Source organism: Anser brachyrhynchus (assembly GCF_964034855.1).
Source record: "Anser brachyrhynchus genome assembly, chromosome: 37".
Classification (NCBI taxonomy): Eukaryota; Metazoa; Chordata; class Aves; order Anseriformes; family Anatidae; genus Anser; species Anser brachyrhynchus.
In genome coordinates this window covers 1-65,077 of record NC_137730.1, presented here as the reverse complement: position 1 = coordinate 65,077, position 65,077 = coordinate 1, and the positions used below count along the sequence as shown (strand labels likewise).

The following is a 65,077-nucleotide window of genomic DNA, read 5'->3' as shown; positions in this document are numbered from 1 at the left end:
GTTGTGGTGCTCGGGCTCGAGGCTGTGGTGGTGGTCGGGCTCGAGGTGGTGGTGGTGGTCGGGCTTGTGGTGGTGGTGGTGGTTGGGCTCATCGTGGTGGTGGTGGTCAGGCTCGTGGTGGTGGTGGTGGTGGAGCTCATGGTGGTGGTGGTGGTTGGGGTCGTGGTTGTGGTGGTTGGGGTCGTGGTTGTGGTGGTTGGGCTCGAGGTGGTGGTGGTGGTGGTTGTGGTGGTTGGGGTCGTGGTGGTGGTGGTCGTGCTCGAGGTGGTGGTGGTGGTGGTTGTGGTGGTTGGGGTCGTGGTTGTGGTAGTCAGGCTTGAGGTGGTGGTGGTGGTCAGGCTCGTGGTGGTAGTGGTGGTCGGGCTCAAGGTGGCGGTGGTGGTGGTTGTGGTGGTTGGGGTCGTGGTTGTGGTTGTCGGGCTTGAGCTGGTGGTGGTGGTCGGGCTCGTGGTTGTGGTGGTGGTCGGGCTCGAGGTGGTGGTGGTGGTTGGGGTCGTGGTTGTGGTGGTCGGGCTCAAGGTGGTGGTGGTGGTGGTTGTGGTCGTGGTTGTGGTGGTCGGGCTCACGGTGGTGGTAGTTGGGCTCAAGGTGGTGGTGGTGGTGGACGGGCTCGAGGTGGTGGTGGTGGTGGTTGTGGTGGTTGGGGTCGATGTTGTGGTGGTCGCGCTCGAGGTGGCGGTGGTGGTGGTGGTGGTGGTTGGGGTCGATGTTGTGGTGGTCGCGCTCGAGGTGGCGGTGGTGGTGGTGGTTGGGGTCGTGGTTGTGGTGGTCGGGCTCGAGGTGGTGGTGGTGGTTGTGGTGGTTGGGGTCATGGTTGTGGTAGTCAGGCTTGAGGTGGTGGTGGTGGTCGGGCTCGTGGTGGTGGTGGTGGTCGGGCTCGAGGTCGTGGTGGTGGTTGGGGTCGTAGTTGTGGTGGTCGGGCTCAAGGTGGTGGTGGTGGTTGGGGTTGTGGTGGTGGTGGTCGGGCTCGAGGTGGTGGTGGTGGTGGTCGGGCTTGTGGTAGTTGTGGTCGGGCTCAAGGTGGTGGTGGTGGTCGGGCTCATGGTGGTGGTGGTTGGGCTTGTGGTGGTGGTGGTGGTGGTTGTGGTGGTTGGGGTCGTGGTTGTGGTGGTCGGGCTCGAGGTGGTGGTGGTGGTGGATGGGCTCATGGTGGTGGTGGTTGTGGTCGGGCTCAAGGTGGTGGTCGTGGTGGTCGGGCTTGAGGTGGTGGTGGTTGTGGTCAGGCTCATCGTGGTGGTGGTGGTCGGGCTCGAGGTGGTGGTGGTGGTGCTCGGGCTCGAGGCTGTGGTGGTGGTCGGGCTCGAGGTGGTGGTGGTGGTTGGGCTCGAGGTGGTGGTGGTGGTCAGGCTCGTGGTGGTGGTTGTGGTCGGGCTCGTGGTGGTGGTGGTGGTTGGGCTCATGGTGGTGGTGGTGGTCAGGCTCGTGGTGGTGGTGGTGGTGGTGGTGGGGCTCGTGGTGGTGGTGGTGGTTGGGGTCGTGGTTGTGGTGGTTGGGCTCGAGGTGGTGGTGGTGGTGGTTGTGGTGTTTGGGGTCATGGTGGTGGTGGTCGTGCTCGAGGTGGTGGTGGTGTTGGTTGTGGTGGTTGGGGTCATGGTTGTGGTAGTCAGGCTTGAGGTGGTTGTGGTGGTCGGGCTCGAGGTGGTGGTGGTGGTCTGGCTCAAGGTGGTGGTGGTGGTGGTTGGGGTCGTGGTTGTGGTGGTTGGGCTCGAGGCTGTGGTGGTGGTCGTGCTCGAGGTGGTGGTGGTGGTCGTGCTCGAGGTGGTGGTCGTGGTGGTCGGGCTTGAGGTGGTGGTGGTTGTGGTCAGGCTCATCGTGGTGGTGGTGGTTGGGCTCGAGGAGGTGGTGGTGGTCGTTTTGGTCGTGGTTGTGGTGCTCGGGCTCGAGGCTGTGGTGGTGGTCATGCTCGAGGTGGTGGTGGTGGTCGGGCTCGAGGTGGTGGTGGTGGTGGTTGTGCTCGAGGTGGTGGTGGTGGCGGTCGGGCTCGTGGTGGTGTTGGTGGTCGAGCTCGAGGTGGTGGTGCCTGCATACAAGATGAGTGCAGCTCAGCCAAATCCCCCCTGGCGTTATCACCTCTCAGATGTGGGCGAGGACTTCCCTGTTCCCTTCCCTTCCTTGCAGTCCAGTTTCTCGCCTCTCCTGCGGGTCACCCTCCCACGTGAGCTGCCTGCACTTTGCCCCCTGCAGCAGCCCCACCTTGCCCTCCAACTTTCCCTTTTCCCCGTCCTTCCTCCCCTGTGTCCTCACCCCTCCACCTTCTGCCTCCCTTTCACTTTCTCCCCACGCCCTCCCCGTGCCCATTCACACACCCGTGGGGTGTGCAAGGCGCGGTGGGGTGAGGACGCACGCGGGCACCTCGGGAGCTTCACGTGAGGACAGACAGCCGGGAGGACAAATTCTTGGCCTCCACTCCCCCTTGTCACTGCCAGCACCCCAGGGAAGGGAGTTGTGTGGTGTCCCCCTCCCCTTCCCCAATGTCCTTCTCCCCATCCTTTTCTCCATCCCTGTCCCCAGTGTCCCTGTCCCCAGTGTCCCTGTCCCCATCCCTGCCAGTATGGTGTCACCTCGGGCTGTGGAGGCTGATTTCCCCCGAGCGTCCCCAACACACCCCAAGAGAATGCCTCAGGGGAGGCTGCCCCCTTCCCACCCCCCACGACTGCGTTTCGGTGCCCCCTGCCTGGGCTGCACTCACCCGCTGCCATCCCGCGGAGGAGGAGGAGGAAGAGGAGGAGGAAGGCCCAGGTGCAAGACCCCATCTTGGCAACCCCCAGCCCTGCGGCGCTGCCAGCAGCATCCCGGTGTGGAGCCATGCCCGAGGCAGGAGTGGCAGTGGGAAACTTTGCCCCTCTGCAGGGAGGAGCCACGCATCCTCACCTCGGGCTGCCCCAGGGCAAGGAATTAACAGCCCCAGGCATGCTGCAGCCATCCCAGTACAAACCAGTGCCATCAGCAACTGGGTAGTTATTTCTGGGGAATTGGAGCAGGTCCGGCCATCCCCAGACAAACCAGTGACACCAGTGACTTGATAGTTATTTATTTGAATTGGAAGGGGTCCAGAACTATGCAGGAGGAACGGGGGATCCTGACCCTTAAAGGGACCTGTGGGGGGGAACACCCTGGAAATGACATCATGGCCCCCCAAAGTGATGTCATCACCAGGAGAGCAGGGCCAGGACCAGTATGTGCAAGCAGAGGTGGGGGCCAAATGAAATGCTACTGGAAGGGTGGGGGTCATGACCCTAAAAGGCAGGGTCACGACCCCCAACTTGAGGTCATGACTCCCCCAGAAGCAGGGGGGGTATCCCAAAGTGCTGTGTGGGTCCCTTGGCGGGGGGGTAGCATCCTGGTGTTCCCCGCTCCCTGCTCAGAGCTGAGTGGTGATCCTCTCTGGCCTCTGGATCTGGACCTGGGGGGGATTTTTTGAGGGGGGGAGTCACATGGTGAGACCATGAGAGGGGTGATGGTGCCCCCCCATATGTTCCCCCCTCCTCGGGTGGGTGGGTGGACCTACCTGTGCTGAGGTGTCCACGGACTGCAGGTCAACCCGCATGGTGTCCTCACGGGCACCTGTGGAGTGAAAGGAGCTCAACGGGGGTGCCCCGGCTGGGGGTCCCACCAACCCCCCATCCCATCATCCCATAATGGGAGTCAGTAGGTTCCCCCCCCTAACCCCATACCTTCATTCTGAATGGTGAAGCCCCCAGGGAGGCTCCAGTTTTCATCCTCTTCCTCGTACCAGCGCTGCTTGGTCTCTGTCAGGTCTCTGGACCTTGGGGGCATAGAGGCTGTGACATCAGGAGTGGGCCTGTAAGCAACTGGGGGGTCTTAGAGGCACCGGGGGGGGCAAGCCCCACTCCATCAGGACCACCAGATGTGGGGCCAAGCACCACGGATGGGTGCAATTGAGGACTTCCACGAATGGAGACGCTACAACTGGAGACTCCATGGAGGACCTCCACGGACCGAGGAGGACCTCTACTTGTGGAGGTCCTCCCATGCCCACTGCCTCCCCCTCCCCACCCCCGGGTGTTTCCCCACCTGTCCGACAACTTCTTCCTCTTGGCCCTGAAGAAGAAGGCAGCGAGGACGAAGAGGACCAAGCACAAGGCCGCCACGGCCAGGCCCATGCCCACGGCCATCTTGCTGACCCGGCTCTTGCACCGATTGCCCTGGTACCAGTAGAGGTTGGTCTCACGGCAGCTGTGGGGAGGAGATGTGGGGCTGAGCGCGGTGCCGAGACCCCCGGCCCGGCCCCTGGTCCTTTGGTGGGGACAAGAGCACCCGTCAGGGCCCTGGAGGTGTCCCTGGGGGTGTCCCCATGGTCCTTACAAGCACTGGGGGCCGCTCAGGGTGAGCTGGCACTGCCCCTCATTGCAGTCGATGGTGCCGGCAGTGTTGGCCGAGCAGTTGGACACGCAGCTTAGGCCGCTTTTGGTGGTGTTGGGGTAGTAGAAGTCCTCGAAGCCCTTGGGTGCAACCTGGCGGCAAAACGCTGTGGAGGGGATAGGGGTTGGCCAGGGGGATATGACCCTGGACCCCCACCCATGGTTTACTGCAAAGAACCCACCCTGCGGGCTCACCCGTTGCATTGAACTCAAATGAGGTTTGGGTGATCGTCACTTCGGAGGCGTTGAAGCAGAAGCTGCCTGGGAAGGAGAGGGAGAGGCTGTGTGGAAGAGCCCCCAGGCCTCAGGGGTCCCCAGGGCCCCGGTCCTGTCCCTGGAGGCCCCAACTCTGCCCCAGGCCTAGTCCCAAATATGTCCCCATGTTTCCAGCATCCAACCATGCCCCGAAGGCCTAGGCCCAAAAGGGTCCCCAGGGCTCCAGCCACATACAGGAAGCCCCAACCCCATCCCCAAGGCCCCAACCCTCTCCCCACGGCCCCAATCCCATCATGGAGGACCCAAACCCAGGAGGCCACAACATTGTCTCCAGAGGCCACAGTCTTGTTCCCAGAGGCATGAACAGTTCCCCAGGGGCCCAACCCTATCCCCGGAAGACTCCAACCATGCCCCCAAGGCCTAGGCCCAAAAGGATCCCCGGGGCTCCAGCCACATCCAGGAAGCCCCAACCCCATCCCCAAGGCCCCAACTCTTTCCCCAAGGCCCCAACCCTGTCCCCACGGCCTCAACCCTGGCATGGAGGGCCCCAACCCCATCCCTGGGGACCCCAACCCTGTCCCTGGGGGGCAGAGGCTCACTGTTGTCAGTGCAGTTTTCCTGATGGGCCGCTGCTTGGACAATCTCCTCCTTCACATTCTTGGTGATGTTATTGATCTTCTCCGTGGTATCAGCGGTTACCAGCAGAGCGACGATGACAGTGTGATCCACCACGATGCTGCCTGGCCTGAGGGGACACCCCAATGGCCGTTGGTGCACCCCCAATGCCAGTTGGAGCATCCCAATGTCTCCTCATCATTGACCAGCATGAGGCCAGATGGAGCACCCCAATGCCCACTGGAGCACCCCAATGGCAGTCTGAGCACCCCAAAACCCTCTCCCAGAGGCCAGCACCCCAACACTCACGACAGACTTAGGATCTCGATGCCCTGGTAGCCTTCAATGTTGCGGTAGAAGACGTCCATCTGGAAGAGAAGGAGGCTGCAGACTGGGTATCAGGGCCCCGCTCCCTTCCCTCTCACGTTCCTTCCCCACCTCGGGGATCCCACAAACAAGCACACCCCTAACGAGGACGTAGAAGACCCCATGGGGCAATGAGCAGTGTCACACCTGCTGGGTGAAGCTGCGGACGAAGTTCTGGTAGGTGTTGGAGCTTTTGTTTCGGAGGTCCTCGGAGAACTCCTGGTTGGTGACCCGCAGCTCCACGCTCACGGACACGTTGGTCTCTTTGGGGGAAGGCAGGAGATGAGACTCAGGAGCAGAAGACAACCCCAGCATGACCATAGGCATTGTTCCCAAGCCCCACAGGGCACTAACAAGCCTTAGCGGCCCCAACTGGGCTCACCTGGGCCCTCCAGCCTCTGCTTATTGCTGCAGAGGGAGCATTTAAGGGCAGGCCCCCAGGCCTCTGGAGCTGTGCTAAGGGGGGGGGCCTGCTCCTGATCTGCTTCTGGCTGCTGCTTGGACCTCAGCTGTAGTTCCCTGCCCTATGCTTCTGCCTGCACCTTTGAGTGCTGTGGGAGTGGTTGTGATATTTGGAGAGCTCCTTACTCACATCTTTTGGTGCCCGAGGACAAGACAGTGGTTGGAGAACTCCTTACCCACACCTGTGGGTGCTGTAGGACCTTGTGCTGGTTGGGAATCCCCTTGCCCACAATGTTGGGTTCCTCAGGATAACACTCAGGTTGGCGAACTCACTGCCAACACCTTTGGGTGCTGTGGACCCATGCCCTGGTTGAGGTCCATGCCTGTGGCCATGGTCACTCCTGACTTGCCCTCCCTGTAAGGAAGCCCCCCTCCTGATTCTCCCAAGAAGATCTGCCCCCCCGTGGGCTGGAGGTGGGCGCAGACGGCTCCCTACCAGCTTTGGTCTCGATGCTGCTCTCGCCGTAACTGCAGGTGTTGCCCGTATATCCCGGGGGGCACACGCATTGGCCATTGACCCAAGTGCCTCCATTTTCACAGACCCCTGGAAAAGACCGTGTGAGGTGGGGCTGGGAGGTGCAGGGTGAGAAACCTGCCCTGGGGGCAGCTAAGAGTGGGAGGGACAGTACCTGGGGTAGTGGTGGTTGGGCTCGTGGTTGTGGTCGTGGTGGTGGTGGTCATGGTCGTGGTGGTGGTAGTGGTCGGGTTCGTAGTGGTGGTGGTCGGGTTCGTAGTGGTGGTGGTCGGGTTCGTAGTGGTGGTGGTGGTCAGAAGCGTGGTGGTGGTGGAGAGTGTGGTTGCGGTGGTGGTGCCAGTGGTGTTCATGGTTGTGTTGGTGGCACCAGTGGTCATCATAGTGGTAGCTGTGGGACTGGTGGTAGTGCTGGTGCCAGGGGTGGTCATTGTGATGGCTGTGGTGGCAGTTGTTGGGACGGTGGTGGTACCAGGAAAGGTTATGGGGCTGGTGGTGGCACTGGTGGTGGTTGTGGAGTTGTTGGTGGCTCCAGAAGCGGTTGTGGGGCTGTTGATGGTCATGGTGACAACTGTGGGGCTGGTGGTGGTGCTGGGAGTGGTTGTGGCATTGGCCGTGGCGCTGGTGGTCGTTGTGGCACCTGTGGTGGTTGCAGTGCTCCCAGGGCTGGTGGTGGTAGCAGGGAAGGTCGTGGATAGGGTGGTGGTGCTGGTGGTGGTCGTGGGGACGGTGGTCATTCTGGTGGTGGTTGTGGGGCTGTCGGTGGTGCTGAAGGTGGTCGTGGCATTGGTTGAGGCACTGATGGTGGTCGTGGCATTGGTTGTGGTGGTGGTTGTGGGGACACCTGTGATGGTCGTCATGGGGCTGACAGTGGTGCTGGGGGTAGTCGTGGCATTGGTTGAGACGCTGGTGGAGGTCGTGGCGCTGGTGGTGGTCGTGGGGACACCTGTGATGGTGGTCGTGGGGCTGGCAGTGGTGCTGTACGTGGTCGTGGCATTGGTTGAGGCACTGGTGGTGGTCGAGGTGCTGATGGTGGTTGTGGGGCGGGCAGTGGTAGGGGTGGTACCCGGGGTGGTCAAGGGATGGGTGGTGATGAGGGTGGTAGTGTAAGGGAGAATTGTGGTGGTGGTCGGGATTGGGTTGGTCGTGGCTGGGTGGCTAGGGCTGATGGAGGTGGTCGCTGTGGTGTAAAATGCACAAGTGGTGGTGCTGGTCGCGGTGGTGGTTGTGGTGGGGGCCATGGTTGTGGGCACTGAACTCGTGGTTGCTGTGCTAGGAGAAGTGGTGGGTGTGGAAGAAATGTCTGGAGAAGTGCTGGTGGCGGTTGTGAGGGCACTGGAGCCAGTGCTTGTAGGGATGCTGGTGGCAGTGCTCGTGGGGCTGCTGGTGGGGGTGGCAGAGGAGTCAAGGGGTGAGGGGGTGACAGAGGAGGTCAGGGTTGAGGTGGAGACAGAGGAGCCAGGAGTTAAGGTGGAGACAGAGGCGGTTGGGGTAAGGGCAGAGGTGGAGGAGTCAGGGATCGAGGCGGGGGAGGAGGAGGTCGGAGTTGCTGTCAAAGTGGTGGGGTCCGGGGTCACAGTGGAGGTAGTGGGGTCTGGGGTAACAGTGGAGGGGTCCAGGGTCATCAAGGTGGAGGAGTCTGGACTTGTTGGGGTGGAAGGGTCTGGGGTCTTAGAGGTGAAAGGGTCTGGGGTCGTCGAGGTGGAAGGGTCTGGGGTTGTCGAGGTGGAAGGGTCTGGGGTTGTCGAGGTGGAGGGGTCTGGGGTCGAGGTGGAGGGGTCCGGGGTCATAGAGGTGGAGGGGTCCGGGCTCGAGGTGGAGGGGTCCGGGGTCAAGGTAGAGGGGTCCGGGGTCATAGAGGTGGAGGGGTCCGGGGTCGAGGTAGAGGGGTCCAGGATTGAGGTGGAGGGGTCTGGGGTCATAGAGGTGGAGGGGTCTGGGGTCATCGAGGTGGAGGGGTCTGGGGTCATAGAGGTGGAGGGGTCCGGGGTCATAGAGGTGGAGGGGTCTGGGGTCATCGAGGTGGAGGGGTCTGGGGTCATCGAGGTGGAGGGGTCTGGGGTCATCGAGGTGGAGGGGTCCGGGGTCATCGAGGTGGAGGGGTCCGGGGTCATAGAGGTGGAGGGGTCCGGGGTCATAGAGGTGGAGGGGTCCAGGGTCGAGGTAGAGGGGTCCAGGGTCGAGGTGGAGGAGTCCGGGGTCATAGAGGTGGAGGGGTCCGGGGTCATAGAGGTGGAGGGGTCTGGGGTCATCGAGGTGGAGGGGTCTGGGGTTGAGGTGGAGGGGTCCGGGGTCGTCGAGGTGGAGGGGTCCGGGGTCGTCGAGTTGGAGGGGTCCGGGGTCGTCGAGGTGGAGGGGTCCGGGGTCGTCGAGGTGGAGGGGTCCGGGGTCATAGAGGTGGAGGGCTCCGGGGTAGAGGTGGAGGGGTCCGGGGTCGAGGTGGAGGGGTCTGGGGTCGAGGTGGAGGGGTCCGGGGTTGAGGTGGAGGGGTCTGGGGTCATCGAGGTGGAGGGGTCTGGGGTCATAGATGTGGAGGGGTCTGGGGTCGAGGTGGAGTGGTCCGGGATTGAGGTAGAGGGATCCGGGGTCATAGAGGTGGAGGGGTCCGGGGTCATCGAGGTGGAGGGGTCTGGGGTCATCGAGGTGGAGGGGTCCGGGGTCATCGAGGTGGAGGGGTCCGGGGTCGTCGAGGTGGAGGGGTCCGGGGTCATAGAGGTGGAGGAGTCCGGGGTCATAGAGGTGGAGGAGTCTGGGGTCATAGAGGTGGAGGGGTCTGGGGTCATAGAGGTGGAGGGGTCTGGGGTCATAGAGGTGGAGGGGTCTGGGGTCATAGAGGTGGAGGGGTTCGGGGTCATAGAGGTGGAGGGGTCCGGGGTCATAGAGGTGGAGGGGTCCGGGCTTGAGGTGGATGGATCTGGGGTCATAGAGGTGGAGGGGTCTGGGGTCATCGAGGTGGAGGGGTCTGGGGTCATAGAGGTGGAGGGGTCTGGGGTCATAGAGGTGGAGGAGTCCGGTGTCATAGAGGTGGAGGAGTCCGGGGTCATAGCGGTGGAGAGGTCTAGGGTCGAGGTGGAGGAGTCTAGGATCGAGGTGGAGGGGTCCGGGGTCATAGATGTGGAGGGGTCCGGGATTGAGGTGGAGGGCTCTGGGGTTGAGGTGGAGGGATCCGGGGTCGAGGTGGAGGAATCAAGGATCGAGGTGGAGAGGTCCGGGCATGAGGTGGAGGAATCCGGGGTCGAGGTGGAGGGGTCTGGGGTCATAGAGGTGGAGGGGTCTGGGGTCATAGAGGTGGAGGGGTCCAGGGTCATAGAGGTGGAGGGGTCCGGGGTCATAGAGGTGGAGGGGTCCGGGGTCATAAAGGTGGAGGAGTCCAGGGTCATAGAGGTGGAGGAGTCCAGGGTCATAGAGGTGGAGGGGTCCGGGGTCGAAGTGGAGGGGTCCGGGCTTGAGGTGGAGGAATCCAGGGTCGAGGTGGAGGAATCTGGGGTCATAGAGGTGGAGGGGTCTGGGGTCGAGGTGGAGGGTTCCGGGATTGAGGTAGAGGGATCCGGGGTCATAGAGGTGGAGGGGTCCGGGCTCGAGGTGGAGGGGTCCGGGGTCATCGAGGTGGAGGGGTCCGGGGTCATAGAGGTGGAGGGGTCCGGGGTCGAGGTGGAGGGGTCCGGGGTCATCGAGGTGGAGGGGTCTGGGGTCATCGAGGTGGAGGGGTCTGGGGTTGAGGAGGAGGGGTCTAGGGTCATAGAGGTGGAGTGGTCCGGGATTGAGGTAGAGGGGTCCGGGGTCGAGGTCGAGGGGTCTGGGGTTGAGGTGGAGGGGTCCGGAATGGAGGTAGAGGGGTCCGGGATCGAGGTGGAGGGGTCCGGGGTCATAGAGGTGGAGGGGTCCGGGGACATAGAGGTGGAGGGGTCCGGGGTCGAGGTGGAGGAGTCTGGGGTTGAGGTTGAGGGGTCCGGGATGGAGGTAGAGGGGTCCGGGATCGAGGTGGAGGGGTCCGGGGTCATAGAGCTGGAGGGGTCTGGGGTCGAGGTAGAGGGTTCCGGGGTTGAGGTGGAGGGATCCGGGGTCATAGAGGTGGAGGGATCCGGGGCCATAGAGGTGGAGGGGTCCGGGCTCGAGGTGGAGGGGTCCGGGGTCGTCGAGGTGGAGGGGTCCGGGGTCGTCGAGGTGGAGGAGTCCGGGGTCATAGAGGTGGAGGAGTCCAGGGTCATCAAGGTGGAGGGGTCCGGGGTCATCGAGGTGGAGGAGTCCGGGGTCATCGAGGTGGAGGGGTCTAGGGTTGAGGTGGACGCGTCCAGGGTCATAGAGGTGGAGGGCTCTGGGGTCGAGGTGGAGGGCTCTGGGGTCGAGGTGGAGTGGTCCGGGATCGAGGTGGAGGGGTCCGGGCTTGAGGTGGAGGAATCCGGGGTCGAGGTGGAGGGGTCTGGGGTCATCGAGGTGGAGGGGTCTGGGGTCATCGAGGTGGAGGGGTCTGGGGTTGAGGTGGAGGGGTCCAGGGTCATAGAGGTGGAGGGGTCCAGGGTCATCGAGGTGGAGGAGTCCAGGGTCATAGAGGTGGAGGGGTCCGGGCTCGAGGTGGATGGGTCCAGGGTCGAGGTGGAGGGGTCCAGGGTCATAGAGGTGGAGGGGTCCAGGGTCATCGAGGTGGAGGGGTCCAGGGTCATAGAGGTGGAGGGGTCCGGGGTCATAGAGGTGGAGGGGTCCAGGGTCGAGGTGGAGGGGTCCGGGGTCAAGGTGGAGGGGTCCGGGGTCGAGGTGGAGGAATCCGGGGTCGAGGTGGAGGGGTCTATGGTCATAGAGGTGGAGGGGTCCGGGGTCATAGAGGTGGAGGGGTCTGGGGTCGAGGTGGAGGGGTCTGGGGTCATCGAGGTGGAGGGTTCTGGGGTCATCGAGGTGGAGGGTTCTGGGGTCATCGAGGTGGAGGAGTCCGGGGTCATCGAGGTGGAGGAGTCCGGAGTCATCGAAGTGGAGGAGGCTGGGTTCGAGGTGGAGGGGTCCGGGATTGAGGTGGGGGGCTCTGGGGTTGAGGTGGAGGGGTCTGGGGTCATAGAGGTGGAGGGGTCTGGGGTCATTGAGGTGGAGGGGTCCGGGCTCGAGGTGGAGGGGTCTGGGATTGAGGTGGAGGGGTCTGGGGTCATAGAGGTGGAGGGTTCTGGGGTCATCGCGGTGGAGGGGTCCGGGGTCATCGAGGTGGACGGGTCCGGGGTCATCGAGGTGGAGGAGTCCGGGGTCATCGAGGTGGAGGAGTCCGGGGTTGAGGTGGAGGAGGCTGGATTCGCGGTGGCTGGGTCCAGGATTGAGGTCGAGGGCTCTGGGGTTGAGGTGGAGGGGTCTGGGGTCATTGAGGTGGAGGGGTCTGGGGTCGAGGTGGAGGGGTCTGGGGTCGTTAAGGTGGAGTGGCTCGGGGTCGAGGTGGAGGGGTCTGGGGTCATCATGGTGGAAGGGTCCGGGGTCATCAAGGTGGAGGAGCTCGGAGTTGAAGCAGAGGTGTCCGGGGTCATTGTGGTGGAGGGGTCTGGAGTTGTTGAGGCGGAGGGGCCCGTGGTTGTTGCAGCAGAGGGGTCCAGGGTCACAGTGGAGGGATCCAGGGTTGTTGCGGTGGAGGTGTCTGTGGTTGTCAAGGTGGAGGGATCCCGGGTTGCGGTGGAGGGATCTGGGGTCGTGGTGGAGGGGTCCAGTGTCATCGCGGTGGAGGGGTCCGGTGTCGTGGCAGAGGTGGTGGTGGGGGAGTTGGAGTGGGAGGAGAAGCAGTCAAAGGTCAAGGTTGTGCACGTTGTGCTGCAGCCTGCGGGCACAGCGCGTGTGGCTCAGCTGTGCAGCCTCCCTTCCTCTCACCCTTGGTCAGAGCTGGGTGAGACCTCCCCTCGTCTTCCCCCTTCTCTGCAACCCTCGGTCTTGCAGCTTCGACCTCCAGCTCGCAGCCCTGTGATCCACCCCAGCCCGTCCTGAGCCTGCCTTCTACACTTGCCCCCTCCGGCCTCGCCTGCAGCCTCGCGGCCTCCACCCTCGACTTCACACTTTCAGTTTCTCCTCCCCTTTCACTTTCTTCCCACGCCCTTTCTGTGCCTGTTTGCACACCCGTGGGGTGTGCAAGGAGCAGTGGGGTGAGGACACGTGTGTGTGTACCTCCAGGGCTTCACATAGGGACAGGGACAGCCAGGAGGACAAATTCTTGGCCTCCACTCCCCCTTGTCACTGCCATGGCCCTGGGGCAGGGATCTGTGGGGTGTCCCCCTCCCCATCCCCAATGTCTTTGTCCCCATCCTTGTCCCCGTCCCCCTCCCCAATGTCCCTGTCCCTGTCCCCACCAGGACGGTGCCACCTCAGGCCGTGGAGGCCGATTCCCCCCTGAGCCTCCCCAACACACCCCGAGGAGATGCTCCAGGGGAGGCTGCCCCCTCCTGCCCCCCAGATCTGTGTTTCAGTGCCCCCTGCCCAGGCTGCACTCACCCACTGCAACCCCGTAGAGGAGGAGGAGGAAGAGGAGGAGGAAGGCCCGGGTGCAAGACCCCATCTTGGCAACCCCCAGCCCCGTGGCGCTGCCAGCAGCATCCCGGTGCGGAGGCATACCTGAGGCAGGAGTGGCAGTGGGGAACTTTGCCCCCCTGCAGGGAGGAGCCGCTCATCCCTGACTGGGGTTGCCCCAGGGCAAGGAATTAACAGCCCCAGGCATGCTGCAGCCATCCCAGTACAAACCAGTGCCACTGGTGACTGGGTAGTTGTTTATAGGGAATTGGAGCAGGTCCGGCCATCCCCGTACAAACCAGTGACACCAGTGACTTGACAGTTATTTATTTGAATTGGAAAGGGTCCAGCCCTATGCAGGGGGAAGGGGGGGGTCCTGACCCTTAAAGGGACCTGTGGGGGGAAGGGGGAACACCCTGGAAATGACGTCATGGCCCCCCAAAGTGAGGTCATCACCAGGAGAGCAGGGCCAGGACCTGTATGTGCAAGCAGAGGTGGGGGCCAAATGAAGTGCAACAGGAAGGGTGGGGGTCGTGACCCTAAAAGGGAGGGCCACGATCCCCAACTTGAGGTCATGACCCCCCCCCAAAAGCAGGGGGGGTATCCCAAAGTGCTGTGTGGGTCCTGGGGAGGGGGGGGGGGCAGCCGACTGGTGTCCCCCGCTCCCTGCTCAGAGCTGCGTGGCGATCCTCTCCGGCCTCTGGATCTGGACCTGGGGGGGTGAGGTCGAGGTTAAGGAGGGGGGGAGTCACATGGTGAGGTCATGAGAGGGGTGGGGGTGCTACCCTATGTGTCCCCCCACCCATGTACCCCCGCTCAGGTGGGTGGGGTGACCTACCTGTGCTGAGGTGTCCACAGACTGCAGGTCAACCCGCATGGTGTCCTCATGGGCACCTGTGGGGTGAAGGAGCTCAACGGGGGTGCCCCGGCTGGGGGTCCCACCAACCCCCCATCCCATAAGTGTGTTACCTTCCCCCCCAACCCCATACCTTCATTCTGGATGGTGAAGCCCCCAGGGAGGCTCCAGTTTTCATCCTCTTCCTCGTACCAGTGCTGCTTGGTCTCTGTCAGGTCCCTGGACCTGGGGGGCATAGAGGCTGTGTCATAGGAAGTGGGCCTGGAGGCAACTGGGGAGGTCTTGGAGGCACCAGGGGTGCAAAGCCCTGCTCCATCAGGACCACCAGAGGTGGGGGCCAAGCACCACGGATGGGTGCACTTGAGGACTTCCACAGATGGAGACTCTACAACTGGAGACTACATGGAGGACCTCCATGGGCTGAGGAGGACCTCTACTTGTGGAGGTCCTCCCGTGCCCACCGCCTCCCCCTCCCATCCCACGGAGTTTCCCCACCTGTCCGACAACTTCTGCCTCTTGGCCCTGAAGAGGAAGGCGGCGAGGATGAAGATGACCAAGCACAAGGCTGCCACGGCCAGGCCCATGCCCACGGCCATCTTGCTGACCCGGCTCTTGCACCGATTGCCCTGGTACCAGTAGAGGTTGGTCTCACGGCAGCTGTGGGGAGGAGATGTGGGGCTGAGCGCGGTGCCGAGAACCCCAGCCCGGCCCCTAGTCCTTTGGTAGGGCCAAGAGCCCCCGTCAGGGCACTGGAGGTGTCCCTGGGGGTGTCGCCATGGTCCTTACAAGCACTGGGGGCCGCTCAGGGTGAGCTGGCACTGCCCCTCGTTGCAGTCGATGGCGCTGGCGGTATTGGCTGAGCAGTTGGACACGCAGCTGAGGCCGCTTTTGGTGGTGTTGGGGTAGTAGAAGTCCTCGAAGCCCTTGGGTGCGACCTGGCGGCAATACGCTGCGAAGGGAACAAGGGTTGGCCAGGGGGAGATGCCCCTGGACCCCAACCCTTGGTTTACCACAAAGAACCCACCCCACGGGCTTACCTGTTGCGTTGAACTCAAATGAGGGTTGGGTGATCGTCACTTCGGAGGCATTGAAGCAGAAGCTGCCTGGGAAGGAGAGGGAGAGGCTGCTTGGAAGAGCCCCTGGGCCTCAGGGGTCCTCAGGGCCCCAACCCTGTCCCCGGAGGCCCCAACCCTGTCCCCGGAGGCCCCAACTCTGCCCCAGGCCTAGGCCTGAATGGATCCCCAGGGCCTCAACCATGTCCAGGAGTCCTCAACCCTGTCCAAAGGGCCCCAAGCTTGTCCCCAGAGGCCACAACCTTGTCCCCAAGGCCTAGGCCCAAATGGTTCCCCAGGGCCCCAACCCTATCCTCGGAACACTTCAACCATGCCCCCAAGGCCTAGGCCCAAAGGGGTCCCAAGGGCTCCAACCCTGTCATGGAGGACACAACCCCGTTATGGATGGCCCCAATCCCTTCATGGAGGGCCCCAACCCTGTCCCTGGGGGTCCCAACCCCAACATGAAGGACCCAACCCCATCCCTGGGGACCCCAACCCTGTCCCTGGGGGACAGAGGCTCACTGTTGTCAGTGCAGTTTTCCTGATGGGCCGCTGCTTGGACAATCTCCTCCTTCACATTCTTGGTGACATTATTGATCTTCTCTGTGGTATCAGCGGTCACCAGCAGAGCGACGATGACAGCGTGATCCACCACGATGCTGCCCGGCCTGAGGGGACACCCCAATGGCCGTTGGTGTAGCCTCAATGCCAGTTGGAGCACCCCAATACCAGCTGGAACACCCCAATGCCCACTGGAGCACCTCAATGGCAATCAGAGGACCCCAATGCCCACTGGAGCACCCCAATAGCAGTTAGAGCACCCCAAAACCCTCTCCCAGGGGCCAGCAGCCCAACACTCACGACAGACTCAGGATCTCGATGCCCTGGTAGCCTTCAATGTTGCGGTAGAAGACGTCCATCTGGAAGAGAAGGAGGCTGCAGGCTGGGTATCAGGGCCCCGCTCCCTTCCCTCTCATGTTCCTTCCCCACCTCGGGGATCCCACAAACAAGCACACCCCTAACAAGGACGGAGAAGACCCCATGGGGGAACGAGCATTGTCTCACCTGCTGGGTGAAGCTGCGGACGAAGTTCTGGTAGGTGTTGGAGCTTTTGTTTCGGAGGTCCTCAGAGAACTCCTGGTTGGTGACCCGCAGCTCCACGCTCACAGACACGTTGGTCTCTTTGGGGGAAGGCAGGAGATGAGACTCAGGATCAGGAGATGACAACCCCAGCACCCTGGGCATTGCTGCTGAGCCCTGCAGGGCACTAACAAGCCTTAGCGGCCCCAACCGGCCTCACCTGGGCCCTCCATCCTCTGCTTATTGCTGCAGAGGGAGCATTTAAGGGCAGGCCCCCAGGCCTCTGGAGCTGTGCTAAGGGGGGGCCTGCTCCTGATCTGCTTCTGGCTGCTGCTTGGACCTCAGCTTTAGTTCCCTGCCCTATGCTTCTGCCTGCACCTTTGAGTGCTGTGGGAGTGGTTGTGATGGTTGAAGAACTCCTTACCCACATCTTTGGGTGCTCCAGGACAAGGCACTGGTTGGAGCACTCCTTACCCACACCTTTGAGTGCTGTAGGACCTTGTGCTGGTTGGGAAACACCTTGCCCACAACGCTGGGTGCCCCAGGATAACACCATTGTTGGAGAACTGAATGAACCTTTGGGTGCTGTGGACCCATGCCCTGCTTGAAATCCATGCCCATAGTCACTCCTGACTCCCCCTCCCCGTGAGGAAGCCCCCCTCCTGGTTCTCCCCAGAAGATTTCACCCCCCGCCCCCACCATGGGCTGGAGGTGGGTGCAGACGGCTCCCTACCAGCTTTGGTCTCGATGCTGTTCTCGCCGTAACTGCAGGTGCTGCCCGTGTATCCCGGGGGGCACACGCAGTGGCCGTTGAACCAAGTGCCTCCGTTTTCGCAGATCCCTGGAAAAGACCAGGTGAGGTGGGGTTGGGAGTTGTGGGGTGAGGAACCTGCCCTGGGGGCAGCCAAAGGTGGGAGGGGTGGTACCTGGGGCGGTCGTGGTGGTCGTGGTGGTGGTCGTGGTGGTGGTCGGATGCGTAGTGGTGGTGGTAGTGGTCACGGCGGCGGTCGGGTGCGTGGTGATTGTTGTTGGGTGCGTGGTGGTTCTGGGGAGTGTGGTGGTGGTCAGCTGGTTGTTGGTGGTGGGGAGCATGGTGGTGGTGGGGAGTGTGGTGGTGCTGGTTGGCTGGGTGTTGGTGGTGTTGGCTGGGTGCGTGGAGGTGGGGAGTGTGGTGGTGGAGGTGGGGAGTGTGGAGGTGGGGAGTGTGGTGGTGGTGGTTGGGAGTGTGGTGGTGAGGAGTGTGGTGGTTGTGGGGGAGAGTGTGGTGGTGGTGGGGAGCGTGGTGGTGGTGCTGGTTGGCTGGGTGTTGGTGTTGGCTGGGTGCGTGGTGGTGGTGGTCAGTGTGGTGGTGGGGAGAGTGCTGGTGGTGGTGGTGGTGGTGGGGAGAGTGCTGGGGGCAGTGGGAAGAGTGGTGGAGGTCGGATGCGTGATGGTGCTGGGGAGCGTGGTGGTGGTTGTTAGGTGTGTGGTGGTCAGGGCTGAAGGTGAGGCGAAGGAGTCAGAAGTTGGGGCACTAATGGAGGAGGTCAGGACTGAAGCGGTTACCAAGGAGGTAGGGCTTGAGGTGGTGACAGAGGGTGCTGGAGTAGAGGCGGTTGTGGAGGAAGTTGGGCTCGAGGCAGTGAAGGAAGACATTGGGCTTGAGGCCATGACGGTGGAGATAGCCCTTGAGGTGGATGCCCAGGAAGTTGGGATCAAAGCAGTTGTAGAAGAGGTCGTGTTGAAAAAAACAACGGAGGAGGGCGGGCTTAAGGAGGTTGTGCTCGAGACGGTAAAAGAAGACGTTTCGAGTAAATTGGTTGCAATGGAGCTTAGCATCGAGGAGGTGGCAGAGGAGGTTGGGTTGGTAGTTGTGGTTGTGGAGGTGGTGAAGGCGGTGCTCAAGGATGTTGGACTTGAGGCTGTGACCCAGGAGGTTGAGGTCGAGGCAGTGTAAGTGGAGGACGGGCTCGAGGTGGTGACAGTGGTTTCCAGACTTGAGGAGGATGCAGAGGATGTGGATGTTGAGGCCGTGACGGAGGTTGTTGGACTTGAGCCGGTGTCAGAGGATGTGGAAGTCAAGTCGGCGACCGAGGAGGCCGAGGTTGAGGTGGTGGGAGTGGAGGACGGTGTCGAGGCCGTGACAGAAGATTTCCGAGTCGAGGCGGTTGCTGAGGAGATTGAGGTCGAGGCCGTGAGTGAGGCTGTGGAAGCCGAGCTGGTGACGAAGGAGGTCGGGGTGGAGGTGGTGACAATAGAGGTTGGGAAACTGGAGGTGCTGACAGTGGAGGACGGGGTCGAGGAGGTAGCAGGGGATGCTGGACTGGAGGCTGCTGAGGAGGAGGTCGGGTTGGTGGTGGCTGTGGAGGAGATGGAGGCTACGCCTGAGGATGTTGGACTTGAGGCCGTGTCCGAGGATGTTGGAGTAGAGGCGGTGACCGAGGAGGTTGAGGTCGAGGCAGTTTGAGTGGAGGACGGGCTCGAGGTAATAACAGAGGCTGCTGGACTCGAGGCTGCTGAGGACGATGTTGTGGTGGTGGTGGTTGTGGAGGTAGTGAAGGCCGTGCTGGAGGGTGTAGGAGTTGAGGTGGTGACCGAGGAGGTTGAGGTGGAGGCCATGTGAGTGGAGGATGGGCTCGAGGTAATAACAGAGGCTGCTGGACTCGAGGCTGCTGAGGAGGATGTTGTGGTGGTGGTGGTTGTGGAGGTGGTGAAGGCCGTGCTGGAGGGTGCAGGAGTTGAGGCGGTGACCGAGGAGGTTGAGGTGGAGGCCGTTTGAGTGGAGGATGGGCTCGAGGAGGTACCAGAGGCTGCTGGACTGGAGGCTGCTGAGGAGGAGGTCGGGTTGGTGGTGGCTGTGGAGGAAATCGAGGCTACGCCTGAGGATGTTGGACTTGAGGTCGTGTTCGAGGATGTTGGACTAGAGGCGGTGACCGAGGATGTTGAAGTCGAGACCGTGTGAGTGGAGGACGGGCTCGTGGTGGTGACCGAGGATTCCAGACTCGAGGAGGTTGTGGAGGAGGTCGAGGCCGTGCCCGAGGATGTTGATCTTGAGGCCGGGACTGAGGAGGTTGGACTAGATGCGTTGACCGAGGAGGTTGAGGTTGAGGTGGTGGGAGTGGAGGACGGTTTCGAGGCCGTGACAGAGGATTGCAGACTCGAGGTGGTTGAGGAGGAAATTGAGGTCGAGGCCGTGAGTGAGGCTGTGGAAGCAGAGCTGGTGACGAAGGAGGTCGGGGTGGAGGTGGTGACAATAGAGGTTGGGAAACTGGAGGTGCTGACAGTGGAGGACGGGCTCGAGGAGGTACCGGAGGATGCTGGACTGGAGGCTGCTGAAGAGGAGGTCGGGTTGGTGGTGGCTGTGGAGGAGATGGAGGCTACGCCTGAGGATGTTGGAATTGAGGCCGTGTCCGAGGATGTTGGACTAGAGGCAGTGACCGAGGATGTTGAAGTCGAGGCCTTGTGAGTGGAGGACGGGATCGTGGTGGTGACCGAGGATTCCAGACTCGAGAAGGTTGTGGAGGAGGTCGAGGCCGTGCCCGAGGATGTTGAACTTGAGGCCGTGTCCGAGGATGTTGGAATAGAGGCGGTGACCCAGGATGTTGAAGTCGAGACCGTGTGAGTGGAGGACGGGCTCGAGGTAATAACAGAGGCTGCTGGACTCGAGGCTGCTGAGGACGATGTTGTGGTGGTGGTGGCCGTGGAGGTGGTGAAGGCCGTGCTGGAGGGTGTAGGAGTTGAGGCGGTGACCGAGGAGGTTGAGGTGGAGTAAATATGAGTGGAAGACGGGCTCGAGGAGGTAGCAGAGGATGCTGGACTGGAGGCTGCTGAGGAGGAGGTCGGGTTGGTGGTGGCTGTGGAGGAGATCGAGGCTACGCCTGAGGATGTTGGACTTGAGGCCGTGTCCGAGGATGTTGGAGTAGAGGCAGTGACCGAGGATGTTGAAGTCGAGGCCTTGTGAGTGGAGGACGGGCTTGAGGTGGTGACCGAGGATTCCAGACTCGAGAAGGTTGTGGAGGAAGTCGAGGCCGTGCCCGAGGATGTTGAACTTGAGGCCGGGACTGAGGAGGTTGGACTAGATGCGCTGACCGAGGAGGTTGAGGTTGAGGTGGTGGGAGTGGAGGACAGTTTTAAGGCCGTGACAGAGGATTGGAGACTAGAGGTGGTTGAGGAGGAAATTGAGGTCGAGGCCGTGAGTGAGGCTGTGGAAGCCGAGCTGGTGACGAAGGAGGTCGGGGTGGAGGTGGTGACAATAGAGGTTGGGAAACTGGAGGTGCTGACAGTGGAGGACGGGCTCGAGGAGGTACGAGAGGATGCTGGACTGGAGGCTGCTGAGGAGGAGGTCGGGTTGGTGGTGGTGGTTGGGGAGGTGGTCAAGGCCGTGCTCGAGGATGTTGGACTTGAGGCTGTGACCCAGGAGGTTGAGGTCGATGCAGTGTAAGTGGAGGACGGGCTCGAGGTGGTGACAGTGGTTTCCAGACTTGGGGAGGATGCAGAGGATGTGGATGTCGAGGCCGTGCCCGAGGTTGTTGGACTTGAGGCGGTGACAGAGGATGTGGAAGTCAAGTCGGTGACGGAGGAGGCCGAGGCTGAGGTGGTGGGAGTGGAGGACGGTGTCGAGGCCGTGACAGAAGATTTCCGAGTCGAGGCGGTTGCTGAGGAGATTGAGGTCGAGGCCGTGAGTGAGGCTGTGGAAGCCGAGCTGGAGATGAAGGAGGTCGGGGTGGAGGTGGTAACAATAGAGGTTGGGAAACTGGAGGTGCTGACAGTGGAGGACGGGCTCGAGGAGGTACGAGAGGATGCTGGACTGGAGGCTGCTGAAGAGGAGGTCGGGTTGTTGGTGGCTGTGGAGGAGATCGAGACCACGCCTGAGGATGTTGGACTCGAGGCCGTGTCCGAGGATGTTGGAGTAGAGGCGGTGACCGAGGAGGTTGAGGTGGAGGCCGTTTGAGTGGAGGACGGGATCGTGGTGGTGACCGAGGATTCCAGACTCGAGAAGGTTGTGGAGGAGGTCGAGGCCGTGCCCGAGGATGTTGAACTTGAGGCCGTGTCCGAGGATGTTGGAATAGAGGCGGTGACCCAGGATGTTGAAGTCGAGACCGTGTGAGTGGAGGACGGGCTCGAGGTAATAACAGAGGCTGCTGGACTCGAGGCTGCTGAGGACGATGTTGTGGTGGTGGTGGCCGTGGAGGTGGTGAAGGCCGTGCTGGAGGGTGTAGGAGTTGAGGCGGTGACCGAGGAGGTTGAGGTGGAGTAAATATGAGTGGAAGACGGGCTCGAGGAGGTAGCAGAGGATGCTGGACTGGAGGCTGCTGAGGAGGAGGTCGGGTTGGTGGTGGCTGTGGAGGAGATCGAGGCTACGCCTGAGGATGTTGGACTTGAGGCCGTGTCCGAGGATGTTGGAGTAGAGGCAGTGACCGAGGATGTTGAAGTCGAGGCCTTGTGAGTGGAGGACGGGCTTGAGGTGGTGACCGAGGATTCCAGACTCGAGAAGGTTGTGGAGGAAGTCGAGGCCGTGCCCGAGGATGTTGAACTTGAGGCCGGGACTGAGGAGGTTGGACTAGATGCGCTGACCGAGGAGGTTGAGGTTGAGGTGGTGGGAGTGGAGGACAGTTTTAAGGCCGTGACAGAGGATTGGAGACTAGAGGTGGTTGAGGAGGAAATTGAGGTCGAGGCCGTGAGTGAGGCTGTGGAAGCCGAGCTGGTGACGAAGGAGGTCGGGGTGGAGGTGGTGACAATAGAGGTTGGGAAACTGGAGGTGCTGACAGTGGAGGACGGGCTCGAGGAGGTACGAGAGGATGCTGGACTGGAGGCTGCTGAGGAGGAGGTCGGGTTGGTGGTGGTGGTTGGGGAGGTGGTCAAGGCCGTGCTCGAGGATGTTGGACTTGAGGCTGTGACCCAGGAGGTTGAGGTCGATGCAGTGTAAGTGGAGGACGGGCTCGAGGTGGTGACAGTGGTTTCCAGACTTGGGGAGGATGCAGAGGATGTGGATGTCGAGGCCGTGCCCGAGGTTGTTGGACTTGAGGCGGTGACAGAGGATGTGGAAGTCAAGTCGGTGACGGAGGAGGCCGAGGCTGAGGTGGTGGGAGTGGAGGACGGTGTCGAGGCCGTGACAGAAGATTTCCGAGTCGAGGCGGTTGCTGAGGAGATTGAGGTCGAGGCCGTGAGTGAGGCTGTGGAAGCCGAGCTGGAGATGAAGGAGGTCGGGGTGGAGGTGGTAACAATAGAGGTTGGGAAACTGGAGGTGCTGACAGTGGAGGACGGGCTCGAGGAGGTACGAGAGGATGCTGGACTGGAGGCTGCTGAAGAGGAGGTCGGGTTGTTGGTGGCTGTGGAGGAGATCGAGACCACGCCTGAGGATGTTGGACTCGAGGCCGTGTCCGAGGATGTTGGAGTAGAGGCGGTGACCGAGGAGGTTGAGGTGGAGGCCGTTTGAGTAGAGGACGGGCTCGAGGTAATAACAGAGGCTGCTGGACTCGAGGCTGCTAAGGACGATGTTGTGGTGGTGGTGGTTGTGGAGGTGGTGAAGGCCGTGCTGGAGGGTGTAGGAGTTGAGGCGGTGACTGAGGAGGTTGAGGTGGAGGCCATGTGAGTGGAAGACGGGCTCGAGGAGGTACGAGAGGATGCTGGACTGGAGGCTGCTGAGGAGGAGGTCGGGTTGGTGGTGGCTGTGGAGGAGATCGAGGCTACGCCTGAGGATGTTGGACTTGAGACCGTGTTCGAGGATGTTGGACTAGAGGCGGTGACCGAGGAGGTTGAAGTCGAGGTCGTGTGAGTAGAGGATGGGCTCGTGGTGGTTACCGAGGATTCCAGACTCGAGAAGGTTGTGGAGGAGGTCGAGGCCGTGCCCGAGGATGTTGAACTTGAGGCCGTGTCCGAGGATGTTGGAATAGAGGCGGTGACCCAGGAGGTTGACGTCGAGACCGTGTGAGTGGAGGACGGGCTCGAGGTAATAACAGAGGCTGCTGGACTCGAGGCTGCTAAGGACGATGTTGTGGTGGTGGTGGTTGTGGAGGTGGTGAAGGCCGTGCTGGAGGGTGTAGGAGTTGAGGCGGTGACTGAGGAGGTTGAGGTGGAGGCCATGTGAGTGGAAGACGGGCTCGAGGAGGTACGAGAGGATGCTGGACTGGAGGCTGCTGAGGAGGAGGTCGGGTTGGTGGTGGCTGTGGAGGAGATCGAGGCTACGCCTGAGGATGTTGGACTTGAGACCGTGTTCGAGGATGTTGGACTAGAGGCGGTGACCGAGGAGGTTGAAGTCGAGGTCGTGTGAGTAGAGGATGGGCTCGTGGTGGTTACCGAGGATTCCAGACTCGAGAAGGTTGTGGAGGAGGTCGAGGCCGTGCCCGAGGATGTTGAACTTGAGGCCGTGTCCGAGGATGTTGGAATAGAGGCGGTGACCCAGGAGGTTGACGTCGAGACCGTGTGAGTGGAGGACGGGCTCGAGGTAATAACAGAGGCTGCTGGACTCGATGCTGCTGAGGAGGATGTTGTGGTGCTGGTGGCTGTGGAGGTAGTGAAGGCCGTGCTGGAGGGTGTAGGAGTTGAGGCGGTGACCGAGGAGGTTGAGGTGGAGTAAATATGAGTGGAAGACGGGCCCGAGGAGGTACGAGAGGATGCTGGACTGAAGGCTGCTGAGGAGGAGGTCGGGTTGGTGGTGGCTGTGGAGGAGATCGAGGCTACGCCTGAGGATGTTGGACTTGAGGCCGTGTCCGAGGATGTTGGAGTAGAGGCGGTTACCGAGGATGTTGAAGTCGAGGCCTTGTGAGTGGAGGACGGGCTTGAGATGGTGACCGAGGATTTCAGACTCGAGAAGGTTGTGGAGGAAGTCGAGGCCGTGCCCGAGGATGTTGAACTTGAGGCCGGGACTGAGGAGGTTGGACTAGATGCGCTGACCGAGGAGGTTGAGGTTGAGGTGGTGGGAGTGGAGGACGGTGTTGAGGCCGTGACAGAAGATTTCCGAGTCGAGGCGGTTGCTGAGGAGATTGAGGTTGAGGCCGTGAGTGGGGCTGTGGAAGCCGAGCTGGTGACAAAGGAGGTCGGGGTGGAGGTGGTGACAATAGAGGTTGGGAAACTGGAGGTGCTGACAGTGGAGGACGGGCTCGAGGAGGTAACAGAGGATGCTGGACTGGAGGCTGCTGAGGAGGAGGTCGGGTTGGTGGTGGTGGTTGGGGAGGTGGTCAAGGCCGTGTTCGAGTATGTAGGACTTGAGGCTGTGACCCAGGAGGTGGAGGTCGAGGCAGTGTAAGTGGAGGACGAGCTCGAGGTGGTGACAGTGGTTTCCAGACTTGAGGAGGATGCAGAGGATGTGGATGTCGAGGCCTTGCCCGAGGTTGTTGCACTTGAGGTGGTGACAGAGGATGTGGAAGTCAAGTCGGCGACCGAGGAGGCCGAGGTTGAGGTGGTGGGAGTGGAGGACGGTGTCGAGGCTGTGACAGAAGATTGCAGAGTCGAGGCGGTTGAGGAGGAGATTGAGGTCGAGGCCGTGAGTGAGGCTGTGGAAGCTGAGCTGGTGACGAAGGAGGTCGGGGTGGAGGTGGTGACAATAGAGGTTGGGAAACTGGAGGTGCTGACAGTGGAGGACGGGCTCGAGAAGGTAGCAGAGGATGCTGGACTGGAGGCTGCTGAGGAGGAGGTCGGGTTGGTGGTGGCTGTGGAGGAGATGGAGGCTACGCCTGAGGATGTTGGACTTGAGGCCGTGTCCGAGGATGTTGGAGTAGAGGCGGTGACCGAGGAAGTTGTGGTCGAGGCTGTTTGAGTGGGGGACGGGCTCGAGGTAATAACAGAGGCTGCTGGACTCGAGGCTGCTGAGGACGATGTTGTGGTGGTGGTGGTTGTGGAGGTGGTGAGGGCCGTGCTGGAGGATGGAGGACTTGAGATGGTGACCGAGGAGGTTGAGGTGGAGGCCATGTGAGCGGAAGACGGGCTCGAGGATGTAACAGAGGCTGCTGGACTGGAGGCTGCTGAGGAGGAGGTCGGGTTGGTGGTGGCTGTGGAGGAGATCGAGGCTACGCCTGAGGATGTTGGACTTGAGGCCGTGTCCGAGGATGTTGGACTAGAGGCGGTGACCGAGGAGGTTGAGGTGGAGGCCGTGTGCGGAGGCCGAGTGGAGGACGGGCTCGTGGTGGTGACCGAGGATTCCAGACTCGAGAAGGTTGTGGAGGAGGTCGAGGCCGTGCCCGAGGATGTTGAACTTGAGGCCGGGACTGAGGAGGTTGGACTAGATGCACTGACCGAGGAGGTTGAGGTTGAGGTGGTGGGAGTGGAGGACGGTGTCGAGGCCGTGACAGAAGTTTTCCGAGTCGAGGCGGTTGCTGAGGAGATTGAGGTCGAGGCCGTGAGTGAGGCTGTGGAAGCCGAGCTGGTGACGAAGGAGGTCGGGGTGGAGGTGGTGAGAATAGAGGTTGGGAAACTGGAGGTGCTGACAGTGGAGGACGGTTTCGAGGAGGTAGCAGAGGATGCTGGACTGGAGGCTGCTGAGGAGGAGGTCGGGTTTGTGGTGGTGGTTGGGGAGGTGGTCAAGGCCGTGCTCGAGGATGTTGGACTTGAGGCCGAGACCCAGGAGGTTGAGGTCGAGGCAGTGTAAGTGGAGGACGGGCTTGAGGTGGTGACAGTGGTTTCCAGACTTGAGGAGGATGCAGAGGATGTGGATGTCGAGGCCGTGCCCGAGGTTGTTGGACTTGAGGCCGTGACAGCGGATGTGGAAGTCAAGTCGGCGACCGAGGAGGCCGAGGTTGAGGTGGTGGGAGTGGAGGACGGTGTCGAGGCCGTGACAGAAGATTGCAGAGTGGAGGCAGTTGCTGAGGAGATTGAGGTCAAGGCCGTGAGTGAGGCTGTGGAAGCCGAGCTGGTGACGAAGGAGGTCGGGGTGGAGGTGGTGACAATAGAGGCTGTGAAACTGGAGGTGCTGACAGTGGAAGACGGGCTCGAGGAGGTAGCAGAGGATGCTGGACTGGAGGCTGCTGAGGAGGAGGTCGGGTTGGTGGTGGCTGTGGAGGAGATCGAGGCTACGCCTGAGGATGTTGGACTTGAGGCCGTGTCCGAGGATGTTGGAGTAGAGGCAGTGACCGAGGGTGTTGAAGTCGAGGCCTTGTGAGTGGAGGACGGGCTTGAGGTGGTGACCGAGGATTCCAGACTCGAGAAGGTTGTGGAGGAAGTCGAGGCCGTGCCGGTGGATGTTGAACTTGAGGCCGGGACTGAGGAGGTTGGACTAGATGCGTTGACCGAGGAGGTTGAGGTTGAGGTGGTGGGAGTGGAGGACGGTGTTGAGGCCGTGACAGAAGATTTCCGAGTCGAGGCGGTTGCTGAGGAGATTGAGGTCGAGGCCGTGAGTGAGGCTGTGGAAGCCGAGCTGGTGACGAAGGAGGTCGGGGTGGAGGTGGTGACAATAGAGGTTGGGAAACTGGAGGTGCTGACAGTGGTGGACGGGCTCGAGGAGGTACGAGAGGATGCTGGACTGGAGGCTGCTGAGGAGGAGATCGGGTTGGTGGTGGCTGTGGACGAGACTGAGGCTACGCCTGAGGATGTTGGACTTGAGGCCGTGTCTGAGGATGTTGGAGTAGAGGCGGTGACCGAGGAGGTTGTGGTCGAGGCTGTTTGAGTGGAGGACGGGCTCGAGGTAATATCAGAGGCTGCTGGACTCGAGGCTGCTGAGGACGATGTTGTGGTGGTGGTGGTTGTGGAGGTGGTGAGGGCCGTGCTGGAGGATGGAGGACTTAAGATTGTGACCGAGGAGGCTGAGGTGGAGGCCATGTGAGCGGAAGACGGGCTCGAGGATGTAACAGAGGCTGCTGGACTGGAGGCTGCTGAGGAGGAGGTCGGGATGGTGGTGGCTGTGGAGGAGATCGAGGCTACGCCTGAGGATGTTGGACTTGAGGCCGTGTCTGAGGATGTTGGACTAGAGGCGGTGACCGAGGAGGTTGAGGTGGAGGCCATGTGCGGAGGCCGAGTGGAGGACGGGCTCGTGGTGGTGACCGAGGATTCCAGACTCGAAAAGGTTGTGGAGGAGGTCGAGGCCGTGCCAGAGGATGTTGAACTTGAGGCCGGGACTGAGGAGGTTGGACTAGATGCGCTGACCGAGGAGGTTGAGGTTGAGGTGGTGGGAGTGGAGGACGGTGTCGAGGCCGTGACAGAAGATTGCAGAGTCGAGGCGGTTGAGGAGGAAACTGAGGTCGAGGCCGTGAGTGAGGCTGTGGAAGCCGAGCTGGTGACGAAGGAGGTCGGGGTGGAGGTGGTGACAATAGAGGTTGGGAAACTGGAGGTGCTGACAGTGGTGGACGGGGTCGAGGAGGTAGCAGAGGATGCTGGACTGGAGGCTGCTGAGGAGGAGGTCGGGTTGGTGGTGGCTGTGGAGGAGATCGAGGCTACGCCTGAGGATGTTGGACTCGGGGCCGTGTCCGAGGATGTTGGACTAGAGGCGGTGACCGAGGAGGTTGAAGTCGAGGTCGTGTGAGTAGAGGATGGGCTCGTGGTGGTGACCGAGGATTCCAGACTCGAGAAGGTTGTGGAGGAGGTCGAGGCCGTGCCCGAGGATGTTGAACTTGAGGCCGGGACTGAGGAGGTTGGACTAGATGCACTGACCGAGGAGGTTGAGGTTGAGGTGGTGGGAGTGGAGGACGGTGTCGAGGCCGTGACAGAAGTTTTCCGAGTCGAAGCGGTTGCTGAGGAGATTGAGGTCGAGGCCGTGATTGAGGCTGTGGAAGCCGAGCTGGTGACGAAGGAGGTCGGGGTGGAGGTGGTGACAATAGAGGTTGGGAAACTGGAGGTGCTGACAGTGGAGGACGGGGTCGAGGAGGTAGCAGAGGATGCTGGACTGGAGGCTGCTGAGGAGGAGGTCGGGTTGGTGGTGGCTGTGGAGGAGATGGAGGCTACGCCTGAGGATGTTGGACTTGAGGCCGTGTCCGAGGATGTTGGAGTAGAGGCAGTGGCCGAGGATGTTGAAGTCGAGGCCTTGTGAGTGGAGGACGGGCTCGTGGTGGTGACCGAGGATTCCAGACTCGAGAAGGTTGTGGAGGAGGTTGAGGCCGTGCCCGAGGATGTTGAACTTGAGGCCGTGTCCGAGGATGTTGGAATAGAGGCGGTGACCCAGGAGGTTGACGTCGAGACCGTGTGAGTGGAGGACGGGCTCGAGGTAATAACAGAGGCTGCTGGACTCGAGGCTGCTGAGGACGATGGTGTGGTGGTGGTGGCCGTGGAGGTGGTGAAGGCCGTGTTGGAGGGTGTAGGAGTTGAGGCGGTGACCGAGGAGGTTGAGGTGGAGTAAATATGAGTGGAAGACGGGCTCGAGGAGGTACGAGAGGATGCTGGACTGGAGGCTGCTGAGGAGGAGGTCGGGTTTGTTGTGGTGGTTGGGGAGGTGGTCAAGGCCGTGCTCGAGGATGTTGGACTTGAGGCCGAGACCCAGGAGGTTGAGGTCGAGGCAGTGTAAGTGGAGGACGGGCTTGAGGTGGTGACAGTGGTTTCCAGACTTGAGGAGGATGCAGAGGATGTGGATGTCGAGGCCGTGCCCGAGGTTGTTGGACTTGAGGCCGTGACAGCGGATGTGGAAGTCAAGTCGGCGACCGAGGAGGCCGAGGTTGAGGTGGTGGGAGTGGAGGACGGTGTCGAGGCCGTGACAGAAGATTGCAGAGTCGAGGCAGTTGCTGAGGAGATTGAGGTCAAGGCCGTGAGTGAGGCTGTGGAAGCCGAGCTGGTGACGAAGGAGGTCGGGGTGGAGGTGGTGACAATAGAGGCTGGGAAACTGGAGGTGCTGACAGTGGAAGACGGGCTCGAGGAGGTAGCAGAGGATGCTGGACTGGAGGCTGCTGAGGAGGAGGTCGGGTTGGTGGTGGCTGTGGAGGAGATCGAGGCTACGCCTGAGGATGTTGGACTTGAGGCCGTGTCCGAGGATGTTGGAGTAGAGGCAGTGACCGAGGATGTTGAAGTCGAGGCCTTGTGAGTGGAGGACGGGCTTGAGGTGGTGACCGAGGATTCCAGACTCAAGAAGGTTGTGGAGGAAGTCGAGGCCGTGCCGGTGGATGTTGAACTTGAGGCCGGGACTGAGGAGGTTGGACTAGATGCGTTGACCGAGGAGGTTGAGGTTGAGGTGGTGGGAGTGGAGGACGGTGTTGAGGCCGTGACAGAAGATTTCCGAGTCGAGGCGGTTGCTGAGGAGATTGAGGTCGAGTCCGTGAGTGAGGCTGTGGAAGCAGAGCTGGTGACGAAGGAGGTCGGGGTGGAGGTGGTGACAATAGAGGTTGGGAAACTGGAGGTGCTGACAGTGGAGGACGGGCTCGAGGAGGTACGAGAGGATGCTGGACTGGAGGCTGCTGAGGAGGAGATCGGGTTGGTGGTGGCTGTGGACGAGACTGAGGCTACGCCTGAGGATGTTGGACTTGAGGCCGTGTCTGAGGATGTTGGAGTAGAGGCGGTGACCGAGGAGGTTGTGGTCGAGGCTGTTTGAGTGGAGGACGGGCTCGAGGTAATATCAGAGGCTGCTGGACTCGAGGCTGCTGAGGACGATGTTGTGGTGGTGGTGGTTGTGGAGGTGGTGAGGGCCGTGCTGGAGGATGGAGGACTTGAGATTGTGACCGAGGAGGCTGAGGTGGAGGCCATGTGAGCGGAAGACGGGCTCGAGGATGTAACAGAGGCTGCTGGACTGGAGGCTGCTGAGGAGGAGGTCGGGATGGTGGTGGCTGTGGAGGAGATCGAGGCTACGCCTGAGGATGTTGGACTTGAGGCCGTGTCCGAGGATGTTGGACTAGAGGCGGTGACCGAGGAGGTTGAGGTGGAGGCCATGTGCGGAGGCCGAGTGGAGGACGGGCTCGTGGTGGTGACCGAGGATTCCAGACTCGAAAAGGTTGTGGAGGAGGTCGAGGCCGTGCCAGAGGATGTTGAACTTGAGGCCGGGACTGAGGAGGTTGGACTAGATGCGCTGACCGAGGAGGTTGAGGTTGAGGTGGTGGGAGTGGAGGACGGTGTCGAGGCCGTGACAGAAGATTGCAGAGTCGAGGCGGTTGAGGAGGAAACTGAGGTCGAGGCCGTGAGTGAGGCTGTGGAAGCCGAGCTGGTGACGAAGGAGGTCGGGGTGGAGGTGGTGACAATAGAGGTTGGGAAACTGGAGGTGCTGACAGTGGTGGACGGGGTCGAGGAGGTAGCAGAGGATGCTGGACTGGAGGCTGCTGAGGAGGTCGGGTTGGTGGTGGTGGTTGGGGAGGTGGTCAAGGCCGTGCTCGAGTATGTAGGACTTGAGGCTGTGACCCAGGAGGTGGAGGTCGAGGCAGTGTAAGTGGAGGACGAGCTCGAGGTGGTGACAGTGGTTTCCAGACTTGAGGAGGATGCAGAGGATGTGGATGTCGAGGCCGTGCCCGAGGTTGTTGGACTTGAGGCGGTTACAGAGGATGTGGAAGTCAAGTCGGCGACCGAGGAGGCCGAGGTTGAGGTGGTGGGAGTGGAGGACGGTGTCGAGGCCGTGACAGAAGATTGCAGAGTCGAGGCAGTTGAGGAGGAGATTGAGGTCGAGGCCGTGAGTGAGGCTGTGGAATCTGAGCTGGTGACGAAGGAGGTTGGGGTGGAGGTGGTGACAATAGAGGTTGGGAAACTGGAGGTGCTGACAGTGGAGGACGGGCTCGAGAAGGTAGCAGAGGATGCTGGACTGGAGGCTGCTGAGGAGGAGATCAGGTTGGTGGTGGCTGTGGACGAGACTGAGGCTACGCCTGAGGATGTTGGACTTGAGGCCGTGTCTGAGGATGTTGGAGTAGAGGCGGTGACCGAGGAGGTTGTGGTCGAGGCTGTCTGAGTGGAGGACGGGCTCGAGGTAATATCAGAGGCTGCTGGACTCGAGGCTGCTGAGGACGATGTTGTGGTGGTGGTGGTTGTGGAGGTGGTGAGGGCCGTGCTGGAGGATGGAGGACTTGAGATGGTGACCAAGGAGGTTGAGGTGGAGGCCATGTGAGCGGAAGACGGGCTCGAGGATGTAACAGAGGCTGCTGGACTGGAGGCTGCTGAGGAGGAGGTCGGGATGGTGGTGGCTGTGGAGGAGATCGAGGCTACGCCTGAGGATGTTGGACTTGAGGCCGTGTCCGAGGATGTTGGACTAGAGGCGGTGACAGAGGAGGTTGAGGTGGAGGCCGTGTGCGGAGGCCGAGTGGAGGACGGGCTCGTGGTGGTGACCGAGGATTCCAGACTCGAGAATGTTGTGGAGGAGGCCGAGGCCGTGCCCGAGGATGTTGAACTTGAGGCTGGGACTGAGGAGGTTGGACTAGATGCGCTGACCGAGGAGGTTGAGGTTGAGGTGGTGGGAGTGGAGGACGGTGTCGAGGCCGTGACAGAAGATTGCAGAGTCGAGGCGGTTGAGGAGGAGATTGAGGTCGAGGCTATGAGTGAGGCTGTGGAAGCTGAGCTGGTGATGAAGGAGGTCGGGGTGGAGGTGGTGACAATAGAGGTTGGGAAACTGGAGGTGCTGACAGTGGAGGACGTGTTCGAGGAGGTAGCAGAGGATGCTGGACTGGAGGCTGCTGAGGAGGAGGTCGTGTTGGTGGTGGCTGTGGAGGAGATCGAGGCTACGCCTGAGGGTGTTGGACTTGAGGCCGTGTCCGAGGATGTTGGAGTAGAGGAGGTGACCGAGGAGGTTGAGGTCAAGACTGTGTGTGTGGAGGATGGGCTCGAGTTAATAACAGAGGCTGCTGGACTCGAGGCTGCTGAGGAGGATGTTGTGGTGGTGGTGGTTGTGGAGGTGGTGAAGGCCGTGCTGGAGGGTGTAGGAGTTGAGGCGGTGACCGAGGAGGTTGAGGTGGAGGCCATGTGAGTGGAAGATGGGCTCGAGGAGGTAAGAAAGTATGCTGGACTGGAGGCTGCTGAGGAGGAGGTCGGGTTGGTGGTGGCTGTGGAGGAGATCGTGGCTACGCCTGAGGATGTTGGACTTGGGGCCGTATCTGAGGATGTTGGACTAGAGGCGGTGACCGAGGAGGTTGAAGTCGAGGTCGTGTGAGTAGAGGATGGGCTCGTGGTGGTGACCGAGGATTCCAGACTCGAGAAGGTTGTGGAGGAGGTCGAGGCCGTGCCCGAGGATGTTGATCTTGAGGCCGGGACTGAGGAGGTTGGACTAGATGAGCTGACCGAGAAGGTTGAGGTGGTGGGAGTGGAGGACGGTGTCGAGGCCGTGACAGAAGATTTCCGAGTCGAAGCGGTTGAGGAGGAGATTGAGGTCGAGGCCGTGAGTGAGGCTGTGGAAGCAGAGCTGGTGACGAAGGAGGTCGGGGTGGAGGTGGTGACAATAGAGGTTGGGAAACTGGAGGTGCTGACAGTGGAGGACGGGCTCGAGGAGGTAGCAGAGGATGCTGGACTGGAGGCTGCTGAGGAGGAGGTCGGGTTGGTGGTGGCTGTGGAGGAGATCGAGGCTACGCCTGAGGATGTTGGACTTGAGGCCGTGTCCGAGGATGTTGGAGTAGAGGCAGTGACCGAGGATGTTGAAGTCGAGGCCTTGTGAGTGGAAGACGGGCTCGTGGTGGTGACCGAGGATTCCAGACTCGAGAAGGTTGTGGAGGAGGTTGAGGCCGTGCCCGAGGATGTTGAACTTGAGGCCGTGTCCGAGGATGTTGGAATAGAGGCGGTGACCCAGGAGGTTGACGTCGAGACCGTGTGAGTGGAGGACGGGCTCGAGGTAATAACAGAGGCTGCTGGACTCGAGGCTGCTGAGAACGATGGTGTGGTGGTGGTGGCCGTGGAGGTGGTGAAGGCCGTGCTGGAGGGTGTAGGAGTTGAGGGGGTGACCGAGGAGGTTGAGGTGGAGTAAATATGAGTGGAAGACGGGCTCGAGGAGGTACGAGAGGATGCTGGACTGGAGGCTGCTGAGGAGGAGGTCGGGTTGGTGGTGGTGGTTGGGGAGGTGGTCAAGGCCGTGCTCGAGGATGTAGGACTTGAGGCCGAGACCCAGGAGGTTGAGGTCGAGGCAGTGTAAGTGGAGGACGGGCTTGAGGTGGTGACAGTGGTTTCCAGACTTGAGGAGGATGCAGAGGATGTGGATGTCGAGGCCGTGCCCGAGGTTGTTGGACTTGAGGCCGTGACAGCGGATGTGGAAGTCAAGTCGGCGACCGAGGAGGCCGAGGTTGAGGTGGTGGGAGTGGAGGACGGTGTTGAGGCCGTGACAGAAGATTGCAGAGTCGAGGCAGTTGCTGAGGAGATTGAGGTCAAGGCCGTGAGTGAGGCTGTGGAAGCCGAGCTGGTGACGAAGAAGGTCGGGGTGGAGGTGGTGACAATAGAGGCTGGGAAACTGGAGGTGCTTACTGTGGAAGACGGGCTCGAGGAGGTAGCAGAGGATGCTGGACTGGAGGCTGCTGAGGAGGAGGTCGGGTTGGTGGTGGCTGTGGAGGAGATGGAGGCTACGCCTGAGGATGTTGGACTTGAGGCCGTGTCCGAGGATGTTGGAGTAGAGGCAGTGACCGAGGATGTTGAAGTCGAGGCCTTGTGAGTGGAGGACGGGCTTGAGGTGGTGACCGAGGATTCCAGACTCGAGAAGGTTGTGGAGGAAGTCGAGGCCGTGCCCGAGGATGTTGAACTTGAGGCCGGGACTGAGGAGGTTGGACTAGATGCGTTGACCGAGGAGGTTGAGGTTGAGGTGGTGGGAGTGGAGGACGGTGTTGAGGCCGTGACAGAAGATTGCAGAGTCGAGGCGGTTGCTGAGGAGATTGAGGTCGAGGCCGTGAGTGAGGCTGTGGAAGCCGAGCTGGTGACGAAGGAGGTCGGGGTGGAGGTGGTGAAAATAGAGGTTGGGAAACTGGAGGTGCTGACAGTGGAGGACGGGCTCGAGGAGGTAGCAGAGGATGCTGGACTGGAGGCTGCTGAGGAGGAGGTCGGGTTGGTGGTGGTGGTTGGGGAGGTGGTCAAGGCCGTGCTCGAGTATGTAGGACTTGAGGCTGTGACCCAGGAGGTGGAGGTCGAGGCATTGTAAGTGGAGGACGGGCTTGAGGTGGTGACAGTGGTTTCCAGACTTGAGGAGGATGCAGAGGATGTGGATGTCGAGGCCGTGCCCGAGGTTGTTGGACTTGAGGCCGTGTCCGAGGATGTTGGAATAGAGGCGGTGACCCAGGAGGTTGACGTCGAGACCGTGTGAGTGGAGGACGAGCTCGAGGTAATAACAGAGGCTGCTGGACTCGAGGCTGCTGAGGACGATGGTGTGGTGGTGGTGGCCGTGGAGGTGGTGAAGGCCGTGTTGGAGGGTGTAGGAGTTGAGGCGGTGACCGAGGAGGTTGAGGTGGAGTAAATATGAGTGGAAGACGGGCTCGAGGAGGTACGAGAGGATGCTGGACTGGAGGCTGCTGAGGAGGAGGTCGGGTTGGTGGTGGTGGTTGGGGAGGTGGTCAAGGCCGTGCCCGAGGTTGTTGGACTTGAGGCGGTGACAGAGGATGTGGAAGTCAAGTCGGCGACCGAGGAGGCCGAGGTTGAGGTGGTGGGAGTGGAGGACGGTGTCGAGGCCGTGACAGAAGATTGCAGAGTGGAGGCGGTTGCTGAGGAGATTGAGGTCGAGGCCGTGAGTGAGGCTGTGGAAGCCGAGCTGGTGATGAAGGAGGTCGGGGTGGAGGTGGTGACAATAGAGGTTGGGAAACTGGAGGTGCTGACAGTGGAGGACGGGCTCGAGGAGGTAGCAGAGGATGCTGGACTGGAGGCTGCTGAGGAGGAGGTCAGGTTGGTGGTGGCTGTGGAGGAGATCGAGGCTACGCCTGAGGATGTTGGACTTGAGGCCGTGTCCGAGGATGTTGGAGTAGAGGCGGTGACCGAGGAGGTTGAAGTCGAGGTCGTGTGAGTAGAGGATGGGCTCGTGGTGGTGACCGAGGATTCCAGACTCGAGAAGGTTGTGGAGGAGGTCGAGGCCGTGCCCGAGGATGTTGATCTTGAGGCCGGGACTGAGGAGGTTGGACTAGATGCGCTGACCGAGAAGGTTGAGGTGGTGGGAGTGGAGGACGGTGTCGAGGCCGTGACAGAAGATTTCCGAGTCGAGGCGGTTGAGGAGGAAATTGAGGTCGAGGCTATGAGTGAGGCTGTGGAAGCTGAGCTGGTGACGAAGGAGGTCGGGGTGGAGGTGGTGACAATAGAGGTTGGGAAACTGGAGGTGCTGACAGTGGAGGACGGGGTCGAGGAGGTAGCAGAGGATGCTGGACTGGAGGCTGCTGAGGAGGAGGTCGGGTTGGTGATGGCTGTGGACGAGACTGAGGCTACACCTGAGGATGTTGGACTTGAGGCCGTGTCTGAGGATGTTGGAGTAGAGGCGGTGACCGAGGAGGTTGTGGTCGAGGCTGTTTGAGTGGAGGACGGGCTCGAGGTAATATCAGAGGCTGCTGGACTCGAGGCTGCTGAGGACGATGTTGTGGTGGTGGTGGTTGTGGAGGTGGTGAGGGCCGTGCTGGAGGGTGTAGGAGTTGAGGCGGTGACCGAGGAGGTTGAGGTGGAGGCCATGTGAGCGGAAGACGGGCTCGAGGATGTAACAGAGGCTGCTGGACTGGAGGCTGCTGAGGAGGAGGTCGGGTTGGTGGTGGCTGTGGAGGAGATCGAGGCTACGCCTGAGGATGTTGGACTTGAGGCCGTGTCCGAGGATGTTGGACTAGAGGCGGTGACCGAGGAGGTTGAGGTGGAGGCCGTGTGCGGAGGCCGAGTGGAGGACGGGCTCGTGGTGGTGACCGTGGATTCCAGACTCGAGAATGTTGTGGAGGAGGCCGAGGCCGTGCCCGAGGATGTTGAACTTGAGGCTGGGACTGAGGAGGTTGGACTAGATGCGCTGACCGAGGAGGTTGAGGTTGAGGTTGAGGTGGTGGAAGTGGAGGACGGTGTCGAGGCCGTGACAGAAGATTGCAGAGTCGAGGCGGTTGCTGAAGAGATTGAGGTCGAGGCCGTGAGTGAGGCTGTGGAAGCAGAGCTGGTGATGAAGGAGGTCGGGGTGGAGGTGGTGACAATAGAGGTTGGGAAACTGGAGGTGCTGACAGTGGAGGACGGGCTCGAGGAGGTAGCAGAGGATGCTGGACTGGAGGCTGCTGAGGAGGAGGTCGTGTTGGTGGTGGCTGTGGAGGAGATCGAGGCTACGCCTGAGGGTGTTGGACTTGAGGCCGTGTCCGAGGATGTTGGAGTAGAGGCAGTGACCGAGGAGGTTGAGGTCAAGACTGTGTGAGTGGAGGATGGGCTCGAGGTAATAACAGAGGCTGCTGGACTCGAGGCTGCTGAGGAGGATGTTGTGGTGGTGGTGGTTGTGGAGGTGGTGAAGGCCGTGCTGGAGGGTGTAGGATTTGATGCGGTGACCGAGGAGGTTGAGGTGGAGGCCATGTGAGTGGAAGACGGGCTCAAGGACGTAACAGAGGCTGCTGGACTGGAGGCTGCTGAGGAGGAGGTCGGGTTGGTGGTGGTGGCTGTGGAGGTGGTCAAGGCCGTGCTCAAGGATGTAGGACTTGAGGCTGTGACCCAGGAGGTTGAGGGCGAGGCAGTGTAAGTGGAGGACAGGCTCGAGGTGGTGACAGTGTTTTCCAGACTTGAGGAGGATGCAGAGGATGTGGATGTCGAGGCCGTGCCCGAGGTTGTTGGACTTGAGGCGGTGACAGAGGATGTGGAAGTCAAGTCGGCGACCGAGGAGGCCGAGGTTGAGGTGGTGGGAGTGGAGGACGGTGTCGAGGCCGTGACAGAAAATTTCCGAGTCGAGGCGGATGCTGAGGAGATTGAGGTCGAGGCCGTGAGTGAGGCTGTGGAAGCCGAGCTGGTGACGAAGGAGGTCGGGGTGGAGGTGGTGACAATAGAGGTTGGGAAACTGGAGGTGCTGACAGTGGAGGACGGGCTCGAGGAGGTAGCAGAGGATGCTGGACTGGAGGCTGCTGAGGAGGAGGTCGGGTTGGTGGTGGCTGTGGAGGAGATGGAGGCTACGCCTGAGGATGTTGGACTTGAGGCCATGTCCGAGGATTTTGGAGTAGAGGCGGTGACCGGGGAGGTTGTGGTCGAGGCTGTTTGAGTGGAGGACGGGCTCGAGGTAATATCAGAGGCTGCTGGACTCAAGGCTGCTGACCTCGATGTTGTGGTGGTGGTGGCTGTTAAGGTGGTGAAGGCCGTGCTGGAGGGTGTAGGACTTGAGGCGGTGACCGAGGATGTTGAGGTGGAGGCCATGTGAGTGGAAGACGGGCTCGAGGAGGTACCAGAGGCTGCTGGACTGGCAGCTGCTGAGGAGGAGGTCGTGTTGGTGGTGGCTGTGGAGGAGATCGAGGCTACGCCTGAGGATGTTGGACTTGAGGCCGTGTCCGAGGATGTTGGACTAGAGGCGGTGACCGAGGAGGTTGAAGTCGAGGCCGTGTGAGTAGAGGACGGGCTCGTGGTGGTGACCGAGGATGCCAGACTCGAGAAGGTTGTGGAGAAGGTCGAGGCCGTGCCCGAGGATGTTGAACTTGAGGCCGGGACTGAGGAGGTTGGACTAGATGCGCTGACCGAGGAGGTTGAGGTTGAGGTGGTGGGAGTGGAGGACGGTGTCGAGGCCGTGACAGAAGATTGCAGAGTCGAGGCGGTTGCTGAAGAGATTGAGGTCGAGGCCGTGAGTGAGGCTGTGGAAGCCGAGCTGGTGACGAAAGGGTTCGGGGTGGAGGTTGTGACAATAGAGGTTGGGAAACTGGAGGTGCTGACAGTGGAGGACGGGCTCGAGGAGGTAGCAGAGGATGCTGGACTGGATGCTGATGAGGAGGAGGTCGGGTTGGTGGTGGTGGTTGGGGAGGTGGTCAAGGCCGTGCTCGAGTATGTAGGACTTGAGGCCGAGACCCAGGAGGTGGATGTCGAGGCAGTGTAAGTGGAGGACGAGCTCGAGGTGGTGACAGTGGTTTCCAGACTTGAGGAGGATGCAGAGGATGTGGATGTCGAGGCCGTGTCCGAGGTTGTTGGACTTGAGGCGGTGACAGAGGATGTGGAAGTCAAGTCGGCGACCAAGGAGGCCGAGGTTGAGGTGGTGGGAGTGGAGGACGATGTCGAGGCCGTGACAGAAGATTGCAGAGTCGAGGCGGTTGCTGAGGAGATTGAGGTCGAGGCCGTGAGTGAGGCTGTGGAAGCCGAGCTGGTGACGAAAGGGTTCGGGGTGGAGGTGGTGACAATAGAGGTTGGGAAACTGGAGGTGCTGACAGTGGAGGACGGGCTCGAGGAGGTAGCAGAGGATGCTGGACTGGAAGCTGCTGAGGAGGAGGTCGGGTTGGTGGTGGCTGTGGAGGAGATGGAGGCTACGCCTGAGGATGTTGGACTTGAGGCCGTGTCCGAGGATGTTGGAGTAGAGGCAGTGACCGAGGAGGTTGTGGTCGAGGCTGTTTGAGTGGAGGACGGGCTCGAGGTAATAACAGAGGCTGCTGGACTCGAGGCTGCTGAGGACGATGTTGTGGTGGTGGTGGTTGTGGAGGTGGTGAAGGCCGTGCTGGAGGGTGTAGGACTTGAGGCGGTGACCGATGAGGTTGAGGTTGGGGCAGTGTCTGAGGAGGACGGACTCCTGGCAGAGTTTGATGCTGAGGTCTTCGCCGATAATAATTGAATCGAGGCGATGACTGAGGATATGGAAGTCGAGGCAGTGATTAAGGAGGTCAGGGTGGAGTTTATGACCCTAAAGGTTGGGGTCGAGTGGAGTGGAGTGGAGGATGTTTTCATAGCATTTGTAGGGATTTGCAGAGTTGAAGCAGTTGTTAAGTATTTTGAGGCCAAGTCTGTGACTGAGGATGCTGGACTCGAGGCTGTGACTGTGGATGTGGATTTTGAGGCAGTGACAGTAGGGGCTGAGACTGAGGCGGTGTCAGGAGAGGATGGGCTCACGCTGGTGACAGAGGATTCTTTACTTGAGGCTTCAGAGGAAGGGTTTGGGCTTGAAGCAGTTCTGGAGGTCAAGGTCGTGGTTGTTGTTGTTGTGCTGCTGGCACCTGTGGACACAGTGAGCGTGGCTCAGCCGTGGGTCCTCCCCTGCAGTTGCGGTTCGTTGGAATTGGGCAATAACATCTCCCGTCCCTTCCCTTCTCTGGAACCCTCGTTATCGCAGCTTTATCTCCAGGTCACGGCCTCGTGTGATCCGTTCCCCACCCCATCCCATCCCGCGCCCGCCTTTCCCCTTTGCCTCCTTCAGCCTCTTCTGTGTCCTTGCCCCCCTACACCCTCTTCCTCCCTCTCACTTTCAGCCCACTCCTTTCCTGTGCCCGTTTGCACGTCCCTCACGTGTGCACACTGTGTCAGGGCAAGGACACACGTGTGCAACCCTGGAGCCTTGCACAGGGACGAGGCTGGCCAGGAGGACCAATTTTTGGCCTCCGCTCCCCCTTGTCACTGTTGTCGTCCTGGACCGAGGAGTCGTGGCGTGTCCCCATCCCTGTACCTGTCTGGGGTCCCATCCCTGTCAACGTCCATGTCCCTGTCCCTGTCCCCATCCCCATCCCTGCCTCTGTCCCCGTTCCTGTCCTCATTCCCATCCCTGTCCCCATCCTTGTCCCCGTTCCCATTCCCATCTCCTTCCCTGTCCCCATCTCCATCCCTGTCCCCATCACTGTCCCCATCCCTGTCCCCATCCTTGTCTTTATCCCCATCACCAATGTCCCTGTCCCCATCCCCAGTGTCCCTGTCACCACCAGGACGATGCCACCTCAGGCTGTGGAGGCCGATTCCCACCGAGCCTCCCCAACGTGCCCCCCGAGCACCCCAAAGAGATGCCTTGGGGGAGGCTGCCCCCTCCTGCCCCCCACAGCTGTGTTTCGGCGCCCCCCCGGCCGGGCTCCACTCACCTGCTGCCATCCCCGTAGAGGAGGAGGAGGAAGAGGAGGAAGAAGGCCCAGGTGCAAGCCCCCATCTTGGTGCCCCCCAGCCTCGCGGTGCCGCCAGCAGCATCCCAGTGCGGAGCCATGCCCGGGGCATGAGCGGCAGTGGGGAACTTTGCCCCTCTGTGGGGAGGAGCCGCATGTCCCCGCCTGGTGCTGCCCCGGGGCGGGCAGTTGTTGGGGGCATGCAGCTGTGCCCAGACCCCTCGTGGGCACCACGACCCCCGAGCAGACCCCCCACACCCTCCCCATTATCACCACCATCACCGCCACCACCCCGGGGCCACCACAACATCACAGGGAGGGGGTGTTTGCCCCGTTTGAGGTGAATCTGACCCAAAATGGGGAGCAGGGGCTGTGGGTTCTAGGGGACCACGGTGCTGGTGGGGACCCCCCAGGAGGACCCAGCTGGACCCCAGCGGCTGCAGCCCCCAGGGAGCCAGGTTTAGCTGTTTCCCATCTCCGCCCCCGCCGTAGCTGGCATGGGGCCATGGGAAGGTGCACCGGTGCCAGGCGGGGTGGCACCAGCAGAATATTTATTGCCTTTTGGGATGGGCACACATAAAGCCGGGCGTCCGCCCCCCCCCCCCCCCCTCCGAGCTGGGATCTGCAAACAGGGGCGTTTCCTCTTCATCAATGAGCAAACAAACGCGCCCCGGACCCGCCAAGCCCATTAGCAGTCACGTCCGTGCTGTCCTGGGCAGCTTCCAGCTGTGTCGGAGTTCTCTGAGATCTATTCCAGCCTTGTCTGGGTCTTTCCAGATCGATTCCAACCCTGGTTGGGTCTTCTGAGATCAATTCCAGCCATGGTTGGGTCTTCCCGGCTCGATTCCAGCCCCTCCCAACCATGACCCAAGCCCCCAGCCCAAGCACGCCATTGGCTGTGCTCTCCCAACCCCAGCTGCCCACATTATTTTTCAGAAGACAACAAAAATATGTTAATAAATATAATTAAATATATTTCCACGGGGACGAGGCTCATCCTGCTCCGGCCCAGGCGAAGCTTTGCAAGGAAGGATGGGACCTGGGTGCTATTGTGTCCTCTCCAGCAAGGGGTCCCCAAGGCCATGGGAGACCCCTCTTCTCTCACAGAAGAACCGGATCCCGACTGCTTTTGCCCCAAAAATGAGAAATGCTGAGAGGAGGAGGTTTTCCCACACGGTGAGGTCGGCGGTCTCTGCCACCCAAGCCAAGGGTCCTGTGTGGTGGGTGATGAAGGGCATTGAGGTGGTCTTGGCCCCTCCTCAAGCTGGTTTTGGGGGCCACTTTGCAGCTCACAGGGACGCCGCACCTTCTGCTTCCCCCTGTGAAGAGGGAAGGAGCATTGAGGCCAGATCCGGGGTGGCCTGGAGAAGTCATGGAGGCCCCATTGCGAGTCTTCAAGATCAGGTTTGGCTTCGGGGCTTCGAGGAACCCAACGTGGTGTGAGACATCCCTGGACGGCTTGGACTGGGTGAGCTTGAAGGCTTCCTTCCATCCCGTCCCAACTCATCCCACCCCAACTCATCCCACCCCACGGCTCTACCACAGCCACCATCTTGTGCACCCACCAGCACAGGAGGGTCTGCAACGTCTGCGTTGGTCTTGTAGGAGCTGTGAGCGTAGGGACCTGGAAGGGGAGAAGATTCTGGTGAGGAATTTTCTGGTGAGGGTCTTCTCCCCATGAAGGGTCTGGGTTTGCCCCCACCAGATCTCACCTTGACGTAGCGTCGAGCCTCTGCCGTTGACGTGGTAGATGCCGGTGGCACGAGCGTTGCGCTTGCCGTCTGGCCACCTATGGTCCTCGCTGTGGAGCAAGGCCTCCCGTGAGGCTCATGCATGGGGTGGGATGGGGCCGAACCCTCCCACTTCATGGGGATAAGCTGCCCCCTCCCCCAAATTGAGATAAAGGGGCACTTCTGAGGGTGTTTGACCTCCTCTCTGGACCTCCCCCAGCTGCCCGCCCTGCTCCCTTCACCTGGTGCTGGGCGTTTTTCTCTTCCCCTGGGCCAAGCAGATGGAGAGGACGATGCAGAGGACGAGCAGGATGAGGAGGGTCAGCCCCAGCCCCAGCCCCACGCCCAGCCCCAGCCCCAGTTTGCTGATGTGGGTCTGGCAGCGGTCGCCGGAGGAGAGGTACCAGGGCACATCGGGGCAGCTGCGGGAGAAGACACAGCATGGGCAGGGTCCTGGACCCCCGGATCCGGCCCCGGATATTCGTCGGGGGTCAGGATCCTTCAGGTTCCCAGGATCCCTCCCAGAGGTGGGGAGAAGGTGGGAGAGCCAGCCCCATGTCCATGGGTTGGGGTCAAGGGTTGGGGTTTGGGGAGTCAAGGATTGGGGTTTTGGAGGACAAGTAATGGGTTTTGGGGTCAAAAGTTGGGATTTGGAAGTCAAGGGTTGGGTATGGAGGGCAAGGATTGGGTTTGGGGGACAGAAGTTGGGATTTGTAGAGCAAGGGTTGGGCTTTGGGGGACAAGGATTGGATTTTGGGGGTAAAAAGTTGGGATCTGAAGATTAATAGTTGGATTTCGGAGGGCAAGGGTTGGGGTTTGGGGTTCAAACTCTGGAATTTGGGTTCAAGGATTGGGGTTGGGGTTCACAGCAGGGATAGGACTTGGGGTGGGGGTGAGGGTTGGGTCCCAACGCTGCGACCAGAACCAGATTTGGGTTAGGACAGGGTTGGGTTCAGGACCAGAACCTGGCTATCAGCTAGCATTGGGCAGGTTGGGACCGACACGTGGGGCAAAATCTGGGGCTAAAGGCCAGGATTTGGGGGCAAGGTCGGGCGGGCGGCACTCACAAGCAGCGGGGCCCATCCAGCGTCACCCGGCACAGCCCGGGGCCACAGTTGATGGTGCCGGGAACGTTGAGGGTGCAGTTGGTGACGCAGAGGAGGCTGTTATTCATCCAGTAGGGGTAGTAGAAGTGGCTGAAGTTGGCTGGCGTGTACTTCCGGCAGAGCTCTGCAGGGGACGGCGATGCCGGTCAGACCCCGTCCCCATCCCACTCCCCGCCACCACCCCACTGCCCGCACTCACCGGTGGCGTTGAGCTCCGGCGCAGCGGCGAAGGCCCTCCGGGTGGCGAGCGCACCGAAGCAGAGCCCTTCTGTAAGAGATTGGGGGGGTCACCGGAGCCCCCTTGGTGCAAGAAATGGGGTGAGGAGGCCCAATCCTACATCCCCCAGCACCCACCCGCTCCTTTGCTGCAGTTTTGGGGCTGGATGGCCGCGTTCGAAGCCTCCAGCAGCTCCCGAGTCCTCTGGCCGAGGCTGGCGTTGGCTTGGCCCCCGGCTGGAGGCTGCAGCAGGACTTTGTAGTTCACCACCACGCTGCCTTCCCTGGGGGGCACAAAGGGTGGGGGGTGAGGGACACGGTGGGCTCCTCGCCTGTTCCCATCCCCGTGCTCTTCATCCCCTTCTTCATCCCCATCTTCATCCCCTACTTCATGCCCTTCACCATCCCCAGGCCCTTCTTCATCCCCATCCCCATCTTCATCCCCTATTTCATGCCCTTCTTCATCCCCATCCCCTTCTTCATCCCCAACCTCATCTTCATCCCCATGTCCTTCTTTATCCCCATATTCCTCCTCAGCCTCATCTTCCTCCTCAACCTCATCTTCATCCCCAGGCCCTTCCTGATCCCCACGCTGCCCTTCTTCATCCCCATGCCCTTCATCGCCATCTTCATCCCTGTCCCCAACCTCATCTCCATCCCCATGTCCTTCTTCACCCCCATACCTATCTTCTTCTTCATCCCCATGCCCTTCATCCCCATCTTCCTCCCTATCCCATCCCATCCCATCCTCGCCGTTGGCCACAAACTCACGTCAGAGCCAGCACCCGGGTGCCGCGGTAGCCGGAGACGTTCTGGTAGACCCGATCCATCTGGGGACAAGAAGACACGTGTCACCCGTCGTGACATGGGGCCGCTGTCGCGACACCATCATGATGCTGGGGTACTCACGGTGCGGCTGAACTCGTCCGCGAAGCTGCGGAAGGCGGCGGATGAGGTGTCCCCCATGTCCCCGGAGAAGCGGCGGTTGGTGACGCGCGCCATCAGCGCCACGCTGGGACCCAGCTCTTGGGGAGGAAGAGGAGGAGGAGGAGGTTGGTGAGGTCCCATGGTGAGTCCCCAAGGTTAGGAGGGACAATGGGGGCATCCCCCCCACGCCTTACCCGCTGTGATGTTGATGGTCGAGGCCCCAAACTGGCAGCGGGCTCCGTCCACGTTGGGGGGACACAGGCAAATGGTCCCAGTCCAGTACCCCCCGTTCAGGCAGGGGTCTGTGGGGAGAGGGGGGGTCGTGGGTACTCCCCCTGCACCCCCCTTTTCCCACGGCATCCTCCCACCCAGCGCATTCGGCGGGGTCGGAACGGGGAGAAAAGGCGACACCAACGGCTTTGGGGTTGGAGCAGCCTCCATCAAGGTCCACAGTGACGCCGACCTCCCTGGGTGGGGCTCCGGGTCTCCTAAAGGAGCCCCGGGAAGCCAAAGGGCCACCAACCTGCGGTGGTAGGGATGGCGGTGGTGGTGGTTCTCCTGGTGCTCCTCGGCGTGGCCTTGGTGGTAGGGCGAGTGGGCGTGGCGGTGCTGGTGGTGGTCATGGTCACGGTCGTGGTGGTGGCACCTTGCCTCTCGCACCGGGGCCCTTCGAAGCCCGGGGGGCAATAGCACTCGGTGCCCACGGCCGTGCCCCCGTGCTGGCAGGCGGTGGCCTCGTCGCGGACGTCGCAGCGGCGTCCCGACAGCCCCGGGGGGCAGACGCAGCGGTCGCCCACGGCGGTGCTGCCGGCGGCGCAGCGGGCGGCGGCGTCCGGCCTCTCGCAGGTGAGGCCGGAGAAGCCGGGCGGGCAGAGGCACTCGGTGCGGTTGGCGACGCCGCCGTTGAGGCAGGTGACTGCAAAGGGGAGGCCAGGTGGGTGACTTCCTCCTCCTCCTCATCTTCATCCCCTCCAGGAGAACCCCCCCCCTTCCCCTCCCGGCTCTTGGAAGCCCCCAGGGGCACCCAGTGGGTGCAGCGGTGGACCTCCATCCGTCCTCCCTCCCCAGGAGGCCCCCACCCAGGGACGCCCGCTGGGTGCTGCACCCGCTTGCGTTCCCTCCTCCTCCGTCAGCCCCACAAGACTCCAGGTTCCTCCTGACCATGGGCAGGAGACCCCAACCCACCCCAAGGAGACCCCTTGAGTCCCAACCACTGGGTGCTGCACCCACTTCCATCCTCTCCTCCTTCCTCCCCTCAAGGAGAACCCCAAGGACCCCAACGCCCCAAGGACCCCCACCCCAAGGACCCCCACCCCAACGACCCAATACCCAAAGAATCCCCACCCCCAAGGACCCCAACAACCCAAGGACCCTCACGACCTCAAGGGCCCCAAAACCCTGAGGACCCCCTACCCCAAAGACCCCCACCCCAAGGAACCGATGTCCCAAGAACCCTCCCCACTCCAAGGACCCCTTGCCCCAAGAACCCCCCACCCAGAGGACCCCAACACCCCAAGGACCCCAACACCCCGAGGACCCCCCCATCCCAAGGACCCCCACCCCGTGACACCCACTGGCCGGAGGGCTGGACCCGTGCGGCAGGAAGAGGCAGATCATGGCCGAGACAGTGCTGTTGGTGACAGTGGTGACACCGGTGGTGCTGGGAGGGGATGGGGGTGTCCCTGTGGTGGCCGCCATGTTGGTGGGGGTGGTCGGGGGGGTGACGTTGCTTTTGGGGGGGGTCACGAGCGTTGTGTTGACTTCCCAAGGCATCGTTGCGTTGCTTTCCAAGGGTGTTGGCTCCGTGGTTTCGCTTTCTGGGGGGGCCAGGAACGTCGTGTTGCTTTCTAGGGGGGCCAGAACTGTGACATTGCTTTCCGGGTGGGCCAGGAGTGTTGTGTTTCTCTCTGGGGGGGTCACAAGTGTTGCGTTGACTTCCCCATGTGTTGGCGGCGTGGTCGTTGCGTTGCTTTCCAAGGGCGTTGGTGTCGTGGTTTCACTTTTGGGGGGGGGCAGAAATGTGGTGTTGCCTCCTGGAGGGGTCATGAGTGTCGTGTTGCTTTCTGCGGGGTCCACGACTGTGACATTACTTTCTGGGGGGGTCAGGAGCATTGTATTCCTTGCTGGGGGGGTCACGAGTGTTGTGTTGACATCCCCACGCGTTGTTGAGTTGTTTTCCAAGGGTGTTGGTGCCGTGCTTTCACTTTCTGGGGGGGGCGTGAGTGTCGTGTTGCTTTCGGGGGGGGTCAGGACTGTCATATTACTTTCGGGGGGGGGCAGAAGTGTTGTATTCCTTGCTGGGGGGGTCCCAAGCGTTGCGTTGACTTCCCCATGCATGGTTGTGTTGCTTTCCAAGGTTGTTGGCTCCGTGGTTTCGCTTTCAGGGGGGGCCAGGAATGTCGTGTTGCTTTCAGGGGGGGCCAGGAGCGTTGTGTTGCTTTCGGGGGGGGGCAGGAGCATTGTATTCCTTGCTGGGGGGGTCACGAGCGTTGCGTTGACTTCCCCATGCGTCGCTGCGTTGCTTTCCAAGGTTGTTGGCACCGTGGTTTCACTTTCTGGGGCGGACGTGAGCGTCGTGTTGTTTTCTGGGGGGGCCAGAACTGTGACGTTGCTTCCCGGGGGGGCCGTGGGCATCATGTCGTTTCCCGGGGGGGTCCCGAGCGTCGCGTTGACTTCCCCACCTCTTGGCGTCGTCGTCGCGCCGTCGCTTTCCCAGCGTGTCGTCGCCGTGCCGTCGCTCGCCGGGGGGGTTGTGAGCGTAGCGTTTCCTCCAGGGGGGGCCGTGACCGGGGTCTCCCTTCCCCGTGATACTCCCCCCCCCGCCACCACCCCCATTGTCTTCTCATCTGTGGTGGTGGTGGCGGTGGTGGCGGCACCGAAACACTCGCAGCGGGGTCCCCAGGTCCCCGGGGGGCACCGGCAAGCGCCCCCCACCAGGGTCCCCCCATTGAGGCAAGAGGCGGGGGGCTCGGCGAGCTGGCACGTGGCCCCCCCGAAGCCGGGGGGGCAGATGCAGGCAGTCCCGAAGGCCGTGCCCCCGTTGCGGCAGGCGCCCGAGGGGTCGGGGAGGTCGCAGAGGGGGCCCCCGAAGCCGGGGGGGCAGAAGCACTTGGTGCCCACCGGGGTGCCCCCGTTGCGGCAGGCCTTGGTGGGCTCGGGGGTCTCGCAGCGGGTGCCGTTGAAGCCGGGGGGGGCAAGCGCAGGAGCCCCCCACCGCTGTGCCGCCATTCTGGCAGGGGGCTGCGAGGGGGCGGCATGTGAGACCCCCCCTCCGGGGGGCTGCGTTGAATGGCCGTTAACTCCCCCCCCCCCCCCAAAATGCACCTCAGGGGGTGGGGACCCCCCCCCTCAAAAGCTGGCTGGGACCCCCCACCCAAGGGATCCCCTAAAAAGGAACCCCTTTAGCCAGGACGCCCCCCCTTACCCATAAATCCCCCTTACCCAAGAGCCCCCCTTTACCCCCCCCCCACCCAAGAATTCCGCTTAGCCAAAGACCCCCCCAACCAAGACCCCCCCACCCAAACACCCCCCTTACCCCACATACCCTTACCCAAAGACCCCCCCTTACCCAAGGGTCCCCCTCTTACCCCAAAGACCCCCCCTTAACTAGAGACCCCCCCTTATCCAATAGACCCCCCCTTTACTCAAAGTCACCCCCTTAACCCAAAGAACCCCCCTTACCCAAAGACCCCCCCACCCAAATACCCCCCTTACCCCAAATCCCCTTACCCAAAAAATCCCCCCCCCCAAATTTCCCTCCCCACAATCCCCCACTCCCCCCAGTGCCCCCCACTCACCCGAGGGCGCCACAATGGGGACGAGGAAGAGGAAGAGGAGGAGGAAGAGGAGGCAGCGGAGCAGCATCGTGCCGGGGGGGCCCTTCGCCTGCCGTCACCTCCGGGGGGGGGCCGCGCCTCGGCCCCCCTTTTATCGGGGAGGCCGGGGGCGGGCAGGAGCCGGCCCCGATAAGATTGGGGCAAGAGGCGGCGCCTGCTGGGGCGGTGCCCCCCCCCCCCCACGCCTTGTGCCCAAATCTGACCCCCCCCCCCTTTTACCTGTCCCCCCACCTTGGTGGCTGCTGAGTCACTGGGGATGGAGGCGGGAGGGGTACGTGTGTCGCCTGGTCCCCCCCCCAAAAAAATGTCGCTGTACCCCCCCCAAAAAAAGTTCTTGTCGCCACCCCCAAAAAAGAATTCCTTGTCCCCCCTCAAAAGTCCCTGCCCCCCCCCAAAAGTCCCTGTCCCTCCAAAAAAGTCCATCCCCCCTAAAAAATGTCCCTGTCCCCTCCCCCCCCCCATCTCCTTGGGGTGTCCCAGTGCTCCCCAGTACAACCCAGTGCGTGCCTGCCCCCCGAGGACTGAGCCACAGGGGTTGCCTCCCCCCCCCCCCCCAACGAGGTACTGGGGATCCCCCCAACCTGCTGCCCCCCCCCAGGTACTGAGCCCCCTCCCAGGCACTGTGGACCCCCCCCCCCAAATTCCCAAAGACCCCAAAGTGCCTGGGACCCCCCCCAAATTCAGCGCAGCCCCCACCTGCTTCCCCTCTGCTCAAGGTGCTGGGTCCCCCAAATAATCCCCCCCCCCCCCCAAATATTCCCCCCCCCCCCCCGCCCCAAACTCACCCACCCCCATTTTGGGTGTGCTCTGATTTAGGGCCAAGGACCAACCCTGAGTGAGTGGAGCCAATTAGCCGGGACTAACGAGAGCAGTTAATTTATTACAGGCCGGGGGGGCCCAAATAAATAATAAATAGGGGGAGGGGAGCAAGGGGGGGGGGGCCCTCGGCACGGCCTGCGTGTCGGGGGCCCGGCCCATGGGGGGCACATCCGGGGGGGGGGGGTCTCCGCACGCCGTCCTGGCTGTGGAGGGTCCTCACGGCGGGGGTCTCAGCGAGGGTCTGGCAATATGCATCTGGGGGGGGGGGAATAAGGGGGGGAGGGGTTAGAGGGGTCCAGGTGGGAGGGCTGTGGGGGGGGGGGGGGGGCGGGTCTGGGGGGGACACCCACCGGCATGTCGGTGTTCACAAGGTCCAGCGAGGGCGTGAAGCTCCGTAGGCTGCCGCCTATTGGGGACATGGGTGGGGGGGAGATGGGGTGAGTGGTGGGGCTGGGGGAGCAGCTGTGGACCCCCCCCCCCCAAATGCTGCCCCCCCCCGGAGCCCCCCTGACCTGTGCTGGCGCCGTTGTTGGTGAAGAGGAAGCCGTCGGGTGAGGTCCAGATGCCGCCATCGTTCTCGTACCAGCTGTCCCCAACGGAGGACGAAGCGTTCCTGGGGGGCAGCGCCAGGGGGCTCAGAGGGGGGCGCAGGGATGGGGGAGGGGGCTGTGCCCCCCCCCCGCCACCTGCCCAGGTGTCCGCCACCAACCCCACGCAGAAGCAGAAGACCCCAAGGGTACGTACCCAGCACCAAAGCTGCTTTGAGGCAAAGACCCCCAACCCAACCCAACCCAACCCAACCCAACCCAACCAACTGTCCTGACTCAACTCAACCCATCCAACCCAACCCAACTCAACCCAATCCCAACCCAACCAACCCAACCCAACATGACCCCACCTCAACTCAACCCAACCTCAACTCAACTCAAACCAACCTCAACTCAACCAACTGAACCATCCCAACCCAACTCAACCCAACCAACCCAACCCAACATGACCCCACCCCAACTCAACCCGACCAACTCAACTCAGCCCAACCTCAACTCAACCAACTGAACCATCCCAACCCAACTCAACCCAACCAACCCATCCTGACCCAACTCAACCCAACCAACCCAACATGACCCCATCCCAACTCAACCAAGCCAACCCAAATCCAACCCCCACCAACCCATGGTGACCCCACCCCGACACGACGAACCAAACCATCCCAACCCAACCCAATGTGACCCCCACCCCAACTCCACGAACTAAATAATCCCAACCCAACGCAACCCAACCCAACCCAACATGACCCCATGCCAACTCAGTGAACCAAAACACCTCAACCCAACCCAACTCAACCCAACAGGACCCACTCAACGTGACCCCCCCCCACCTCAACAAACCATCCCGTCCCAATCCACCCCAACCGTCCCTGCCCCTCTACCTTCTCCACTCCTTCCTCCTCTTCACCAGCAGCATGACGAAGACGATGCAGGCGATGAGCAGCACCGTGGCCACCAACCCCAGCCCGGTGGCCACCTTGCTGATGCGCGCGGAGCACTGGCTGCCCGTGTACCAGTAGAGCGATTCATCCCAGCAGCTGCGGGGACAAGGAAAGGTCAGGCCCAGTGGTCCCAGTGGGGATGGGGGACGGGCACGGGGGTGGGGGGGCACATGGTGACACTCACAAGCACTGTGGCCCGGCGCGGGTGACGTGGCACTGGCCGTGGTAGCAGTTGAGGGTGATGGGCGTGTTGGGCGTGCAGTTGGTGATGCAGCGGATGTTGTTACTCACGTTCTGCGCGTAGTAGTAGTCCTGGTAGCCGACGGGCGCCCGCTGCTGGCACAGTGCTGAGGAGGGGACATGGCGGGCGGGGGGGGGGAGGGTCAAATGGGGTGGTGGGGTGTGTAGGGGCTGGTGGGGCGCATGGGGGGGGCTCAAGGGACATGTAGGGGGCTGCTAGGACTGATGGGGCAGGTGGGGTGCCTCGAGGGTAGTGGGCTTTATAGGGGTCTAGTGGGGCTCACAGGGGACTGGTGGGGCTCATATAGGGTGGTGGGCTTCATAGGGGCTGGTGGGGCTCATGGGGGCTGGAGGGCTTCATTGGGGGGGTCTTTTGGGGCTCATAGGGGGCTGGTGGGGCTTATGGGGTCTGGAGGGCTTCATGGGGGGGTCTTTTGGGGCTCATAAGGGTCTGTTGGGGTTCATGGGGGCTGGTGGGCTTCATGGGGCTCATTGGGGAGTCTCATGGGGCTCATAGGGACTGGTGGGGTGCATAGGGGGCTCAGGGGGGCGCATGGGGGTCCGTGGGGTTACCCCGGCCTCACCATCAAGCGAAGGGGACTCCGTCATGTTCTTGACGACGGGGCTGGATGACACCACAAGGCAGACGACGGCTGTGGGGGGAGAGAAGCTGTCAGAGACCCTTCTCCGGGGCCTCCCCGGGGGGTCGGGGGGCAAGGGGGGGAGGACGGGACACCCACAGGGGTCGTGCTCGCAGTCGCCCTGGCTGTTGGCAGTCTCCCGAAGCTTCTGCACCAGCTTCTCCGTCTTCTCCTGGAACTCCTCGGTCATGTTGGGGCTGGCGATGGTGCTGAAGATGACCTCGTGCTCCACCTCGAGGCCAGTGCCCACGGGGAGGGACGCGGAGGCCCTGCGCACCCGGGCTCCCTGCCTTCTGGAGGCCGCCGGCCCGATGCGGATGATCTTCACGCCCTCGTAGCCGGGCACGGACCTGTAGATCTTGGCCATCTGCCCGGGGAAGGCGTGCCGTGAGGACGGGTCCCGCGTGGCCTGGCCTCCTTTGCGCAGCCCAGCCTTCCCTTGCACAATCCGGCCTCCCCCCGTGCTCCTGGCCTCCCCTCATGCAGCCCGGCCTCCCCTTGTACTCCCAAACTCCTCTCACGCAGCCCGGCCTCCCCTCGTGCTCCCGACTTCCCTTTATGTTCCCAGCCTCCCTTTGTGCTCCCAGCCTCCCCTCATGCTCCTGGCCTCCACTTGTGCAGCCCAGCCTCCCTTTGTGCTCCCAACCTCCCTTTGTGCTCCCGGCCTCCCCTTGTGCTTCCAGTCTCCATTTGTGATCCCCACCTCCTCTCCTGTGGCCCGGCCTCCCCCACGCAATCTGGCATCTGTTGGCGTTCCCGGCCTCCCCTCGTGCTCCTGAGCTCCTCTCGCACAGCCTGGCTTCCCCTTGTGCTCCCGGCCTCCCCTCGCTCTCCTGGCATCCGTTTGTGTTCCCGGCCTCTTTTTGTGCTCCCAGCCTCCCTTTATTCTCCCAGCCTCCCCTCTCGCAGCCTGGCCTCCCTTTGTGCTCCTGGCCTCCCTTTGTGCTCCTGGCCTCCCTTTGTGCTCCTGGCCTCCCCTCGTGCTCCTGGCCTCCCTTTGTGCTCCTGGCCTCCCCTCATGTTCCTGGCCTCCCCTTGCACTGCCCGGCCTCCCATCGTGCTCCCGGCCTGCCCTCCTGCTCCCCGGGCCTCACCTCCTGCCGAAAATGCCTCACGAAGTCCTCGTAGGCCTGCGAGAAGGGGTCCTGCAGCTCCTCCGTGTAGTTGAAGTTGGTGACGGTCACCACCAGCTCCACGTTGGCCACAATCGTCCCCTCGACGGCTGCGGGAGGCAGGAGGGGGGTGAGCGGGCGGGGGTCCGGGGCCGGGCAGAGGCCGTTGGCCAGGGGGAGGCCGTGGGCTGGGGGGGAGGCCGGGGGCTGGGGGGAGGCGGCACTTACGGTTGTCAATGGTGACGGTGTCGGTGGAGAACTCGCACAAGGGGCCGTAGAAGTCAGAGGGGCAGACGCACTTGATATCGTCGTAGTAGCCTCCGTTCTGGCAGACCACTGCGGGGAGAGCGGAGGTCAGGGGGCGCCTCCGGGGGGCACCCAGGGGTGGGGGTCCCGCCCCTGATGGGGAGGGGGGGGGGGGGGAAGAATTGGAGGCCCCGGGAAGTGGGGTGGAGAGGGGGAGAAAGGGAGGGAGGTGGAGGCAGACCTGGAGGAACAGTGGTGGTCGTTCGGGTGGTGGTGGTGGTTGTTGCGGTGGTGGTGGTGGTAATCGGGGAGATGGTGGTGGTCACCGGAGCTGTACTGGTGGTCACCGGAGATGTACTGGTGGTCACTGGAGATGTACTGGTGGTCACTGGAGCTCTACTGGTGGTGACCGCAGCTGTACTGGTAGTGGCCGGAGCTGTACTGGTGGTCACTGGAGTTGTACTGGTGGTGTCCGGAGCTGTACTGGTGGTGACTGGAGTTGTACTGTTGCTCACTGGAGCTGTACTGGTGGTGTCCAGAGTTGTACTGGTGGACACTGGAGTTGTACTGGTGGTGTAAGGAGTTGTAGTGGTGGACACTGGAGTTGTACTGGTGGTGTCCGGATTTGTAGTGGTGGTGTCCGTAGTTGTACTGGTGGACACTGGAGTTGTACTGGTGGTGTCCGGAGTTGTAGTGGTGGACACTGGAGTTGTACTGGTGGTGTCCGTAGTTGTACTGGTGGTGTCCGGAGTTGTAGTGGTGGACACTGAAGTTGTACTGGTGGTGTCCGGAGTTGTAGTGGTGGTGTACGGAGTTGTACTGGTGGACACTGGGGTTGTACTGGTGGACACTGGAGTTGTACTGGTGGTGTCTGGAGTTGTACTGGTGGACACTGGAGTTATACTGGTGGACACTGGAGTTGTACTGGTGGTGTCCGTAGTTGTACTGGTGGACACTGGGGTTGTACTGGTGGACACTGGAGTTGTACTGGTGGCCACTGGAGTTGTAGTGGTGGTGTCCGTAGTTGTACTGGTGGACACTGGAGTTGTACTGGTGGTGTCCGTAGTTGGACTAGTGGACACTGGGGTTGTACTGGTGGACACTGGAGTTGTACTAGTGGTGTCTGGAGTTGTACTGGTGGACACTGGAGTTGTACTGGTGGTGTCCGTAGCTGTACTGGTGGTGTCCGGAGATGTACTGGTGGTGTCCGTAGTTGTACTGGTGGTGTCCGTAGTTGTACTGGTGGACACTGGAGTTGTACTGGTGGTGTCCGTAGTTGTACTGGTGGACACTGGGGTTGCAATGGTGGACACTGGAGTTGTACTGGTGGTGTCTGTAGTTGTACTGGTGGTGTCCGGAGTTGTACTGGTGGACACTGGAGTTGTACTGGTGGTGTCAGGAGTTGTACTGGTGGACAGTGGAGTTGTACTAGTGGTGTCTGGGGTTGTACTGGTGGTGTCCGGAGTTGTACTGGTGGACACTGGAGTTGTACTGGTGGTGTCTGGAGTTGTACTGGTGGACACTGGAGTTGTACTGGTGGTGTCCGTAGTTGTACTGGTGGTGTCCGGAGTTGTACTGGTGGACACTGGAGTTGTAGTGGTGGACACTGGAGTTGTAGTGGTGGTGTCTGGAGTTGTACTGGTGGACACTGGAGTTGTACTGGTGGTGTCCGGAGTTGTACTGGTGAACACTGGAGTTGTACTGGTGGACACTGGGGTTGTACTGGTGGACACTGGAGTTGTACTGGCGGTGTCTGGAGTTGTACTGGTGGTGTCCGGAGTTGTACTGGTGGACACTGGAGTTGTACTGGTGGTGTCCGTAGTTGTACTGGTGGTGTCCGGAGTTGTACTGGTGGACACTGGAGTTGTACTGGTGGCCACTGGAGTTGTACTGGTGGTGTCCGTAGTTGTACTGGTGGTGTCTGGAGTGCTACTGGTGGACACTGGACTTGTACTGGTGGTGTCCATAGTTGTACTGGTGGTGTCCATAGTTGTACTGGTGGTGTCTGTAGTTGTAGTGGTGGTGTCCGTAGTTGTACTGGTGGACACTGGAGTTGTACTGGTGGTGTCTGTAGTTGTAGTGGTGGTGTCCGTAGTTGTACTGGTGGACACTGGAGTTGTACTGGTGGTGTCTGTAGTTGTAGTGGTGGTGTCCGTAGTTGTACTGGTGGACACTGGAGTTGTAGTGGTGGTGTCCGTAGTTGTACTGGTGGACACTGGAGTTGTACTGGTGGTGTCCGGAGTTGTAGTGGTGGTGTCCGTAGCTGTACTGGTGGACACTGGAGTTGTACTGGTGGACACTGGAGTTGTAGTGGTGGTGTCCGTAGTTGTACTGGTGGACACTGGAGTTGTACTGGTGGTGTCTGTAGTTGTAGTGGTGGTGTCCGTAGTTGTACTGGTGGACACTGGAGTTGTACTGGTGGACACTGGAGTTGTAGTGGTGGTGTCCGTAGTTGTACTGGTGGACACTGGAGTTGTACTGGTGGTGTCTGTAGTTGTAGTGGTGGTGTCCGTAGTTGTACTGGTGGACACTGGAGTTGTACTGGTGGTGTCTGTAGTTGTAGTGGTGGTGTCCGTAGTTGTACTGGTGGACACTGGAGTTGTACTGGTGGTGTCTGTAGTTGTAGTGGTGGTGTCCATAGTTGTACTGGTGGACACTGGAGTTGTAGTGGTGGTGTCCGTAGTTGTACTGGTGGACACTGGAGTTGTACTGGTGGTGTCTGTAGTTGTAGTGGTGGTGTCCGGAGTTGTACTGGTGGACACTGGAGTTGTAGTGGTGGTGTCTGTAGTTGTACTGGTGGTGTCCGTAGTTGTACTGGTGGTGTCTGTAGTTGTAGTGGTGGTGTCCGTAGTTGTACTGGTGGACACTGGAGTTGTACTGGTGGTGTCTGTAGTTGTAGTGGTGGTGTCCGTAGTTGTACTGGTGGACACTGGAGTTGTAGTGGTGGTGTCCGTAGTTGTACTGGTGGACACTGGAGTTGTACTGGTGGTGTCTGTAGTTGTAGTGGTGGTGTCCGTAGTTGTACTGGTGGACACTGGAGTTGTACTGGTGGTGTCTGGAGTTGTAGTGGTGGTGTCCGTAGTTGTACTGGTGGACACTGGAGTTGTACTGGTGGTGTCCGTAGTTGTACTGGTGGACACTGGAGTTGTACTGGTGGTGTCTGTAGTTGTAGTGGTGGTGTCCGTAGTTGTACTGGTGGACACTGGAGTTGTACTGGTGGTGTCTGTAGTTGTAGTGGTGGTGTCCGTAGTTGTACTGGTGGACACTGGAGTTGTACTGGTCGTGTCTGTAGTTGTAGTGGTGGTGTCCGTAGTTGTACTGGTGGACACTGGAGTTGTACTGGTGGTGTCCGTAATTGTACTGGTGGACACTGGAGTTGTACTGGTGGTGTCTGTAGTTGTAGTGGTGGTGTCCGTAGTTGTACTGGTGGACACTGGAGTTGTACTGGTGGTGTCTGTAGTTGTAGTGGTGGTGTCCGGAGTTGTACTGGTGGACACTGGAGTTGTAGTGGTGGTGTCCGTAGTTGTACTGGTGGACACTGGAGTTGTACTGGTGGTGTCTGTAGTTGTAGTGGTGGTGTCCGTAGTTGTACTGGTGGACACTGGAGTTGTAGTGGTGGTGTCCGGAGTTGTACTGGTGGACACTGGAGTTGTACTGGTGGTGTCTGTAGTTGTAGTGGTGGTGTCCGTAGTTGTACTGGTGGACACTGGAGTTGTACTGGTGGTGTCTGTAGTTGTACTGGTGGTGTCCGTAGTTGTACTGGTGGACACTGGAGTTGTACTGGTGGTGTCTGTAGTTGTAGTGGTGGTGTCCGGAGTTGTACTGGTGGACACTGGAGTTGTACTGGTGGTGTCTGTAGTTGTAGTGGTGGACACTGGAGTTGTACTGGTGGTGTGTGTAGTTGTAGTGGTGGTGTCCGTAGTTGTACTGGTGGACACTGGAGTTGTACTGGTGGTGTCTGTAGTTGTAGTGGTGGTGTCCGTAGTTGTACTGGTGGACACTGGAGTTGTACTGGTGGTGTCTGTAGTTGTAGTGGTGGTGTCCGTAGTTGTACTGGTGGACACTGGAGTTGTACTGGTGGTGTCCGTAATTGTACTGGTGGACACTGGAGTTGTACTGGTGGTGTCTGTAGTTGTAGTGGTGGTGTCCGTAGTTGTACTGGTGGACACTGGAGTTGTACTGGTGGTGTCTGTAGTTGTAGTGGTGGTGTCCGGAGTTGTACTGGTGGACACTGGAGTTGTAGTGGTGGTGTCCGTAGTTGTACTGGTGGACACTGGAGTTGTACTGGTGGTGTCTGTAGTTGTAGTGGTGGTGTCCGTAGTTGTACTGGTGGACACTGGAGTTGTACTGGTGGTGTCTGTAGTTGTAGTGGTGGTGTCCGGAGTTGTACTGGTGGACACTGGAGTTGTAGTGGTGGACACTGGAGTTGTACTGGTGGTGTCCGTAGTTGTACTGGTGGTGTCTGTAGTTGTAGTGGTGGTGTCCGTAGTTGTACTGGTGGACACTGGAGTTGTACTGGTGGTGTCTGTAGTTGTAGTGGTGGTGTCCGTAGTTGTACTGGTGGACACTGGAGTTGTACTGGTGCTGTCCGTAGTTGTACTGGTGGACACTAGAGTTGTACTGGTGGTGTCTGTAGTTGTAGTGGTGGTGTCCGTAGTTGTACTGGTGGACACTGGAGTTGTACTGGTGGTGTCTGTAGTTGTAGTGGTGGTGTCCGTAGTTGTACTGGTGGACACTGGAGTTGTAGTGGTGGTGTCCGTAGTTGTACTGGTGGACACTGGAGTTGTACTGGTGGTGTCTGTAGTTGTAGTGGTGGTGTCCGTAGTTGTACTGGTGGACACTGGAGTTGTACTGGTGGTGTCTGTAGTTGTAGTGGTGGTGTCCGTAGTTGTACTGGTGGACACTGGAGTTGTAGTGGTGGTGTCCGTAGTTGTACTGGTGGACACTGGAGTTGTACTGGTGGTGTCTGTAGTTGTAGTGGTGGTGTCCGTAGTTGTACTGGTGGACACTGGAGTTGTACTGGTGGTGTCTGTAGTTGTAGTGGTGGTGTCCGTAGTTGTACTGGTGGACACTGGAGTTGTACTGGTGGTGTCTGTAGTTGTAGTGGTGGTGTCCGTAGTTGTACTGGTGGACACTGGAGTTGTACTGGTGGTGTCCGTAGTTGTACTGGTGGACACTGGAGTTGTACTGGTGGTGTCTGTAGTTGTAGTGGTGGTGTCCGTAGTTGTACTGGTGGACACTGGAGTTGTACTGGTGGTGTCTGTAGTTGTAGTGGTGGTGTCCGTAGTTGTACTGGTGGACACTGGAGTTGTACTGGTGGTGTCTGTAGTTGTAGTGGTGGTGTCCGTAGTTGTACTGGTGGACACTGGAGTTGTACTGGTGGTGTCCGTAATTGTACTGGTGGACACTGGAGTTGTACTGGTGGTGTCTGTAGTTGTAGTGGTGGTGTCCGTAGTTGTACTGGTGGACACTGGAGTTGTACTGGTGGTGTCTGTAGTTGTAGTGGTGGTGTCCGGAGTTGTACTGGTGGACACTGGAGTTGTAGTGGTGGTGTCCGTAGTTGTACTGGTGGACACTGGAGTTGTACTGGTGGTGTCTGTAGTTGTAGTGGTGGTGTCCGTAGTTGTACTGGTGGACACTGGAGTTGTAGTGGTGGTGTCCGTAGTTGTACTGGTGGACACTGGAGTTGTACTGGTGGTGTCTGGAGTTGTAGTGGTGGTGTCCGTAGTTGTACTGGTGGACACTGGAGTTGTACTGGTGGTGTCTGTAGTTGTACTGGTGGTGTCCGTAGTTGTACTGGTGGACACTGGAGTTGTACTGGTGGTGTCTGTAGTTGTAGTGGTGGTTTCCGTAGTTGTACTGGTGGACACTGGAGTTGTACTGGTGGTGTCTGTAGTTGTAGTGGTGGACACTGGAGTTGTACTGGTGGTGTCTGTAGTTGTAGTGGTGGTGTCCGTAGTTGTACTGGTGGACACTGGAGTTGTACTGGTGGTGTCTGTAGTTGTAGTGGTGGTGTCCGTAGTTGTACTGGTGGACACTGGAGTTGTACTGGTGGTGTCTGTAGTTGTAGTGGTGGTGTCCGTAGTTGTACTGGTGGACACTGGAGTTGTACTGGTGGTGTCCGTAATTGTACTGGTGGACACTGGAGTTGTACTGGTGGTGTCTGTAGTTGTAGTGGTGGTGTCCGTAGTTGTACTGGTGGACACTGGAGTTGTACTGGTGGTGTCTGTAGTTGTAGTGGTGGTGTCCGGAGTTGTACTGGTGGACACTGGAGTTGTAGTGGTGGTGTCCGTAGTTGTACTGGTGGACACTGGAGTTGTACTGGTGGTGTCTGTAGTTGTAGTGGTGGTGTCCGTAGTTGTACTGGTGGACACTGGAGTTGTACTGGTGGTGTCTGTAGTTGTAGTGGTGGTGTCCGGAGTTGTACTGGTGGACACTGGAGTTGTAGTGGTGGACACTGGAGTTGTACTGGTGGTGTCCGTAGTTGTACTGGTGGTGTCTGTAGTTGTAGTGGTGGTGTCCGTAGTTGTACTGGTGGACACTGGAGTTGTACTGGTGGTGTCTGTAGTTGTAGTGGTGGTGTCCGTAGTTGTACTGGTGGACACTGGAGTTGTACTGGTGCTGTCCGTAGTTGTACTGGTGGACACTAGAGTTGTACTGGTGGTGTCTGTAGTTGTAGTGGTGGTGTCCGTAGTTGTACTGGTGGACACTGGAGTTGTACTGGTGGTGTCTGTAGTTGTAGTGGTGGTGTCCGTAGTTGTACTGGTGGACACTGGAGTTGTAGTGGTGGTGTCCGTAGTTGTACTGGTGGACACTGGAGTTGTACTGGTGGTGTCTGTAGTTGTAGTGGTGGTGTCCGTAGTTGTACTGGTGGACACTGGAGTTGTACTGGTGGTGTCTGTAGTTGTAGTGGTGGTGTCCGTAGTTGTACTGGTGGACACTGGAGTTGTAGTGGTGGTGTCCGTAGTTGTACTGGTGGACACTGGAGTTGTACTGGTGGTGTCTGTAGTTGTAGTGGTGGTGTCCGTAGTTGTACTGGTGGACACTGGAGTTGTACTGGTGGTGTCCGTAGTTGTACTGGTGGACACTGGAGTTGTACTGGTGGTGTCTGTAGTTGTAGTGGTGGTGTCCGTAGTTGTACTGGTGGACACTGGAGTTGTACTGGTGGTGTCTGTAGTTGTACTGGTGGACACTGGAGTTGTACTGGTGGTGTCTGTAGTTGTAGTGGTGGTGTCCGGAGTTGTACTGGTGGACACTGGAGTTGTACTGGTGGTGTCTGTAGTTGTAGTGGTGGTGTCCGTAGTTGTACTGGTGGACACTGGAGTTGTACTGGTGGTGTCTGTAGTTGTAGAGGTGGTGTCCGGAGTTGTACTGGTGGACACTGGAGTTGTACTGGTGGTGTCTGTAGTTGTAGTGGTGGTGTCCGGAGTTGTACTGGTGGACACTGGAGTTGTAGTGGTGGTGTCCGTAGTTGTACTGGTGGACACTGGAGTTGTACTGGTGGTATCTGTAGTTGTAGTGGTGGTGTCCGTAGTTGTACTGGTGGACACTGGAGTTGTACTGGTGGTGTCTGTAGTTGTAGTGGTGGTGTCCGTAGTTGTACTGGTGGACACTGGAGTTGTACTGGTGGTGTCCGTAATTGTACTGGTGGACACTGGAGTTGTACTGGTGGTGTCTGTAGTTGTAGTGGTGGTGTCCGTAGTTGTACTGGTGGACACTGGAGTTGTACTGGTGGTGTCTGTAGTTGTAGTGGTGGTGTCCGGAGTTGTACTGGTGGACACTGGAGTTGTAGTGGTGGTGTCCGTAGTTGTACTGGTGGACACTGGAGTTGTACTGGTGGTGTCTGTAGTTGTAGTGGTGGTGTCCGTAGTTGTACTGGTGGACACTGGAGTTGTACTGGTGGTGTCTGTAGTTGTACTGGTGGTGTCCGTAGTTGTACTGGTGGACACTGGAGTTGTACTGGTGGTGTCTGTAGTTGTAGTGGTGGTGTCCGTAGTTGTACTGGTGGACACTGGAGTTGTACTGGTGGTGTCCGTAGTTGTAGTGGTGGTGTCCGTAGTTGTACTGGTGGACACTGGAGTTGTAGTGGTGGTGTCCGTAGTTGTACTGGTGGTGTCTGTAGTTGTAGTGGTGGTGTCCGTAGTTGTACTGGTGGACACTGGAGTTGTACTGGTGGTGTCTGTAGTTGTAGTGGTGGTGTCCGGAGTTGTACTGGTGGTGTCTGTAGTTGTAGTGGTGGTGTCCGTAGTTGTACTGGTGGACACTGGAGTTGTACTGGTGGTGTCTGTAGTTGTAGTGGTAATGTCCGGAGTTGTACTGGTGGACACTGGAGTTGTACTGGTGGTGTCTGTAGTTGTACTGGTGGTGTCCGTAGTTGTACTGGTGGACACTGGAGTTGTACTGGTGGTGTCTGTAGTTGTAGTGGTGGTGTCCGTAGTTGTACTGGTGGTGTCTGTAGTTGTAGTGGTGGTGTCCGTAGTTGTACTGGTGGACACTGGAGTTGTACTGGTGGTGTCTGTAGTTGTAGTGGTGGTGTCCGTAGTTGTACTGGTGGTGTCTGTAGTTGTAGTGGTGGTGTCCGTAGTTGTACTGGTGGACACTGGAGTTGTACTGGTGGTGTCTGTAGTTGTAGTGGTGGTGTCCGTAGTTGTACTGGTGGACACTGGAGTTGTACTGGTGGTGTCTGTAGTTGTAGTGGTGGTGTCCGTAGTTGTACTGGTAGTGTCTGTAGTTGTAGTGGTGGTGTCCGTAGTTGTACTGGTGGACACTGGAGTTGTACTGGTGGTGTCTGTAGTTGTAGTGGTGGTGTCCGGAGTTGTACTGGTGGACACTGGAGTTGTACTGGTGGTGTCCGTAGTTGTACTGGTGGACACTGGAGTTGTACTGGTGGTGTCTGTAGTTGTAGTGGTGGTGTCCGTAGTTGTACTGGTGGACACTGGAGTTGTAGTGGTGGTGTCCGTAGTTGTACTGGTGGACACTGGAGTTGTACTGGTGGTGTCCGGAGTTGTAGTGGTGGTGTCCGTAGCTGTACTGGTGGACACTGGAGTTGTACTGGTGGACACTGGAGTTGTAGTGGTGGTGTCCGTAGTTGTACTGGTGGACACTGGAGTTGTACTGGTGGTGTCTGTAGTTGTAGTGGTGGTGTCCGTAGTTGTACTGGTGGACACTGGAGTTGTACTGGTGGTGTCTGTAGTTGTAGTGGTGGTGTCCGTAGTTGTACTGGTGGACACTGGAGTTGTACTGGTGGTGTCTGTAGTTGTAGTGGTGGTGTCCGTAGTTGTACTGGTGGACACTGGAGTTGTACTGGTGGTGTCTGTAGTTGTAGTGGTGGTGTCCGTAGTTGTACTGGTGGACACTGTAGTTGTACTGGTGGTGTCCGTAGTTGTACTGGTGGTGTCTGTAGTTGTAGTGGTGGTGTCCGTAGTTGTACTGGTGGACACTGGAGTTGTACTGGTGGTGTCCGTAGTTGTACTGGTGGACACTGGAGTTGTACTGGTGGTGTCTGTAGTTGTAGTGGTGGTGTCCGTAGTTGTACTGGTGGACACTGGAGTTGTACTGGTGGTGTCCGTAGTTGTACTGGTGGACACTGGAGTTCTACTGGTGGTGTCTGTAGTTGTAGTGGTGGTGTCCGTAGTTGTACTGGTGGACACTGGAGTTGTACTGGTGGTGTCTGTAGTTGTAGTGGTGGTGTCCGGAGTTGTACTGGTGGACACTGGAGTTGTACTGGTGGTGTCTGTAGTTGTAGTGGTGGTGACCGTAGTTGTACTGGTGGACACTGGAGTTGTACTGGTGGTGTCTGTAGTTGTAGTGGTGGTGTCCGTAGTTGTACTGGTGGACACTGGAGTTGTAGTGGTGGTGTCCGTAGTTGTACTGGTGGACACTGGAGTTGTACTGGTGGTGTCTGTAGTTGTAGTGGTGGTGTCCGTAGTTGTACTGGTGGACACTGGAGTTGTACTGGTGGTGTCTGTAGTTGTAGTGGTGGTGTCCGTAGTTGTACTGGTGGACACTGGAGTTGTACTGGTGGTGTCTGTAGTTGTAGTGGTGGTGTCCGTAGTTGTACTGGTGGACACTGGAGTTGTAGTGGTGGTGTCCGTAGTTGTACTGGTGGACACTGGAGTTGTACTGGTGGTGTCTGTAGTTGTAGTGGTGGTGTCCGTAGTTGTACTGGTGGACACTGGAGTTGTACTGGTGGTGTCTGTAGTTGTAGTGGTGGTGTCCGTAGTTGTACTGGTGGACACTGGAGTTGTACTGGTGGTGTCTGTAGTTGTAGTGGTGGTGTCCGGAGTTGTACTGGTGGACACTGGAGTTGTAGTGGTGGACACTGGAGTTGTACTGGTGGTGTCCGTAGTTGTACTGGTGGTGTCTGTAGTTGTAGTGGTGGTGTCCGTAGTTGTACTGGTGGACACTGGAGTTGTACTGGTGGTGTCTGTAGTTGTAGTGGTGGTGTCCGTAGTTGTACTGGTGGACACTGTAGTTGTACTGGTGGTGTCTGTAGTTGTAGTGGTGGTGTCCGGAGTTGTACTGGTGGACACTGGAGTTGTACTGGTGGTGTCCGTAGTTGTACTGGTGGACACTGGAGTTGTACTGGTGGTGTCTGTAGTTGTAGTGGTGGTGTCCGGAGTTGTACTGGTGGACACTGGAGTTGTACTGGTGGTGTCTGTAGTTGTAGTGGTGGTGTCCGTAGTTGTACTGGTGGACACTGGAGTTGTACTGGTGGTGTCTGTAGTTGTACTGGTGGTGTCCGTAGTTGTACTGGTGGTGTCTGTAGTTGTACTGGTGGTGTCTGTAGTTGTAGTGGTGGTGTCCGTAGTTGTACTGGTGGACACTGGAGTTGTACTGGTGGTGTCTGTAGTTGTAGTGGTGGTGTCCGTAGTTGTACTGGTGGACACTGGAGTTGTACTGGTGGTGTCTGTAGTTGTAGTGGTGGTGTCCGTAGTTGTACTGGTGGACACTGGAGTTGTACTGGTGGTGTCTGTAGTTGTACTGGTGGACACTGGAGTTGTACTGGTGGTGTCTGTAGTTGTAGTGGTGGTGTCCGTAGTTGTACTGGTGGACACTGGAGTTGTACTGGTGGTGTCTGTAGTTGTAGTGGTGGTGTCCGTAGTTGTACTGGTGGACACTGGAGTTGTACTGGTGGTGTCTGTAGTTGTAGTGGTGGTGTCCGTAGTTGTACTGGTGGACACTGGAGTTGTACTGGTGGTGTCTGGGGTTGTACTGGTGGTGTCCGGAGTTGTACTGGTGGACACTGGAGTTGTACTGGTGGTGTCCGTAATTGTACTGGTGGACACTGGAGTTGTACTGGTGGTGTCTGGAGTTGTAGTGGTGGTGTCCGTAGTTGTACTGGTGGACACTGGAGTTGTACTGGTGGTGTCTGTAGTTGTACTGGTGGTGTCCGGAGTTGTACTGGTGGTGTCTGTAGTTGTACTGGTGGTGTCTGTAGTTGTAGTGGTGGTGTCCGTAGTTGTACTGGTGGACACTGGATTTGTACTGGTGGTGTCTGTAGTTGTAGTGGTGGTGTCCGTAGTTGTACTGGTGGACACTGGAGTTGTACTGGTGGTGTCCGTAGTTGTACTGGTGGACACTGGAGTTGTACTGGTGGTGTCTGTAGTTGTAGTGGTGGTGTCCGTAGTTGTACTGGTGGACACTGGAGTTGTACTGGTGGTGTCTGTAGTTGTAGTGGTGGTGTCCGTAGTTGTACTGGTGGACACTGGAGTTGTACTGGTGGTGTCCGTAGTTGTACTGGTGGACACTGGAGTTGTACTGGTGGTGTCTGTAGTTGTACTGGTGGTGTCCGTAGTTGTACTGGTGGACACTGGAGTTGTACTGGTGGTGTCTGGGGTTGTACTGGTGGTGTCCGGAGTTGTACTGGTGGACACTGGAGTTGTACTGGTGGTGTCCGTAATTGTACTGGTGGACACTGGAGTTGTACTGGTGGTGTCTGTAGTTGTAGTGGTGGTGTCCGTAGTTGTACTGGTGGACACTGGAGTTGTACTGGTGGTGTCTGTAGTTGTACTGGTGGTGTCCGTAGTTGTACTGGTGGACACTGGAGTTGTACTGGTGGTGTCTGTAGTTGTAGTGGTGGTGTCCGTAGTTGTACTGGTGGACACTGGAGTTGTACTGGTGGTGTCCGTAGTTGTACTGGTGGACACTGGAGTTGTACTGGTGGTGTCTGTAGTTGTAGTGGTGGTGTCCGTAGTTGTACTGGTGGTGTCTGTAGTTGTAGTGGTGGTGTCCGTAGTTGTACTGGTGGACACTGGAGTTGTACTGGTGGTGTCTGTAGTTGTAGTGGTGGTGTCCGGAGTTGTACTGGTGGACACTGGAGTTGTAGTGGTGGTGTCCGTAGTTGTACTGGTGGACACTGGAGTTGTACTGGTGGTGTCTGTAGTTGTAGTGGTGGTGTCCGGAGTTGTACTGGTGGACACTGGAGTTGTACTGGTGGTGTCTGTAGTTGTAGTGGTGGTGTCCGTAGTTGTACTGGTGGACACTGGAGTTGTACTGGTGGTGTCTGTAGTTGTAGTGGTGGTGTCCGTAGTTGTACTGGTGGACACTGGAGTTGTACTGGTGGTGTCTGTAGTTGTAGTGGTGGTGTCCGTAGTTGTACTGGTGGACACTGGAGTTGTACTGGTGGTGTCCGTAGTTGTACTGGTGGACACAGGAGTTGTACTGGTGGTGTCTGTAGTTGTAGTGGTGGTGTCCGTAGTTGTACTGGTGGTGTCTGTAGTTGTAGTGGTGGTGTCCGTAGTTGTACTGGTGGACACTGGAGTTGTACTGGTGGTGTCTGTAGTTGTAGTGGTGGTGTCCGTAGTTGTACTGGTGGACACTGGAGTTGTACTGGTGGTGTCTGTAGTTGTAGTGGTGGTGTCCGTAGTTGTACTGGTGGACACTGGAGTTGTAGTAGTGGTGTCCGTAGTTGTACTGGTGGACACTGGAGTTGTACTGGTGGTGTCTGTAGTTGTAGTGGTGGTGTCCGTAGTTGTACTGGTGGTGTCTGTAGTTGTAGTGGTGGTGTCCGTAGTTGTACTGGTG

General features: G+C 59.9%; 4 protein-coding genes across 6 annotated transcripts; all 4 read right to left on the bottom strand.

Moving 5' to 3' along the window:
• Nucleotides 1–3,024: 3,024 nt before the first annotated feature.
• LOC308184572 (uncharacterized protein) lies at nucleotides 3,025–8,246 on the bottom strand. The gene is made up of 11 exons (XM_080571774.1): nucleotides 6,671–8,246; nucleotides 6,478–6,585; nucleotides 5,727–5,842; nucleotides 5,523–5,581; nucleotides 5,198–5,343; nucleotides 4,578–4,643; nucleotides 4,327–4,489; nucleotides 4,036–4,197; nucleotides 3,675–3,766; nucleotides 3,509–3,564; nucleotides 3,025–3,403 (listed from the first exon to the last, which is right to left on the bottom strand). The coding sequence occupies exons 1-11, from the start codon at nucleotides 8,136–8,138 to the stop codon at nucleotides 3,362–3,364; spliced, it is 2,478 nt and encodes an 825-aa protein (XP_080427900.1). The 5' UTR covers nucleotides 8,139–8,246; the 3' UTR covers nucleotides 3,025–3,361.
• Nucleotides 8,247–11,911: 3,665 nt separating this feature from the next.
• LOC308184570 (mucin-3A-like) lies at nucleotides 11,912–16,576 on the bottom strand. Of its 2 annotated transcripts, XM_080571773.1 has the most exons (9): nucleotides 15,952–16,575; nucleotides 15,748–15,806; nucleotides 15,409–15,554; nucleotides 14,869–14,934; nucleotides 14,618–14,780; nucleotides 14,327–14,488; nucleotides 13,965–14,056; nucleotides 13,814–13,869; nucleotides 11,912–13,687 (listed from the first exon to the last, which is right to left on the bottom strand). In XM_080571773.1, exons 1-9 carry the CDS (start codon nucleotides 16,129–16,131, stop codon nucleotides 13,646–13,648), a joined length of 966 nt encoding a protein of 321 aa, XP_080427899.1. In that variant the 5' UTR covers nucleotides 16,132–16,575; the 3' UTR covers nucleotides 11,912–13,645. The 2 variants fall into 2 exon arrangements, with proteins under 2 accessions (XP_080427899.1, XP_080427898.1); XM_080571772.1 differs by lacking the exon at nucleotides 11,912–13,687 and having other exon boundaries at nucleotides 13,702–13,869; nucleotides 15,952–16,576.
• A 21,650-nt stretch (nucleotides 16,577–38,226) lies between these two features.
• Nucleotides 38,227–47,722, bottom strand: LOC308184591 (uncharacterized protein). Of its 2 annotated transcripts, XM_080571792.1 has the most exons (13): nucleotides 47,466–47,722; nucleotides 45,243–46,908; nucleotides 44,192–44,584; nucleotides 43,863–43,970; nucleotides 43,651–43,766; nucleotides 43,513–43,571; nucleotides 42,880–43,025; nucleotides 42,725–42,793; nucleotides 42,487–42,649; nucleotides 41,662–41,841; nucleotides 41,402–41,490; nucleotides 41,255–41,313; nucleotides 38,227–41,008 (listed from the first exon to the last, which is right to left on the bottom strand). In XM_080571792.1, exons 2-13 carry the CDS (start codon nucleotides 46,894–46,896, stop codon nucleotides 40,979–40,981), a joined length of 3,066 nt encoding a protein of 1,021 aa, XP_080427918.1. In that variant the 5' UTR covers nucleotides 46,897–46,908; nucleotides 47,466–47,722; the 3' UTR covers nucleotides 38,227–40,978. The 2 variants fall into 2 exon arrangements, with proteins under 2 accessions (XP_080427918.1, XP_080427919.1); XM_080571793.1 differs by lacking the exon at nucleotides 41,662–41,841.
• A 663-nt stretch (nucleotides 47,723–48,385) lies between these two features.
• On the bottom strand, nucleotides 48,386–53,227 carry LOC308184592 (uncharacterized protein; the record flags this gene model as incomplete). The annotated part of the gene is made up of 10 exons (XM_080571794.1): nucleotides 48,386–48,578; nucleotides 48,674–48,729; nucleotides 48,836–48,936; nucleotides 49,753–49,908; nucleotides 49,997–50,159; nucleotides 50,637–50,705; nucleotides 50,793–51,060; nucleotides 51,788–51,915; nucleotides 52,034–52,141; nucleotides 52,293–53,227. Coding segments are annotated over 10 exons (2,023 nt in total), but the record flags the coding sequence as incomplete, so codon positions are not given.
• Between the last annotated feature and the right edge of the window lie 11,850 nt (nucleotides 53,228–65,077).

Excerpts from the sequence above, each read along its gene's own strand:
- LOC308184572 (XM_080571774.1), bottom strand. The coding sequence starts at position 8,138 with ATGACCCTGGACCCCTCCACTGTTACCCCAGACCCCACTACCTCCACT. Across the intron at positions 5,843-6,477 it reads CAGCATCGAGACCAAAGCTG|AGACCAACGTGTCCGTGAGC; the intron begins GTAGGGAGCCGT and ends CTTCCCCCAAAG. Across the intron at positions 3,767-4,035 it reads AGGAAGAAGTTGTCGGACAG|GTCCAGAGACCTGACAGAGA; the intron begins GTGGGGAAACAC and ends TATGCCCCCAAG.
- LOC308184570 (XM_080571772.1), bottom strand. The coding sequence starts at position 16,131 with ATGCCCAGGGTGCTGGGGTTGTCATCTCCTGATCCTGAGTCTCATCTC. Across the intron at positions 15,555-15,747 it reads ATCGAGATCCTGAGTCTGTC|GCCGGGCAGCATCGTGGTGG; the intron begins GTGAGTGTTGGG and ends GTGTCCCCTCAG. Across the intron at positions 14,057-14,326 it reads AGGCAGAAGTTGTCGGACAG|GTCCAGGGACCTGACAGAGA; the intron begins GTGGGGAAACTC and ends TATGCCCCCCAG.
- LOC308184591 (XM_080571792.1), bottom strand. The coding sequence starts at position 46,896 with ATGGCGGCACAGCGGTGGGGGGCTCCTGCGCTTGCCCCCCCCGGCTTC. Across the intron at positions 43,767-43,862 it reads GACCATCAACATCACAGCGG|AGCTGGGTCCCAGCGTGGCG; the intron begins GTAAGGCGTGGG and ends TTCCTCCCCAAG. Across the intron at positions 43,026-43,512 it reads ACCCGGGTGCTGGCTCTGAC|GGAAGGCAGCGTGGTGGTGA; the intron begins GTGAGTTTGTGG and ends TGTGCCCCCCAG.